Source organism: Camelina sativa, chromosome 1 (genome assembly GCF_030686135.1).
Source record: "Camelina sativa cultivar CO46 ecotype springtype chromosome 1, ASM3068613v1".
Classification (NCBI taxonomy): Eukaryota; Viridiplantae; Streptophyta; class Magnoliopsida; order Brassicales; family Brassicaceae; genus Camelina; species Camelina sativa.
This window is the reverse complement of record NC_141880.1, coordinates 15,201,240-15,271,761: the sequence shown is the minus strand read 5'-3', so window position 1 is coordinate 15,271,761 and position 70,522 is coordinate 15,201,240. Positions and strand designations below refer to the sequence as shown.

Below are 70,522 nucleotides of genomic sequence, written 5' to 3'. Positions count from 1 at the left end.
TCTCCTCTTCGTCCCACACAATCCCATGAACGAATACAAGCCTCAGGAGCTACGAAAAACTCATAAACAACCAAAAACAAACAATCAAACGACACACAATATCACAGAAACAGAGATCTTAACTTAGATAAGCCATGGTCATGCACTCACCTTAGCCAACAAAGAAATCTAAGCCCAAAGGACGAAGCTACAACCACAGAAACCTTTCCACCACGTTCCTAGCCTTGGATCTTCACTCTCACAGCAAGATCTCTCCAAAAATGCCTTCAAATCTCACAAACTCTCACAAGAACTCTTAGAAACTGTTTTCTCCTCTTTCTCTCTCAAAAACAACAAACGGCGACCAAGACAAAAATAAAACACGACCTAGGTCGTTTTCCCACTTAAATATCTCGATTCAATGGTTTTTCCTAAACCAAACCAGTCCAAATCGATAATTAAATAAATCTGGTCGAACCAGAAATAAGTGGTGTCGACCGACACCACATGAGTGTCGATCGACACCCACCCCCAAAACGCAGAGTTTTGGTTCGCGGGCGTTACAGGTCTGAATCTCGTCGAGCCTCTGGTGTAGTTCTTCTAGACCTGTATTCATAAAGTTAGTAATAGTGTCATTCAATGCTCTTATTTGCAAGTTAGATAGCCCGGCGACAGAATTCCCTGGCCGATCTTGTTCTCCATCACTTTCCATGGTTTCCTGAAAACTTAAACACCAAAAGTTAGCAGATAAAAAATCCTCACAAAAAAAGTGTTTCTCTCAATTTTTTTGGTAGGTCACTCAAGAGCTTTCTCCCTAAGTTCTAAGAGAACAAATCCAAGCAACCCAATGGAATTCCCAAGCAACAAGGAAAGAAGGAAGATAGAAAGACAAGAAGATTTTTGTGAAATCTGTTTTAACCACTCCAAGGCTGGATTTCTCCTCAACCAGCAGGATTTCTCTTCCACCACCTAGCCAAATGCAAATCTTTTTTTTTTTTTTTTTTTTTTAGATTTTTTTTTTTGCTTTTCTTTTGTTTTTGTTTTTTTTTTGGATTTTTTTTAATGGCCTAGGTAAGGAGGTGATCCAGATTTAAGATAGAAAGAAGAAGAAGTATTTAGAAATGGAAGATGAGAAGATGAACAGACAAATACCGGTTGAGTGGCTCTGATACCACTTGATACGCCCAAAATTCGAGGATCACTCAGCCGGACTAAAAAGGATAGAAACTCGCCAAGGTGCAAGGTGCAACAAGGGAGATTTGATGGATTGAGGGGTCGCACAGCAGTTGCGGAAGGCTGCTGATATTCCCAACTCCAATCACTGCTAGATATGACACACTAGTCCGGCAAAAGGAGGCTGTTTCTTGGATATTACACACCAAGAAACAAAGAAATGTTCTAGACAAAGAACAAAGAGATAGACTCTAAAATGAAAAGGAAAATTGGTTGATGATTCTCAATGAGATTACATGAGTTTATATAGAGATAGAAAATTTGGTCACAAAGCCAAGTATTATTCTTGAAACTAAAACACAATAAAGATAGATAGTTTAATGAAGATTCAACTCTTGAACTTTGTCTTCCCAAGGTGAGTTGAACTCAATTTTCGCCACTCCTCTTTGACCACAAAACAAAGTGATTATTTTGGGCTTTCTTGGACTTGAATTAGGCTCAAAGTGGGCTGAACTTGATAGGTATCATCCCCAATAGTTCTTCCCATGCTCTCTTTGGCCATAAGCTCTTGAATAAGCCCATTTAGTGCATTTCTTAGCCTCTTAGCTTTTTCTCTAGTCATTGGTCCTTCAGGTACAAGCAATGATTCCTCCGCTACAAGCTCCTCGGGTTCAAGCTCAGTTACAAGTTCCTCGAGTTCAAGCTCAGCTAAAAGCTCCTCCTCCCTAGCTCCATCCATGATCACATCACACATTGTATTCAAGGCCCTGTTAAATTTGGGGACAAAACAAAACAACTTTTTATTGAATGATTTTGTCGATAAAATTTAAAAACTGAAACAAAATCTTAAAATTTCAGCAAGATGAGGCCTATATTAATATGTATATGTATAATTTTCTATTAAATTGTATTTTTAGACTACTATTTATTGAATAGTAATTGATGTTATACATTTAATTTTACAATACCAAAAATGTACTAATCTTTTGTATTTTCTTATTTCATATTTAGATAAAAGATTGATTATTTGTAAAAACATTTCTAAATTTTTATATTTATGATTTCTGGTGTTTTATTAAGCATAAATATGTGGATCAGCGAGAAATATTTTAATTCCATTTTTTCACTTTTAGATTCGTTTTGAATTTGGTAGAATCTTTTCCTCCTGTCTGGGAAACCAACCATGAAGGTTTATTTTAATCAACTTGTGGTTGACAAAAAAAAAAAAATAATGTTTTGAATTCTATAAACAAAATTTGAAGAAAATACTGAAATAGTTTTTATAAAGATTTTTATAATAAGTATATATGTTTGAAGCCAATAAACTACTGTTAAATTATTTCGTTACACTAATAGTAAGATGAAACTTGAAGACAATATTTGATAGTAAAAATAATATATCTAATTTTTAGTCATTTATACTCATAATAATTTTTTTGGATATTTTTTATACATAATAAAAGTCTTATGTAACTTTTTTTATAATGTGTAATCTTTTAATATTAGTAAGATGATATGTATGCAGAGATTAAAAATAAAACTGAATTAGCCACGGTGTGAGTGTAGCACGAGAATTACAAATTTTAGGAATTGGGCAAATAGTTAAGGAAAAAGGAAAAAAAAAAAAGAGAAAAAAATATTTTTCTAAGCCACAAAATTTCATGATCAACTAAAAATCATGTGATAATAATATAATACACCATAAATCTTTAGGTTGGTCAATTATTTACATTTAGAAAAAAATCTGAGGGGAATATATATTTACAGAAATATTGGATTACCATTTTGGTCAATGTTCATGAAATAGAATAAAATATTCAAATCCATTTTGCCTAAATAACAATCTATTTTTAAGTCAACAGAAAGAAAAACCTTTAAATGGCCTTTTTATTTTGCAAATGAGGTTTTAATATTGTGATAAAATATAAGAAATGCTAGAATGACAACAAAATTATATTATGTAGGGTCTAAATAGAAACTGTGTAGAGCAATGGTTGGAAAATAAATAAGATTATTTCTATTGTAACAAATAAATATATATTTTAAATTACATGTTATTTGAGGACTTAAATTTTATTTTATAATAAGCATTAACAGTTTTTGATTAAAAAAAAAGTTTTAATGTAGCGTTGAGAAATTTTGTAAAGGATATATATTAATAAAGGGTAAACCATAAAATTTGTTTGTTTTCTTAATATGTTTGTAAAAGGCTTTAACGACAATTAATTTAAATCAGAAATAATATATTATCACTGTTTGTACCGCCTCTCATTTTTTATAACTAGTCTCACAGCTTTTTAGATTCATTTGAAACCATTAAATAATGTACACTTAACAAGGAAATTTTGTTTTAAAAAAATATTCCATTCGTTTTTAAGTATAAAATGTTTTAAGTAAAAACACGCAGATTAAGAAATTATTATTTTTAAAAAAGTTCAACTAATCATAAATAACATGTTTGGTTGTTGCCCTAGCGAAATCGACTTTAATTAAACATAATCATTTTATCTCAAAAGCAGCCAATATGGAAACTGATGCCCTAAGTGAAATAGATTTTAGTTTCTTCTCTTGTAATATTTTGAATTATTTAAAAATAATAAAATAGTTTAATTTATTTCTTTCTTTCTAATATTATATGTAACATCCGCAAACCGAAATCCCATATGCAAGGTTGTTTTCTGCGGACGAGTTTAAGTGAAACGCTGCGTTTTGGGCAAAGAAAAGGGGCAAAAACCCTTAAGTCGTTTCTTTTGTCTCATTAGTTGTTTTGGCCGCTTTTGAGAGAGAGAAAAGAGAGAAAGAGTGTTCTTGGAGATTTTATGTGGATTGGTGGCTTTCCTGGTGAGATCTGAGGTTTAGGACGTTGTAGGAGGCTTCTAGAAGTGTTTTCCTGCGTGTTTAAGGTTCAAAATCTTCTTGGCAAAGGTAAGTGCATGACCATGGCTTATCTAAGCTGGAGAAATCTCTGATTTGCTTGTTTTGTGTTGTTAGGCTTGTTAAATTGGTAATTGGGACGATTGGAAGCTTTCTTGTGGCTTGGGATTGTGTTTTGTGGTTACAGGAACAAAAATCCAGCGAGAAGCTTCGGAGGAAAACGATGCTCGGCATTGCATCGGTCGATGCAGATGCGAGGACGGCGCGTAAAATCTAGGGTTTTCGTGCTATGTCGAGCATGCGTCGATCGACGCAACCTCCAACTGGTGTCGGTCGATGCATGTTGGTGTCGGCCGATGCTGAGTCCTGGTTTGTTATTGTTGATTGTTGATTGTTTATTGATGGTTAGCGATGACTCTATTGCTTGTGTGTATAACCCAGTAGATGGGAGGATTGCCTTACTGAGTGTTTATAAAATACTCATGCATTGCAATTTGCGTTTGTGGTGCAGGTAAAGGCAAAGTGTGATCGTGGAATCAAGACAATGAAGAGGAGGATGTTCTAGTGGTTCGCTTGGTTGTTTGGCTTCTGTTAGGTTGCTAGAATTGAGTCCTAGAATGTTGTTTAGGATTGCTGGTTCTCTGGTTTATGCTGTTTGGATCATTAGTTTATGATTTGGAATTAATATCGGTTATTGGATTATGATTGGATTATTTATTGGTTATTGGTATTTGTTATTTCCGCTTGTTGTTGTGTTTGTGGTTGGGTGGCTAGTGGGTATGTGACCACCAGTTGTAGTGTATTTATTATTATTATTATTTATTATTTATTAATTAAAAAAAACGGGTCAGGTCGTTTCAATGACAACCCGTCCCACGGACCCCACTAGCCCACCGCTAGCCGCCCTAACGGACTCCAAGCTGGCCCTGCAGGGCATCGATCCTAACCCATCACTGTGGATATACCAATCCACCAGTAGGTTATTGGTGTGTCAGGCGTTCCTCGAACCCTAGTCCCAACCTTTTAACAACCTTCCCACAGGACAACCTTCCCAAATGACCTGCAGATCAATTGGTGGCAACTTGTCCTGTGGGAAAGTTGTTAAAGGGTGTGGACCAGGGTTCTAGGAACGTCTGACGCACCAATAAGCTATTGGTGGATTGGGATCCACAGTGATGGGTTAGGATCGATGCCCTGCAGGGCCAGCTTGAAGTCTGTTTGGGCGGCTAGCGGTGGGCTAAAGGGGTCCATGGACGATCCGTTGGGACAGTTAGTGGTGGGTTAGTGGGATCTGCGGGACGAGTTGTCACATTATCATTGAAAACACTTATTAGTACAATAATAAGAATGTGTTTCTTTATCGTTGAAAATAGTTGTTAATTGACATGTATATGCTTTACGTGGAACTAACCAAAACAGTGGTACAAAAAGATTTTACATTGTAGTTAACATGTATATGCTTTAGGTCACAAGTACTAACTACGCTATATCTTGAGAGATGTGAGAGATTGTGAGTATGTGACTTGTTACATAAGCGGCAAGCAATGCGAGAGTTACAAATCATCTCTCATACTCCAAAAGCATAATATAGTCATTTTATCAGGATCCAATAACTAGCTTGGACAAATTGATCCGGCTATCCAACAGTCCTCGATACTATAATATAAAAACTTCCATGAAGTATTTACTGTAAATATCCGTTTGATGGATCTAGAAAAGGGGAGGACGATACTTTTTTTTATGTTACATACATTTGTGTCTCCCCCACACGGCCATACATGCCCAACAATGTTTAACTAGATTCTTATTTCGTTCATCATTCATCTGACCATTATTTTTGGTATGGCTCATGTTTATCCAGCCATACATGCTTTTCAAAAAAATTTCAATATATCTACGCCTTAAACTCTACTTTGTTTACTCAAACATTGATTTTAATCTGCATAAGTACTAGACACTCTTTCTCGAGCATTATATTATTAATTTGACTAATCGCGTGGGTTTATTTTCATTATGACTTGACCAACAAATAACGTTCAGGAAAACAAAGCTAAGTCTCGTTTCTGTTTTTAAAAAATGTAGTTGTTTTAGACCTCACTTCCCCCCCCCCCCCCCCCCCCCAATAAGGATGCCTCCCTATCAAGTGATAGTGGTTTTTTTGTATGCTTCATTTTTTTTTTTTTCTGGTAGCATACTATTTAAAGAGACAACCTTTTAGTTTACAGATGGAAAAGCTCTGTACGCTCCTTAACAGTTGAATTGCTCTCTTTTAATTTATCTTATCCAACACATCTGACTCATTGGTTCAACAAATCTAAATTGTATATTTACCAAAAAAAATATTATTAGTCATATATACAAAAGATTTTTAACTTATATAGATTACTTATTTTGACCAAAAAAAAATATATATATATATATATAGATTACTTTTTATTTTTGAATATTTGACTACCTTATATAATATATATATATATATATTAGGTTATTGACCAGTAAAATACAAATAAATTTGTATATATAAGGTGAGCTATGCTTTGATGTAGATAACAAAAGTTGGTGAGAAACCTAAAAAACCAAAAAAAAAAAGCATTTTTTTACTCCTCCTCCTCCTTAGCTTCCGACAATTATCTCTCTGTTCTCCAGTGCATCTACTCTTACAAATCAGGTTCAACTTATTTACGCACATCTATCCAAAATTCCATATTACATTAGGAAATATAGCTTCCACATTAATGTACATAGCATGATATAATACAGTATTATTTGTTTGTTTTCTTTTTAATGTTTTATCATACTAATACAGTATTATATTTAATTTTAATTTCCCTCTTAGATCTTGATTTCTCATTTTCAGACATAATAATATAAATTAAAAATATTTATCTTGTAGATCCAACGTCTTTTCCTATTATAATGGATCCTCTTACGGTTACAACAGAAGTTGAGGTCGTTCCTGCCACTGTTATGGTCACAACAGAAGTTGTGGTTGTCCCTGCTATCACTACGGTCACAACAGAAACTCAGGTTGTCCCTGCTACCGTCACGGTTACAACAGAAGCTAAGGCCATCCCTGCTAAGCGATCAAAAACTACAAGGTTTGTTGATATATAGATGTGGGATTATGGTGTGTTAAAACCCCCCCTTTTGAAACTGAACTTTAGATCCTCAATTTCATATGCTTCTATATTGTTCAAATTTTTGTACATTATGGGTCTCTATTCTTTTGTTTTGACTCCAGGAATGATTTTCTAAATTTTTTTTTGGGTAGCCTAGTCTAATATGTTCATCTTCCTTCGTTTTAACATTGTTTTTAGTGAATGTCCTCTTCCTTCGTTTTGAAAAAATCTTTAACAAAAAAAATGTTTTTCTTCTTTTAAAATTCTCATTTTTATTTTATTTAATATAAAATTTCCATACTTCATTTGATTTATATTTTTAAAACTGTACAGCTATTAGATTTGATGTATTTAAATAATCATAGCTTTTATAGATAACACAATCCTAAATGTCTTTTATTTTTACTTTTGGTATAGTGGTATAAACCCAAAAACAAAAAATTATACCTCTTATAACACTATTATACTATATTTTAATATTTCATCATCAGATTTCATATATCTATTTATCATTAGTTTTTGTATATTTTTTTCTTTCTTTGAAATTTTTTCAAAAGCTAATAAATCTACCGTTCCCATTTCTGAATCTTGCCTTAGGTGTCCACCCACAACACTGGATTTGTTCTAATCATACATGCTGTTATTTATTTTACCATCTAATGAATTGTCTTTATATATTAACCTGGTAAAAATGATTTTGCAGCCACTTACCTCTTCCTAGACGTCAATTCTATCACTCTCAAAGTGGTCAGGTGATTCAAGTTCCTTGACCAACTTCTTTTGAATATTCTTTGACTTGCAAGTTATGATATTTCTCATGAACTTTTGTATATACTTAATTGCCCCATTTAAATTTGAATATTGGTTAGTTGTGTCCATATTGTCTCTATTTTAGTGTCACTAACCAAAAAAATCTGCATTTTTTTTTATTGTTACAAAGCCAATGACACTTGATGAAGTACTCTCTGATCGAGATAGCGAAAATGAAGTTGAGGCTGAGGCTGAGGCTGAGGCTAAGGCTGAGGCTAAGGCTCCAAATCTAGTATATTCCATAGTTTATAAAACAACCAACAACAAAATGAGATATGACGTTACTTGCTAATGACCTTTAAAATTTTGTAAAAACTGCAGATAAGTGATGATTCTATGAAAGATAATGAAATTACGGAGATATTCCTTCAACTGTGGAACTCTTTTGTTAAAAAGAATAGGTAACATTAATTTTTACGTTGAACTTATAACGTCGAGTGTTATGTCTTGATTAATGGTTTTAGTTAAAAAAATTTGCTAAATAAAAACTATAAATTATGTTGCAGGGTTCTAGCAGAGGCTCATATTCCTTGGGCATGTGAAGAATTTTCAAAATTATACAAGAAAGAGTTGCACGATAATTTAAAACTCGATATGTAAGTATTATCACTCCAAAATTCTATAAATACACCAATATATATATATATATATATATATATTAAAAAAAATGTACGCTTATTGGAAATTTTTTTATTAATAAGGTGTTGGCGATTATTCATGATTAAGCAATTGGATTATGGAATTCTTGACGCAACCACCATAACCAAATGCAATACCATCATCCAGAAATATCCTGCCACCTCAGAAATGGATGTGGAGAAAAATGATCATAAAAGCAATAAGAAGTAATTCAAAAATCTCTGATGATTTAAATGACCCTGTTTATTAGATTGAAACTTTATATATTTTTTATTATTTAGGAGAAAAAACATATACCATTTTTTAATTACTAAGTTTTTTTTTTCTTTTTTGCTAGTAAGGACAACAGAAAAACTACTACATATGCATCATGTAGTGAATCTAGTATTTGTCCAAATGAGGAGAAAGATGAAATGGATGTGGGTGTAAAAACTCTTAACACCGAATCTTCGCAACTTGTGGACATAGACACACCTTTTCAAAGGAGCTTAGGAAAAAGGCCGGTGAAACAAACTCCGAAGATGAAAGAAATGATAAATACAAAATGGGATACTTTTCTTACTCGGGGAAGTAGTAGCCGAAGAGGTCGTGGTGGTAGAGGTCGAGGTGGTCGTGGTTGCGGAGGCTCGGGCGGTCGTGGAAAGCTCATTTAGTGATCTCTATTGCGCTAGTTATTTCGCTTTATCTTTTCTTGTTCTTTTTTTTTTAACTTTTAAGTTTATGTTGTTTCTCTACATCTAAGATTAAGTGTATGTTTAATCACTTATCTCTCTAAAATGCTCTCTCGAAATGTTTGACCCAAAAGTCATAGCCATGAAACAATTACTCAACATTTTCATTTTAATTATCTTCTAATTATGAATTTTTTTCCTTCTGATAATTTACGAAGCTTCTTCTCCACTTTTCATATTTTCAGTGAGTCCACTTTCTTTGTATTACTTTATACAGACTTAATATGTTAAAAAAAATCTTGTGTTAACATAAAGTTTTGGAACCTTATCAGTGGATCTCATTCTAATATCTTGACACCAACAACAATAATAATAGTGTGAATTTTCCAAGTGATAAAACGGCAGAAGAGATCTTCCAATTACTTGTATCTAATGTTATTTTCAACGACATCAGGATACATATAGTCTATGAGCTGACACGTCTTGAGTAGGCAGAAACGTAATACATTTGTTCTCATAAAGAAAAGTTGACGTATTGGCAAAACCATCATGAGAAGTGCGTCGATCATACAGCCAAGGACGCCCCAGTAAGAGATGACAATCATCCATCAGAATAACATCACAGCAAACCAAATCTTTGTAGCTAGTGCCCACAGAGAACGTTACACGACAATGCCAAGAGATAAAAGAGCTTCGAAGCCATGAAAAAAACGTTCGTACAACTCCCTGAATCGATAATAAAACGACAAACCTTGCCGTGAATGGTACAAGAGGAATGAAAGATGTTAATTCGAAGCCAAGATTCATCAAGTACATGTGGCGCTAGAAAATTACGACGAATCACCAATGACACCCCTGTATCTCCACCCACTTGTTCATCACATATAGGAGCTTCAGTATCATCCCTGTAATCAACTAATCATCATAAATAGGCTCCTCATCTCCATACAACCCTCGACGACCAGATTTAGGACACTTAGACTAACGGTGTCCATGTTCCCCGCAATTAAAACACTTAGAGGATGAGGCTCGTGTATTTGTAGGTTGAGAAACTCCCCCGTCATCAAACATGGAGTACCAAGAAGAATTAACCCCACGCACGGACTGCTCAATAAGTAAGGCTCTGTGATGCACTTCAGAGACATACGACGGACTAAACTGGAGCAAAATATTTTGAAGTTGTTGTCGTACACCTCCAATGAAGCGTGAAACTAGTTTATCCTTTGTTTCAAGCAAATTGTTTCTTGTCAACAAGGAGAGAAAGTCTATTTCATTCATAGTCGTCAACAGAGCGAGACCCCTGCCTTAAATTTCGAAGACGTGAGTATATCGTTCTTGAGTAGTTAAAAGGAAGAAACGCTTTCTCATCTTTGATTTTAGCTGCTCCCAAGACGCAATAAGCTCTTCTTCCATCACATTCACGCTGTGTTTTGGTGTGCTGCCACCAAGCTGAGGCGCAACCTCAGAAGCGAGTAGAAACAAGGGGAACACGCATATCACTAGGCACATTCTTAAAATTGAGGAGCTCTTCTGTAGTTATCCAATCTAACAATTCTTCGGGTTGTACGCTTCTAGAAAACTCTAGAAGACCAAGTTTGAAACCAGCTTCCCATCTGCGATTATCAAAAGTTGGTGCTACGATAACTGCACGATACAGATTCTGCTGCTCAGGTCATTAAACGGATTGATATCACCATCGACATCTTCCTTGAAGACTGCTTCTGCACGATGAGACAAGACAGGAGGACGTTGTTGTGCAAGCACGTTGGGAACCCTTGTCCCAATAGAACTGCAGAACTCTTCAAGCATATTTTGTTGAAACTCGGCAAACATGTTACGCATCACGTCGATTTGCTCTTCATGTTGGTGTTGAAGACTCTTCTTCGGAGGCATGGTGTGGATGGATTCGAATCTGATACCAACTAGTGCAGTAGAATATATCAGGGAAACGAGTAGTCAAGCTGTTCAATTAAAGAGAAGAAACATTTCAATGAAGGGATGAGATGCTCGTGCTAATTAAGAACTTGATGAGTTATGGAAAAAGAAACCAGCTGCGAAGACTTACAGGAAGAATAATTCTTCTGAGTTTATTAAAATATCAAAGCCGTCTCTTGAGGGAGACATAAAAATCCTATTTATACTTCCTATGGTAGCTAGAGGTATACATTTCTCTCGTTTTGGACTGTGTTTGGCTTTTATTAATGGGCTTTTATTTCACTTGTCTGCTGTTTATTTATTATTCGGAGTGGAGGTTTGTTCAACTTACATTTACTTAGGTTTTCCTTATTTTAATTGATGACTTATGTTTTCTTTATTTCACCCGCTACTCTCATCACGTCGAGTTGCTCTTCATGTTGGTGTTGAAGACTCTTCTTCGGAGGCATGGTGTGGATCGATTGGAATCTGATACGAACTAGTGCAGTAGAATATATCAGGGTAACAAGTAGTCAAGCTGTGCAATTAAAGAGAAGAAACATTTCAATGAAGGGATGAGATGCTCGTGCTAAGAAATTGATGACTTATGGAAAAAAGAAACCAGCTGCGAAGACTTAAAAGGAAGAATAATTCTTATGAGAGTTTATTATAATACAGCAGAACATCAATAAATTAATACTCGGTAAATTAATAATTTCTATAAATTAATAAATTTTTCCGGTCCCAAATTGGGACTAGTATAATTTTGGACACTATTCGACAAAATAATAAATTAAATTTTTTTTTGAAAATCCCACGTAAAAATATGGTCCCATCAATATCATAAATTAATAATCAAATAAACTAATATATATATATATATATATATATCTAAGAAAATCTAGTGAAATATGAATCTATTGTTGTTTGTTTGTTCTTGAATTTGCATTCTTGTTGGAGAGCATCTCTAATCTTTCTGACTGCATCGAAAACTTCTGGTGTTGTATTCTCAAATCGCATCTAAAAGTTATAGAGAGTTCTTGACGCGATAATTGCTTCCTTACATGTAACTGGTTCTAAAGGTACCGTCATATCTTCTTCAACTACATCATCACCTTGAAAAATAGTAGTAGCAATTTCTTCTAAACTCTGAATTTTTGATAAAAAATTCTCTTCATAAATTAATATTTTATTAATTTATAATTATTAATTTATCAGTTAATTCAAACCTCTATAAATTAATAAAATTTCATGGTCCCGACCTTATTAATTTATAGAGGTTCTACTGTATCTAAGCCGTCTCTTGAAGGAGACATAAAAATCCTATTTATACTTCCTTAGATAGCTAGGGTAACATGCTTAGAATTAAAATAAGGAAACCTAAGTAAATGTAAGTTGAACAAACCTCCACTCTTGAATAATAAATAAACAGACAAGTGAAATAAAAGGCGGTAAAAATGTCATTTAATACATGAACTTTCAAATTTAGGCCAAAAAAACCATGAACTTCGTGGGAGGCCATTTAATACATCAAGTTATGTTGATTAGCCATTTTAAACACCAAATATCGTTGACCAAGCCAAAATAGACATATCGTTAAATGAGATAACTGAGCAACTAACGACCGTTACATTGCCATTTAACGGCATGTTGTTTTTGGCTTTATCAACGATATTTGATGTTTTAAACGGCTACTCAACAAAACTTGATGTATTAAATGGCCTCTTACAAAATTCATGATTTGTTTTACCTAAATTTGAAAGTTTATGTATTTAATTACATTTTATCTAACTTGAGTAGTCTAATTTTTATTATTCACATAATAATGACTAATTGTTGAGTGAGTTATTTAAGTCATCCTATACTCTTCAAAAATTTAAATTTAAAATATAGCAAATATTATGTTTTAAAGATAAATTCACATAAACACATTATTGAATTGGGGTATATGTCAATAAAAATGTAATTCTGTAATTTGATCACATGTATATTATTTTTGTTTGTTAATAGACAAATAAAATTTAGCACATGGGTTCTCATAGTATTTTACAAAAGTAAATATTATTTTTAATCATTTATGTTTTCGAAAAACATAAAAGAGTAATACATCAACAATATTAACAAATCACCTCTCAAATAATAGAGAAGATATAGGAATGTATTTTTTTAATTACATAAATAGTAGATTATACATTTTCTGTTAAATAAATCCATGCCATGAATTATATTCATAAAAATTTCTCAAGTTTTAAATATCTTCAACTCAATTGATGTAAATAAATAAAAAATTCAATTATAACCAAAAATATTATTGCAAAGGATATTTGCTGCACATGTATAAATAACAATAAACTGTATAATAGTCAATTTAAGCTTGATTTTACATTTTAGAGGTATAAAGCAAAGATTTTCGAATAATGTGAACAAAAAAAATTCAAAATGCATTATCTTTTTTATGTACGCATAATTCGATTAAGATTCTTTTCGTCTTGCTGAGTACAAAAAATTATTAAATTGTATAATTTTGGATTAATTCATGAACTTTCAAATTTAGGCCAAAAAAACGATGAACTTTGTGAAAGACCATTTAATACATCAAGTTTTGTTGCGTAGCCGTTTAAAACATCAAATATAGTTAATTAAACCAAAAACAACATGCCATTAAATGGAAAAGTAACAATCGTTAGTTGTTCAGTTATCTCATTTAACGATATGCCTATTTTGGTTTGGTCAACGATATTTGGTATTTTAAATGGCTAGTCAACAGAACGTGATGTATTAAATGGCCTCCCACAAAATTCATAGTTTTTTTTGCCTAAATTTGAAAGTTCATTTATTAAATGACATTTTTCCCAGTAAAAACCTAATAATAAAAACCAAACACAGTCCAAAACGAGAGAAATGTATACGTACGCTACATCATATCCCACTAGAGATCACTAGTTGAGATTTTCCACCATTTGTGACACTTGTAACTATTACCACCTTAGCCTTCATGGACATCACCTCTAAAACTACAGCTTCCACGACTAACAAAACTAGTTCATTTCATCTATATCATTTATTTCATCAGATAACTACCGATAAAGTAATGAATTTAGTAATGGGTCGGATAATGGGACGGGTCTATAAAAAGAATACTCAGATACTTGACCTTTATCATGAATCTATAATGCTATACAAGATGGGATGGGACGTGATGGAACAGGATTAGAAGGTTTTTCCGTTCCAATATAGATACGTCGAGGTTATACACGTACAATAATTCAAACAAAAATCAAATTAAAATAAGAAATTTGGATGTAACACTCCTAAACAAATTATGAGAAATATTTTTTAAAAATATACAGGTATGTCACTTACTATTTCAACAAACAAGGGTTATAATTGAGTTTTATGGGTAGATTGCAAAATATCATAAATTTTCCAGCTAACTAAATTTTTTTCTCCTTGTGCTGTAGCACGGGATACTACCTAGCCAAACTTTTTTAAAAACTATTGTCTAATTGGAAATTAATTAAAAGAGTAAAGTTATGGGCATAAAATTAATGACGGCGCCGTACAAGAAATGTTTCCTATTTCAAAATAGATACGTCTAGGTTATATACGTACAGTAATTCAACTGAATCCAAATTGAATTATGATATTTGGAATCACACCGTTAAGCAAACTGTGAGAAATATTGTGATTAGTTTAGCATACACGTGACAAAATCACGGCATGTGTTTGGTTGTTATGTATTGATTGCAAAAAAATCATATATTTTCAAATTTAATTATCCTTGGCACACGTTGCGATATTACATATGCACCAAAATCTTGAAAAAACACCCAAATGAGTGGCCACTAATTTTAATAGAAAAAACTAATAGTATATAATTAATTGTTTAATTCTAAACTATTTTTACATGAAAAAAAAATCACAACGTGTTGTATCCCGAGATAATACTTCGAAGACATTATAAGTCTCAGTGGTTAATGAGTCGTTGTATATTATGTTGCCTATACACATTTATATCTTATATAAAGGGTTGACTACGTGACATGTAATCATCTACTTTGGAACAGGTACTTTGAAAATTTTGGGTACTTCTGAAAATAATAAGATAGTTTTAAGAATTATAAATTTTTGGATAATTTTAACTAACTAAATTAAAAATAAATATTAAATAGGGAATTCGAGTATCTCCTCTAAATTTCTTATCTAATCTCTATTAATAAACATCGTCTAACGAATAATCATTTCAAAGATAATGAAATTATAATGAATACGGGATGAAACGAAATGACACGATATGGGATGGGACAGGACGGGATGTGTTTCCCGATCCAAAGTAAATACATCAAGATTATATACGCACAATAATCTAAACTAAAACCAATTTAAAATTTGATATTTGGATTTAACATCAATATTGTATAAACACTAAATTTCTGTATTTAAAATAAAATTCTAATTTATTTTTACAAACTTTAAATTTATATAAAAATATTTTGTTCTGTGTTATAGTACGGGTTACTACCTAATAATAATTATTATTATTATCTACAATTTTCGAAAGAAACCCCGAATTACATACATTCAGATAGTACAAATTTATGATTGTTTGGCAATTAAATAGCCGCAATCCTTACAAAGACTGTTCGACCAGAAGTCACATTAAAGTGTTAGTTTCTTGTCTCAAGTCGTTTTAATACCATTTATTAACATTTCCCACTTCCTACCTTGACTTGACCCCCATAACTGCCAGCTTTATCTCCTTTTAATTGTAACCTCGCAAACAACACATTTACAACTTACACGCCTGGATCATGCTTGAAAATTGAAACTTGGATAATCGTCATTCGTCAATAGATACTGCATGAGTATAAAAATATGTTACTGGTTCTGTGCGTTTAAAATATGAATGGTTTAAGCGCCTTTATGCAGAAATTATGTTAATCTACTAGAAATGGTTAATTGAAAAATTAAAATGTTCGATGGTTATCGTGTACTCGTACGTGTTTTATAATGTTCGTAAGGAATAATATCTAGTGCGCCCAAGACTCTAGTGATCATCTACATATCAATTGTTTCGATTTTGCATGTTTAATTATTGGTCAAATTTGATTAAATTTTAGTTTCTTCAAGTAGAATTGAACTTGAAAAAATTCACATGTTCTATTTTTGGGTTTGACGTTTTGAGTAAGCATATGGAGCGTGCTCGTTCTCAAGTGGATGGCTATATAATCACAAAAGATAATAAAAAACTATGGATTTCATCCAAATCCTCACTAAGATGAAATCATATTTACAAGAAAAAGAGAAATCTTCCTCTGTTCGCTTTCCATTCGTAACTTTCCTGTTCGCTTTCCATTCATAACTTTCTTGTTCAAGTAGATTTTTTCAGATCGAGAATATTATATTTTTATTAAGTATAACTAAATATGATTTTAAATGAACAATACTTTACAAAAACAAAAGTTTGTCGATAAAAGTTTCTTTTATATCCAAAAAAGACTAGACAGATGACGAGTCTGAGCGATTCTAGGGCGACGGCTGGGGGTGGAGTTGATGCGACTATGGTGGATGTTGCTGATCGAGAGAGACCTACGGGTGACCCTCCTGATGTGGTTGGGATGTGGGTGCAGAAAGTGAAGGGAATTACGGTGGGGGGATGTTGAACCCCGAGTCGGTGTTGGATTATTCCTTTGTGTCAGAGAGAGTACGGCTGGATTTTCCCGAGGGTGAGGACGGTGAACCGGTGGTGATGATTGCGAAGGAAGTGATAGATGCGATGCATGGGTTGTGGAAACAGTGTATGATTGTGAAAGTCTTAGGGCGGAGTGTCACGCTTCCGATGGTGACGCGTAAGCTTAAGGAGGTATGGAAACCCAATGGGGCGATGTATGTTATGGATCTGCCTCATCAGTTCTTTATGATTCGTTTCGAGAAGGAGGATGAGTATTTAGCAGCTTTGACTGGTGGTCCTTATAAAGCGTTTGGAAGTTATCTTATGGTGCGGGATTGGAGTCCAGATTTTAATCCTCTACGTGATGAAATTGTGACGACACCCGTGTGGGTGAGATTCTCTAACTTACCGGTGAGTTTTTATCATAAGGCGATCCTGATGGGAGTAGTTGAGGGGGGGGGGGTTGGGTAACCCATTGCGCGTTGATGAGAACACACTTAGCTTTGAACGAGGTCGCTTCGCTAGGGTTTGTGTTGAAGTGAACCTGAGGAAGCCACTGAAAGGGACCATACTGATCAATGGTGAGCGGTATTTTGTATCTTACGAAGGCTTATCGGAAATCTGTTCCACTTGTGGGTTGTATGGGCATACAGTGCATACGTGTCCTCAGAAGGTGGTTGAGGGTGGTGCTAGATCGGTGCTAGTGAGCAGAGGTACGACGGTACCGCCGAGGGCTCCAGATGTGGGAGCAGAGCGTAGTGTATCAGGCGATGGGTTTACGCCGGTTAGGAACCCTGGCCGGAGAACCGGTTCACACTCGAATCAGGTTACCTTTTCGGCTGGTGGATCACAAGGCGAACATGGAAGGAATTTACGTGAGATCCGGGGGAATAAGGCAAGTAAAGATATTGTTATCTCTAATAGATTTGGTCAGTTGGAGACAGACCTTGTTACCACAGAATTACGGGATGTCGCGATCTCTCCAGGGGCGAATAAGGAAAATGTAATATCGTCGAATATTCCCATGATTGGTGAGGAAGTTATTGTTGGGAAGGTAGGATTCGTTGGGGATGTAGTGGGGTAGGGGCAAAGTGCAGCGAGACTAATAGACGAGTGGGTGGGAGTAAGCCCAGTACGGTTAATGGGCCTGGAATGGGAATCTGCAGACCCCTGAAGCCTTGTGTGAGCTGCAACGGAAGCTCAAAAAATGGAACAGAGAAGTTTCAGGTGATGTACAAATGAGGAAGGACTAACTGGTGGCGGATATCTCTACACTTCAAGATTTGTTGGACAGGAATCCGACGGATGTTCTGTTGCAGCAGGAGGAGATTATGGTGGCAAAACTCAAAGCAGTTTTGGAAGAAGAGGAGTTGATTTGGTTTCAGAAGTTCAGAGAAAAATGGATTGCTTTAGGAGACAGGAATACGACTTATTTTCATGCCTCCACTATTATAAGACAGCGTAGGAACAGAATTGAAATGCTCAAGAATAATGAGGGAACTTGGATTATTGAAAAGCAAGAGTTAGAGGACTTGGCGGTTGCTTTTTTACAAACGGCTATACTCGGTGGAGGATATCGAACCAGTGGTCCCCAGATTGTCACAAATTGGCTTTCCATGTTTAACACAGGAGGAATGTGTCCGGTTAAAGCCAAGCGTGTACATATCCGTCTCATGCTTTGTTTGTAGATTCTTTTCCTCCCAATTGGCTCACATGAATTGATCTTTTTGTTGACAAAAAAAAAATAAATAAATAAAAGCACACCACATTCATATGAACAAAAAAAAAAAAGACTATACCACCAATCTCTCACATTAAAGTTTTGAGTAAATGCAGATATGTGTTTAATTTGGTTTTGGATGTTGATACCCCAAAAAGATTGAGTTGGCAAATTTATTATACTCACTTCCTACTTACTTGGAATTGACCCTAAATAAATTGCTAGCTAAAGATCACACATTTAATTTTACCTTATATCATTGATATATGTCACTCGTGAATAACAAAAAATACTATACCTTTTTGGCTCCTATTTATTTAGGGTCACACACACACAACAAAAAGGTTAAAAGAAAGGCCAAATAATACAAAACCAAAAACACTTTTTGTTCTCTCTCTCTCTAAAAAACACAACTTTTCGACAGATCAACTGTTCTCTTCTTCATACGTGTTCATCAATGGCGTCACTTCACTGATTCAAAAGTCCTATCAAACCCATTTCTCTCTCAATCTCTCGTTTATACACACAAACATCTTCTGAATCAGAAAGGTTACATTTTTTTGTTATTGGAAGCCACCACAAGCCATGGAAGCTGCTAACGAGCCCGTCAATGGCGGATCCGTACAGATCCGAACGGAGAACGAAAGACCAAAGCTTCCTAATTTCTTACAAAGCGTCAACATGAAATACGTCAAGCTAGGTTACCATTATCTCATTACTCATCTCTTCAAGCTCTGTTTGGTTCCTTTAATGGCGGTTTTGGTTACAGAGATCTCTCGATTAACAACTGAAGATCTCTACCAGATTTGGCTTCACCTCCAATACAATCTCGTAGCTTTCATCTTCCTCTCTGCTTTAGCTGTCTTTGGCTCCACCGTTTACATCATGAGCCGTCCCAGATCCGTTTACCTCGTTGATTACTCTTGTTACCTTCCTCCAGAGACTCTCCAGGTCAACTATCAGAAGTTTATGGATCACTCTAAGCTGATTGAAGATTTCAATGAGTCTTCTTTAGAGTTTCAGAGGAAGATTCTTGAACGTTCTGGTTTAGGAGAAGAGACTTATCTCCCTGAGGCTTTGCATTGTATCCCTCCACGTCCAACGATGATGGCGGCGCGTGAGGAAGCAGAGCAGGTAATGTTCGGTGCACTCGATAAGCTTTTCGAGAATACCGAGATTAACCCTAGGGATATTGGTGTCTTGGTTGTCAACTGTAGCTTGTTTAATCCTACACCTTCCTTGTCAGCTATGATTGTTAACAAGTATAAGCTTAGAGGGAATGTTAAAAGTTTTAACCTTGGTGGGATGGGGTGTAGTGCTGGTGTTATCTCTATCGATTTAGCTAAAGATATGTTGCAAGTTCATAGGAACACTTATGCTGTTGTGGTTAGTACTGAGAACATTACTCAGAATTGGTATTTTGGGAACAAGAAGGCCATGTTGATTCCGAACTGCTTGTTTCGTGTTGGTGGTTCGGCGATTTTGTTGTCTAATAAGGGTAAAGATCGTAGACGGTCTAAGTATAAGCTTGTTCATACGGTTAGGACTCATAAAGGAGCTGTTGAGAAGGCTTTCAACTGTGTTTACCAAGAACAAGATGATAATGGGAAGACTGGTGTTTCTTTGTCGAAAGATCTTATGGCTATAGCTGGGGAAGCGCTTAAGGCGAATATAACTACTTTGGGTCCTTTGGTTCTACCTATAAGCGAGCAGATTCTGTTTTTCATGACTTTGGTTACGAAGAAGTTGTTTAATGCTAAGCTGAAGCCTTACATTCCTGATTTCAAACTTGCGTTTGATCATTTCTGTATCCATGCTGGTGGTAGAGCTGTGATTGATGAGCTTGAGAAGAATCTGCAGCTTTCGCAGACACATGTCGAGGCATCGAGAATGACACTGCACAGATTCGGAAACACTTCTTCGAGCTCCATTTGTATGAGTTGGCTTACATTGAGGCTAAAGGAAGGATGAAGAAAGGAAACCGGGTTTGGCAGATTGCTTTTGGAAGTGGGTTTAAGTGTAACAGTGCGGTTTGGGTTGCTCTGCATAATGTCAAGCCTTCGGTTAGTAGTCCGTGGGAACACTGCATTGACCGATATCCGGTTAAGCTCGACTTCTGATTCAGTTACAAAACCATTAGTTTGTCATAAACGTGGTTAGACTCTGTTCTTTGTTCCTGTTTTTAAAATGGTTCAGTTCTTGTGTACTCTTTAAATGTGATGTTTCTTGACTATTACCCTCACCTTTTGTTCTATGGCTTTTCGAATCGATACACAGTTGCGTAGAACTTTATATATACCAAAAAAGATTGGTACTTTATGAGAATCATGTAACAAAGTTAAAGCAAAGGTAAAAAGCTCTTTGACAAACCTAGAATCCTAGATATGATCTCAAACACATTATTAGGACTTGATTTGTGTCCAAGCAAAAGAAATCTTTACAATAGTAAACCCACATTTCCAAAAAGAAAAGGACAGTCGATTATTTGCTGGCAATCTCGAGATCCAAATGTGTGTTTTAGTGTCCCTATCTTCTAGTTGGCGATTATGACAATGATCAGATAACGAACCAAACATAAAATCTCTTGGGTAATTATCATCATTACTACGTCAGGTTCCCTAATATATAATAACAAGATAAGTATGCCAATTTATAAACCAAAACCATGGGTTTAGAAATTCATTAAAATCTCTATAGATACATATCAAAAACAAAAATTTAAAACGCAAAAGATTTGTACTATTAAGGGGATGAATTAAATTATAGTAGGTTTTTATGGTTGGTATTATAAAAAGTAATAACACATCAGTGCCGGGGCTCTTGTACCAAGCAAGCATATCAAGCACAAACTTGTGGCTCCAAAATTTTTTTGAAGATTAAAGCTACTTTTGTGAAAGCAATGCTAAAATATCTTCTTCTTCTTTTTTATTTATTTATTAGAAAATAGAAAGCAATGCTAAACTAATTTTTGAACAAAAATCCAAAAAAAAAGGCTAATTTTTTTTTAGTGGGAAAAGTTATATAATAATGTAGTTGAGATGACCCATATAAGGTTGTGTCTTACCGCAGAGGCTAAAAGGTCGTTAGCTCACAATGAATCAATCTAGTTTGATACATGGACTTTTAGAGTCTTAGACCACCACCATCCATATGCTATAGAGAAATAGAAACAAAATACGTATAAGAGACCTCTCTCGTTAGCTCACAATAATTTTGCTGAAGATAATTGTTAACATCATAAAAAAAATTTAGGGAAGATAAAAGAACAAAATTGAAAATGCCAAAACTTGAAGTGACTATTGTTGTTGCATGAACCGGGTTTGGTAAAATGATATGTGATGCTTCTTTAGTTCTTTTAAATCAAGAATGTTATGAATGGGTTACTGAAATGAGTTGAAACTTTCCAAATAAAAGTTTCATGGAACTAATACAAGCACTCAACAACCAAAGAGTAACAAAGTTGAAGACACGATTAAGAACCTCATTCAAATTTACTTGATATATGATAAGGTGCCAACTACAGGATTTTGTATTGTCACAATTCCACATGACTGCGCGGATTCTTCATTTTCGCCGAATGCACCCAAATAGCCTTGCATTCGGTAGCCGCCGTACTGGTCTTTCTGGCTCCTAAGTCAAAAGAAAAGGATTCTTCTCTCAGAGATGTTTTTTTGGTTCAATGAACACAATGCAATTCCCTTTCATTCCCGGAAGCGCCTTTGAGGAATAGCAGAGACTCCAGTCATTTCCAAGAAACACGACTCGATCCTCTAAGTCACTAACCCGAACCCATCTCCTTTGGTGTTCCTCTACGAGCCTAAACAATCTGAACCATGTATGCATATAGGCATCACAATACCTTCCTGGCGTAAACCTCTGCACCAGTAACAGCTGCTCGTATCCTGATACAACCAATCTCTCATCAAAAGTTTCATGAGACTGTGTGACTGAACTAATCTCCGTATAACTTTGAATGAGGATTCGATAACAAAGACATGTCCCCGTCTACTCATATCAACAACATAAAACTTGCCTTTGAATGAAACTATATCTCTATATGCTTTAAACCGACCATGGAGTAGAGTCCACTTCTTGTCACAGTTTCGGTACATCATTAAATCCCCCAACACTCCCGCTACAAGCCTACAAATGCGAAATCTCTACCGTCTTCACCATCCAATGGAAGAAATGCAACTCTCTTGCAATAACTCTCACGTCGTGTTCTATAGCATCTCATTGTTATAGCATAGAATTCTACCTATATACAAAAAAAATTATAATCAAATTGGCAAAAGAAACAAAGTTGTAAAAGCAGGTAAAAGTTAAAGAAAAACAACCTTGTAGTAATGACCCAAGGAGATGACTTGGGAACTAAGAGTGTTGAGAGTTATTCCCTATGTATACCTATGAGTAGTTTCTAAACGGCGACAACAACCTTTGTTTATCGGATTTTTGCTCCCTTATACTTGCCAACAAATAATCATCCCCAAAAAGGGTCTCAAATCTCAAGAGAAAAACTGGAATTTGTTGTTAATTGGGTTTGACAAACACATAACATTGGGCCTTATTGGGCCAGACGAAAATAGCAAAGGAGAACAAGATGGTTTAGATGATGCACACTCTTGTTGTTGTATCTCTTTGATCCTTGTTCTTCTTATGCCAAAATCTATAAACCAAGAAAAACATTACGAGTTAGTGGTGTGTGTAACCTCTTTCAAATTTTTGTGTGTTGTTTCCTTTACAAGCAACTAATTCTTACTCTTTTAATTCAACACTTGTTTAGTATGCAGTGCTCATCCCCGTCAAAACGAGGGTTGTCATTGAAAATGGGAAGAAGGCTTTTTCCCTAAGCGGTTGATATAACTTTGTTGAGGCAGAGCAGACCACCACAAGCTGCAGATAGATCGGATGTGGATAATCTCAAAACATGTCTCAAAACGACCAGAAATTAGTTCCAGTATGTCTTTGGGAAGCAACGACCAGACTGCCATGGTTAGATTCACTACTTTGAATAGTGTAGATTCAAAGAAGATGAAGATATAGAATAAGTGTTTTGTTTATGCTCTTAACTAAGACACTCAAGGATGTCAGAAAGAATACAATTTTAACTAATCTTATCTGTCCATAGTATTATATTATCTAGAAAGACAAAATTAGAGTATAGCAATAGAAAGACTAATATTCATATATAAGAGAAATATTAAGACAAGATTAAAGATATAACACGTCACGGGTTTACTTAGTAAATCATACATGCTTTTTGCTGGGTTTGGCAAGGGCACAACTCCACAAGACATCAAAGATTCACCATTTGCAACGAACGCGCCCACGTAGCCTCTAAATTCACTAATTAAATGCTTTACTGGTCCTTGTTCTTAAATCAAACATAAGATACTACCGTCCATCGAATCTAGAACACAAGGCTGTTTACTTTTGCACCCAGAAGCTTTTGTACCGTAATATGTTTTGTAAGTGCGGATGAGGTAATAATAAAGTGCAGAAAGTAAATAACACAAGAACTTTATTAACGAGATTCGTTTTTTCCTACTCCTTGGGACCACGTCCAGATTTCGGTTCCAGTAGAACAAGAAAGCAAATACAACCTATTCGCAAACGCGTAAATCAAGCACAACCCTCTTAATTCACCGCTTCGTTCTATAACATGAAATCTTAAGGATTAATCTCTACCCTTAACTAAACTCACACTGAGCCTAGATTCAAACCAAGATAACCTAATCTTGGGCTAAACACCCCATGAGCCTAGGCTTCAGATCTTCAACTCTCTTGAGCAACCTTCACACACACGGCACACCGACAAACAAAGAAGCTTGAACAACACAAGCACCAAACCGCGAAACTAAGCCGCACACAAACACAGAAAGCTCCCTAGAATTTATCTTTATGCCTCAGCTCTCTTACTTCTCTAGGACGTGCCCAACACCTCCTTATATATCCATCAATACTTCCTAATCACCATAGGAGAAGATTTCCAAATTTCATAAGAAAATGACTTTTTCCTTTTTGCTATTTTCCTTTTCATTGTAAAACTCCAATTTAATCAACCCAATAAATAGTAGTTTTCCTCTTCAATTCATCCTCAAACCGTCCTTCAATATTGCTTTCTCAAACCTTCTAGAAATTTCTCACGCACATAAAAAAATAACAATCTTGTATCACGTCTTGAATCACACAGACACTACTTCAACCTCATCCAAATTTCATAACAAAATAACTTTTTCCTTTTTGCTATTTTTTTTCCTTGTAAAACTCCAATTTAATCAACCCATTAAATAGTAGTTTTCCTCTTCAATTCATCCTCAAACCATCCTTCAATATTGTCTTCTCAAACCTTCTAAAAACTTCTCACGCACATAAAACAACAACAATCTTGTATTACGTCTTGAATCACACAAACACTACTTCAGCCATCTAATACATCTTCATTCTCCCCCTTTTTGACTATACTTGTGAACTCATCAGTTCAAACACCTAAACAGCATCTCCATACACATCTTCATTCTCCCCCTGAATGAGTCACAACATAGTCAAAACTAACTGGAAAATTCTCCCTTCCTTGCAATACGCGGTTGATAGCCTAGTACACCACCTCCATATAACTCATCTTTTCTAACCCAAATCTTGTTGGGCCATAGACCTCCATGATTGACTCCTTGAATGAATCTGAAACAATTCCTCTTAATATGTCCTTGAACTCCAGAATGATAACATGTAGGACCATGAAACCTTACATCATAAGCATTCTCCATTCGACTCCTCTCTCTCAACAATCTGAAACATCTTGGCCTAATATGCCCAACAACACCACAATGATGACAAACAGGTCGAAAAACGTTTCTAGGTGCATTCTGTTCTTTCACATAAACAGTCTCTGAAGCAGTCTTTGAAGTTGTCTTTGAAGCAGACGTGATTTTTCCACTTGAAACAAACACCGTATCCGATTTTGAAACTTTTCCTTCATATCCAAGGCCACACTTATCAGTCTTATCAATACTCAGAATGTGATCCAACTTCTCTGTACCATTATTGAGCATCCTCAAATTCTTTTGAGTTTCTTCAAGCTGCACTTTAGCTTGTAATGCTTCTTCTTGCTTCTCTGTATGCATGTTTCTCTGCTTCAACGACTTTAGCCTCTAACTCAAGCTTCTCCATAATCAGAACTGAATTTTCATCAACTACCTTAAGCCAATGTGCATACAACTTCTCATAACTATTACCAAGTTCTTCATAACTCATATCTTCTGCATCACTATCACTTTCAGATTCATGTTCAGATGCAGTTGCAGGTTTTGCTGCAGGTTCAGAAGCAGTTGCAGACACTGTTGCAGACGCTGATTCAGAACTATCTTCAAAAGTTGTAAACGCCACAAAATTCTTCAAATCTTCTTCTTCATCTGAATCAGTTTCAGAATCACTAGTAACAACATTCATAGCCTTCTTCTTATGCTTGTGTAGATTGGCACATTCAGACCGTACATGTCCATACCCTTTGCATTCAAAACACTGAATATCCTTTGATGAACTTCTCACTTCATCATCCATTCTGTTCTTCTTCTCTTTTCTCCTAAGCTTCAGATATTTAGCAAATCCTTTTGATAGCATAGCCATTGAATCTTCATTAGAAGATACCTTAAGAGCTACTCCAATGTCAACTTCCTTCTTTATTGCTTCCTTAACTTCATCATCTTTCTTCTTTACTCCTTCAGCTTCATATGCTTTGCTTAATTCAAAAGCTTTAAGAATCCCAACAAACTCATCAAAAGCCATCTCATCTAAATTATGAGCTTCTTCAACAGCAGAAATTTTTGACTCAAATTTTGCTGGCAATGATCGCTTCAGCTTCTTCACAAGCTTTTTGTCTTTGTACTGCTTTCCAAGAGCAAAAGTCTCATTAGATATATCACATAATTTTGCACTAAACTCAGCCACCGTTTCTTTTTCTTCCATCCTTAAATTCTCAAATTGTGATGCCAACACATCCAGCTTTGTTCTCTTAACACTTGAAGTACCCTCAAACATATTCTCCAATGACTTCCATGCTTTCTGAGCTGATACACATTGAGAAATTAACTTGAAGTGGCTTGAATCAATAGCATCATAAATCGCTGTTTTGGCTGTCGATTACAAATTGATAGCTTTTTCTCTGCAGCAGTCCACTTATCCCTAAGCTTAAGACTCTCAACCCCTTTCTCATCCACAAATTTAGGAGGCTCCCAACCAAGCTCAATCGAATTCCAGCAATCTTCATCAATGTTACTAATAAACGCTTGCATACGAACCTTCCAATATCCGTAATTTGTTGAATCAAGCAACAATGGTTTTGACATAGACATGCCTTCTCTGTATGAATTCATCACAAATTCAAAGCTCTGCCTTACTTCCTGAACTACCCTCACCCTTGATCTATCCGAAACTAGACTTAATCTCTATCGAGAACCCGCTCTGATGCCACTTGTAAATGCGGATGAGGCAATAATAAAGTACATAAAGTAAAAAACACAAGAACTTTGTTAACGAGGTTCGGTTTTTCCTACTCCCCGTGACCACGTCCAGATTTCGATTACACTAGAACAAGAAAGCAAATACAACCTATTCGCAAATGCGTAAATCAAGCACAATCCTCTTAATTCACCGCTCTGTTCTATAACATGAAATCTTAAGGATAAATCTCTACCGTTAACTAAACTCACACTGAGCCTAGATTCAAACCAAGATAACCTAACCTTGGGCTAAACTCCCCCTGAGCCTAGGCTTCAGATCTTCAACTCTCTTGAGCAACCTTCACACACACGTCACACCGACGAACAAAGAAGCTTGAACAACACAAGCACCAAACCGCGAAACTAAGCCGCACATAAACACAGAAAGCTCCCTAGGATTAATCTTTATGCCTCAGCTTTCTTGCTTCTCTAGGACGTGCCCAACACCTCCTTATATATCCATCAATACTTTCTAATCACCATAAAATAAGATTTCCAAATTTCATAAGAAAATGACTTTTTCCTTTTTGCTATTTTCCTTTTCCTTGCAAAACTCCAATTTAATCAACCCAATAAATAGTAGTTTTCTTCTTCAATTCATCTTTAAACCGTCCTTCAATATTGTCTTCTCAAACCTTCTAGAAACTTCTCTCGCACATAAAACAACAACAATCTTGTATTACGTCTTGAATCACACAGACACTAATTCAGCTATCTAATATATCTTCATGTTTTGTATGTTTAAAATAATAAAACTTGATTATGGAAATAAGTAACATATATATATATATCCACTTATTTTCATTATAAGTTTTTAACTTATATATTTTAAGTGAAACGGCAAATACTGCAATTTTACGTTTTCAAATGCGATGATGGAGGTTTTCTTGATTGACAAACTTTTATATAAAAGCATTAGAAAACATTAGACGTATTACCAATCCGAGCCTAAATCTTTAAATAGACAATAAAATAAATGTCAAATGCATTTTTTTGTCGTACGTACCTTTTTGTCAAAACGGTGAACCAATAACCCCCAACTTTTTTCATTGGAATTAGATTCTTTTTTAAAAATTGTATGGCTCATACAAAATAAAGAACAAATTAAGGAAAACATGATTTACTTTTTTTTCATATGACTTGGTACACAAGTTACTAGCCCTAGCTCGATGAATTCAAGCAAGGAATAGATTCTGTATGAATATATTCAATTAAAATCCACCGCCAACTCCACCACCGGCACCACCACCACCGCCAAATCCTCCACCAGCTCCCCCACCAAATCCTCCACCAGAACCTCCACCAAATCCTCCGCCAGCTCCTCCACCAGCACCACCTCCGAATCCTCCACCTGCACCACCGCCAGCTCCTCCACCGAATCCTCCTCCGGCTCCTCCGCCAGCACCACCACCTAAACCCCCACCAGAACCACCACCCGCGCCCCCTCCAAAACCTCCACCATGTCCTCCTCCAAGACCACCACCCCCACCAGCACCACCTCCGAATCCTCCACCCGCACCTCCTCCAGTGCCACCACCAATACCTCCACCATGGCCTCCTCCGAGTCCTCCTCCAGCACCACTACCAATACCTCCACCGTGGCCTCCTCCGAGTCCTCCACCAGCACCTCCTCCTAAACCTCCACCGTGGCCTCCTCCGAGTCCTCCACCCGCACCTCCTCCTAGACCGCCACCAGCACCTCCTCCAGAACCACCACCAATACCTCCACCATGGCCTCCTCCGAGTCCTCCACCCGCACCTCCTCCTAGACCGCCACCAGCACCTCCTCCGGCACCACCACCAATACCTCCACCATGGCCTCCTCCGAGTCCTCCACCCGCACCTCCTCCTAGACCGCCACCAGAACCTCCTCCGGCACCACCACCAATACCTCCACCATGGCCTCCTCCGAGTCCTCCACCAGCGCCTCCTCCTGCACCACCTCCTAGACCACCACCGGCACCTCCTCCTGCACCACCTCCTAGACCACCACCGTGGCCTCCACCAATGCCACCTCCTAAACCGCCACCATGGCCTCCACCTATACCACCACCAAAACCTCCGCCGGCACCTCCACCGCCACCAATTCCTCCGCCAAAACCTTTCCCACCACCAAAGCCACCGCCAAGTCCACCACCACCACCTCCTAACGTCTCCTTTTCAAATCTCCTACACTCCACAACCCCAATTACTAACACTACAAGCATCAACCCCACAAACCCAAACGATACTTTCCCCATATCTTTTAATAAGTGTTGTAGTATCGTTACTCGTTACTCGATCAGTATACAATTGTTTTAGCTCACTTGACCTAGGCAGTAACACTATATATAGTAAGTAGAGAGAGAGATCGAGAGAGAGATAGCATTTATGAGATATAGTTGAGAGACCTTCAAGTTCTTCTTCATACCGCGTTTCTCCGCATGTTCTCATGTCCCAAATCTCTCATGTTCGATTTTTCAAAGAAGCAATTAATGAGCGACACCAAGTGCCTCTAACTGGTCATCCTTTATTTAATTCCATGTTCACCTAGTTTATGTACTGGATGTTGTATATACAGCTTATAGGTTATAGCACACTCTCTCCTATTGTTCGTATAATTCAATTGAATTGATGAAACAATGACTTCTATAAATTAAGAACCTTCAGAGAGAATTCGAAACAAATAATAGGTCGAAAAAAACTACCGAAGACAGTGGAGAAGGTGAGGAGGATGTTAATAGTTTTAAAATATCCTACTTTCTTATACATTTAGAGCTTCTCAACTACTTTGGATTTGGTAGCCACATTGAATGCAAAATCCCCACTATCATTTTCATTATCCGGCTATGCCCCTATTTGAATGAGAAGGAAAAAAATATATATATATATAACTTAAGAGATAGTAATGGTTACATTATTTATATTTATATTTAGGAAAAAATATAATTTGATATTATACATTATAAGATGTCAATTCATTTTTTAATTTGTGTAACATATTGTCCAAAATAATGATTTTCTCTTTTATTTCTTATCTTTAATAGAAAAAATTAACATGATATAATTATTACATTATTTTTCAATTTGAATCTAACTAAAGTAAACTAAAGTATATTTAAATATATATATATATATATATATACATATATATATATTTGATTATAAATATTTAGAGAGAAATAACTAAAGTATATGTATTTTAAAGAAAGAAATGAATATATCTATATAATTATAATTTGTTTTTGCTTGAAATTCCTATCATATAATGTATTTATAGCTATATTAACCAAAAATAATTAATACTCAAAACAACTAATAAATGTATTTTTGGTGAAACTTTTTACATATTTTAGTAAATTTAATATTCTATCACATCTTTTGTAACTCTCATATTAATAATCATATCCATCTTTAAGGTACAAACATAATATTATTAGTATTGTAATGAATGACTAATAATACTAATAATTACATAAAATATTAAAATATATTAATATGTATTTATTGCATTTTGTAACTCTAATATAGCTTATGTAACTTCTTATAGATATAAATTAATATAAGGATTAGTGCATTAACTACCCAATGAAATAATCAATTTATGATAGGCTTCTAACTCCAAATTTTCCTATAAAAAGAAAGACACACATCTCAATAACCCTCATATCTCAAATCTCACATAAGTTTGTAAATTCTATAATTTTTTTGTATTCAACTAACATTATCTTAGTTTGTAAATTCTAGAATTTTTTGTATTCAACAAACATTATCTTAGTGTATATTTTTATATTTTTGTATAATAAACTAAGGTTTCTTCAAACTCATACTTTAAAAAGCTCACAAGTGGCACTCATTCCTCTCAAGATTATATACATAAAAAATATCCTGAAAAAATATCTTAACATTTTAGCAATGTCCTTCTAGTTATTATATATATATATATATATATATATATATATATATATTCCATTGATCAATATTTTATATACGTACCATAAAATTAAAATTTCTCAAATAATAATTTACCGATAATTAAAGAATAAAACATTAATATTATAGTTTTAGAAAAATTATAGCTTTTTTTTCGTCCAAAGTGATTATATTATATTGATGATTGAATAAAGTCACAATACATTTGGTTTTGAAGCCAAGTTGGCGGTGAAAAACAGCTAGAGTAAAAGTTAGAAGAATTTACAATCAATTTCAAATGAGCAACATTATTACAACATCTCTTTGTGAAAATAAAATGGACTTCATGAAACTTGTTGGCCCATCCTTTAATGTCTTGTATAATATTCTCCAGGGTAATATCAACTTCTTGGTTGTTTAAAATTTTTGTCAACCTCAGAAAAATTTTAGTTATGGTAGTTTTATTTGAAAATAATTTCAAGATAGAAAAATATGAAAATATGATAATATTTATTTGCTGAAAAAACATAATATTTGGTTTAAAATTTTATGCCAGAAGATCAAATCATATTTCTAAATAATTTCAAAATTTTTTAAAATATGATATTTTTTTTTTCTCATCGCGTGAAATTTTTTATAGTAATACTATAAGTTAACGTTTATGACAGTTTTTAAAAAATTATCAAAGTTGAATTTATATTTAACAATAATGAGTATGTCTTTTATATTTATACTTTTAAAAATTATCATCATTGAATTTATATTTAACACGAATGAGAATATCTTTTATTAATTGGTGATATATATTTTATCGAAAATGTTTAGAAAAGACTTCTGTACCACATATTTTAAACATCAATGTCAAAAAAAGAAAAAAAAATAGATAGTTAAAAATTATATAATTGAAAAACAGTTTTTTTACTAATGAATCGGTATTCAAAATCATTCCATTCTGAGTTGAAAACGCAAACTGAGTCAAAATTCATCAAACCGGCTCCAAACCAAATTATTTGAACCAAACTTTAATCTGACACTCAATGATGTCACAAAGATTACAGCTGTCTAAATATTTTCTTCCCACTTACACATTTAGTAAGACCACTCAGGATCGCTTAATAAATCATAAATGCTTGTTGTTGGTTTTGGCATGGTCATAACTCCACAAGATACTAGAGATTCAAGATTTTCACCGAATGCCCCCATTAAGCCTCATTCACTAAAGGCAGTACTAGTCCTTTTGGTTCTTAAGTCAAACAAAAGGATTGACTCCTTCTCATTAATAATACCATTTCTCTCATCAATGAAAACAATGCAATTATCCTTAGCACCCGGAAGTTGTTGTACCGAGCAGCACAGATTTGTCCGAGCTCCAAGAAAGATCACTTGGTCGTTCAAGTCAACAACTTGAACCCACTTCTTTCTCCCTCCTTCTTCATCCAGCCTAAAAAATCTAAACCATGTATACATATTTTCAGGATGAGAGTACTCTTCTAGTGGGAACAATGCGTACATATCTTCTTCATGAGACTGACCTGGTGTGAACCGTTGCACTAGCAACAAATCTTCTCCCGACTTCACTAGAGCCTCTTTCGTAGACTTATGAGTCGACCTTGTGACCGAGGGGATCTCAAAAACTTGCAGAGAGGGTTCGATTACAAAGACATTTCCATATTCACTTGTATCAACCACATAAAACTTTTTTTTGAATGAAAACATATCCCGACATTTTTTAGGAGAGATCGACATTTCTGTCTATCTCATGTCAAGGCTACTAAATATCATCAAATCGCCTTCTATACTAGCTAGCAATCTGAAATCTGTACAATCTCCAGTATTCAATCCAAGATATTCAACTCTTTCGGAAGAACTAGCCCATTTAACTCCGGAACACAAACAAAACGCTGTCATCACCTCCAAGTTGATCTGCTTTGAAGATCATGTAGCTTAATCGAAGGCAAGAAAAAAAAAAACATTTTTGTGCATTTATTGATGAGTAATATATCAAGCTCATTTACTGAATGTGAACAACACAACCTAGAATTCCAAAATACGTACTTTAGCAAGATTATCACAAAAACAGTTAGACAATGACATGAGAAATCAAACTCATGCATTAACTAAATTACATATATAGTAGAATTTTATATGGTGACATTGAACACATTAATGTATCATGACGTTCGATGAATCAAATATCACCAACTTTGAGTAACCTCTCTGTTGGCCTTAAAATTAACACATTAATGTATTAAGTGGTACGAACGTTCTATAAGTTTAAGAATTAAATTAGTCACAAACATCATTAAAAGAAAAACAACAAAACATTAAAAAAAAGCTCATGCAACCGATGTAATAATAGAGATCAAAACTAACCTGTTAGTGATGACACAAAGGGACAATTTGAGTGGTAAGGGAGTTAAACAACATTAGAGTTCTTTTGGGTGTGACACCACCATAGCTTACTAATGGCAATGACAGCAACATTGGTTTCCCGGACTTCCTTTCATTTATCTCTGCCAAAAAATAATCATCACCAAATGGAGTCTTGAATCTCACGAGCTAAATTGGGAACTTTTTTAGTGTACAATACTCATCATCGCTACCAAACCGAGGTTTTCCCCTATAGTTGTAGCGATAGTGGACAAACATAGTGATATGACTTTTGATGCCTAAGCAGGGGGAATCACGCAGGGAAGGAACAATGGTTCGCCAAGGGCTGCAGACGGATCGGAAGAGGACAATCTCGAAATACATCTCAAAACGACCAACTACATGTCTCTGGGAAGCAGCGACCAATCTGCCATGGTTAGATTCGATAAGAAGGAGCAATACTTAGGAGGACAGGAAAATGAAACAAAGAATTATGTCAAGGTAAATTTTATTTTTCTCCTTTTAACAAAATATTATAAAACAAAAGCTGGAGTAGGAATTTTATATAAATTAAAGAAAAATAGTTTATGAAGTAAAATTAAGAAATATGCCATGGTATATTTATTTTTCCTTTGAACAATTGGATCGTTAGGATTGAGTCAATAGAATTCTTCATCTAGATTGTGCTTATTAATTATTCTAGAGTAGCGACAGCACCCTATAATCTGATCTTGGGTTAATTAGTAGAGACGAAAGTGTTATTGATTTCATGAACTAATCTTATGAACAAAATACCTATTCGCAAATAAATTTAGTTTAGTGTTTTTGTGAACTTATCAAACATCATCGTTAATGCTTGTCTGAATTGTTGAATTTAGCAAAGTAACTTGGAATTCTAGATTTAAACATATATAATTTCCGCAGCGAAGGCTGGTTAATTTTATTATTGTGATTTATGTTTCAATAATGATTCTTAAATCACAACAACTTTTTATCAGGAATTCTGAATTTCCTGACAATTTTTCTAGGCCTATATTTTCTCCTATTGAATACACACTTGTTTTATTTTGCTTTCTTGTTTGTAATACAATCTTTATGGTTTAGCTTAATCTGATACTTGATAATCTATTGCATGATCTTGAGTCAATGTGGAATTCGGCCCCTAAATAATAAAATAGATTTCTGTGATACCCCAATTTCTGAAAATATAGTGGTGCATGCAAAGTGGTTTAATAAAATTGATTTGGTCACATATGTCAACAAAATGCAATTATATTTTCGATTAACCATCCCGAGAGACTCCACAGTTAAGTGTGCTTATGCTGGAGTAGTTTTAGGATGGATAACCTTCCGAGAAGTGATTGTCAGAAGTGTTCGAGTGAAAACAAAATAGCGAGAAAGATCATGTGGTGATTCGTAGCTGTAGGATTGGTAAACAAGTCTTTAAAACCTCTTTGTTGTACCAAACTGGCCATCTTATACGGATGGACTCATGGGCCAGGAGTGGAGGTAGGGCCCACTAAAAAGGTAGGCTCATGGGACTGGAGTGTACATATATAGGACCCAGTTAGAGGTGACAATCAGGGCGTTACAATCTATTAATTTGAGAGTAGCTCTAGGGTTAACTTGAGCATATCAATCCCCTTGTGTGCTTTATAGATGAATCCTCACATAATAAGGATAAAAGAAGTAGACATGGGTGGATTGTGTATATCGGTCACAAGGTAATGCACCTTGGGCTTAAAGGCTCTCGTAAAAGCCTCTCTCCATTTCATGTTGAGTTGGATACCTTAATTTGGAAAATGGGGTGGATGTTGGCCTTGGATATGGATAAAGATCTTTTTGTTAAGAGATTGTTCTGCCCTTCTTCCAATGACATCAAATATTGATGATTGGCCTATATTTAAATGAGAGTTGAAGGAACTTATGCATTTTAGAGATTGATATGTTGATTTTAGTATTCCATATATCCCTCAAGGGAATAATACTCTCTCTCTTTCATAAAGAGTCTCATTCTAGAGCTTTATTGTTGTTTCAAAAAGGCTGTCATTTTTCATTTCTAGTGCACTCTCTGACACTAAATTTTTTAATTTTACCTTTAATCTAAAGTTTATGTAAACCATTAACCATTTATAAAAAGGGGCATATATGTATAATTCAATGTTTTCTTAATATATGTGAAATGTGTGAAAATAATACTCTTTGTAAAATAGAGAAAATATTCATGTCCATAAACTTGTGAAATGTGCAAGGGCGAGAGGTGTTTATTTTTTCCATGTAAACTCATCAGTGGTTAGTTGACTCTCTCTTGAAGAGGGCCATTTCTAATCAGCTAGTATATGGGGTTTGATTGTCAAAAAAAACACACACACACACACAAACTTTAAGAAGTTGAGACATGTTGCCTCTTCATTTAACATGTGTTATTCATCTCAAATTTAAATACACTATCCTTCATATTTATTAAATTTAATTATCTTATTATCATAAACTGTAAAACATTTTCACACATTTTTCTTTGTTTTTCTCATTTAAAGAAAGATAAATATCAAATTACTTTATGATAAACTGAAATGGTTATAATATTTCTGGTAGAGCTCATACTTCTTTTTTTTTTTTGATAACTCAAAAGTGATCCTAAAGGCTTCCTAGGCCCAAAGACTAATATTTCTGGTAGAGCTCATACCTAAAATAAAAAATAACATAACAAAATCTATAATTAATTAATTTATAAAAGAAATTTAATAATATTCTTTATAAACCTTTGCAGCAAAGATCAGTTTAATCATTTGATATTGTTATGGATAGCCAAACCAAATTTAATTTGTTTAGTTTTTTTTTTCCGTCTGAATAATTCAATTATAAACCAAATCAAAGTTATTTTACAAGGCATTGAAACATCTAATTAGAACTTCCAAAAAATGATAAGGATCGATAGCAATCATCAGCAAATAAGGAGAGTCCAAAAAGCCGTCACCCAACAGTAACGAAACTTTCTTGATTGAACAAGTTTTGCAACCATATAGGATGCCCCACTGCAACATATGATTGTAGTTGATCCTCCCTAGTAACACTTTTAGCGAGAAGAAATGATCCCTTGTTTGCACTTCTATCCTCTTTCAAAAGTTTCCAAAAGGGTATCTGCTTTAAGCCTGCTAGCAAAATCTCATATAGAAACTTATAAGATGGCCAAGCTTCTGGTCTTAAAATAGCTTGTATCAGGTCTTTTTCCTCCGCAACGAGAATGAATATTATAATTTTGAGACTTCTGAGACTCTCTAGAGCCCACAACCAGCATTCCAATTCCATCTCTTTTTTGGAGTCTATAAAAATGAAAGATCTTCTAGAATGCAGTAAGACTTTACCTTCAAAGTTTCGGAGAACCCAAGCAGCCCCTCCCGAACACTTTATTTTATCCCAACCGGTTTATTCGGAAGATAAAACTAGTTGTCTATATCTCTTAGGAAGAAATGTTCCTGTAAAGCATTTAAATCCCAACCATTGGTCACCGGATCAATGAGATCTTTCACTTTCAGTTCCAAATCAATCAAAGGATTCTTCATCAGCGGAGCTTGCATTCTCCCATCCAGAAGCCACTGTCCTGTCCAAACACTAGTGGACGAACCATCTCCAATACATAGTCTCAAACCTTTGACCAGAAGCTCTCGACCATGTAAGATACTTCTCCAAGCATATGAAGGCTTGGCTCCGAGAGACGCATTAAGAAATTGATGGTCAGGGAAGTATCTACTTTTCAAATAAAGAGAGAAGAAACTGTTTGGATAGTGTAGCAATCTCCAAGCTTGTTTGGCCAATAGAGCTTGATTGAACACTTCTATATCTTTAAAGCCGAGTCCTCCCTAATCCTTTGTCAGACACAACTTATTCCAAGAGATCCAATGAATTTTCTTATGATTCTCCATATTGCTCCACCAGAAATCAGACATTGAACTTGAAAGAGTAGTACAAGTAGATTTTGGCAGTTTAAAGCAGGACATTGCGAATACTGGCATTGCCATTGCAACTGTTTTGATGAGAATTTCTTTTTCTCCTTGGGAGAGAGTTCTAGCAAACCATCCTGAAAACATATTCTTCATTCTTTCATGAATTTATTCCAGCATATCTGCTTTGGAGCCGCTAAAACACTTTGGGAGGCCTAGATAAGAACCCGCTCCTCCTTCATTGGTGATTTTCATCTTGATCTTGATGTGTTCTTTCACCCTTTCGTCAACTTTTGCTCCAAAAGTTATGGAAGACTTGTCGAGATTTATAGTTTGTCATGTTGCTCTTCCATAAACATCCAAAATATTTTGGAGGGCTTCACATTGAGATTCTTCTGCTTTACAAACGAACAGACTGTCATCAGCGAATAGCAAATGATGAATGGTAGGACCTTGCTCAAAGAATTGTAGACCAGAAATTCTTCCTTCAATTTCTGTTTTATTCAGAAGATGGGTTAATCCTTCTGTGCATAGAACAAACAAGAAAGGGCTTAGAGGATCCCCCTGTCTTAGTCCTCTCTCTGGAGTCACCATCCCAAAGGCCTAGCCATTTACTAAAACTGAGTATGAGACCGAAGTTACACACAACATAACCCAACTGATCCGTCGAGGATGAAACCCCAATGCTACCAACAAAGCTTGTAGATAACTCCATTCCCCTCGATCGAAGGCTCTGGACATGTCCGTCTTGACAGCCATGAATTCTTTCGAGGTAGACTCATGAGTCCTTGAGTCTGGCCACCATTATTTTCGAAATAATCTTGTACATCACTAAGCAGAGGCTGATCGGTCTCATTTCTGACATAAAAGAGGCATTTACCTTCTTAGGAATTAGACACAACTGGGTGTAGTTCCATTTTTTATCGAAAGATCCATCCTTGAAAAAACTGAGAACCTCCTTTGTGATGTGATCTCCCACAATATCCCAATATTTTTGAAAAAAGAGACTTGTCATTCCATCAGCTCCCGGAGCCCTGGAGGGACTGATAGCAAAGACTGCAAGGCTGACTTCCTCTATAGAGACCTCAATAATGAGATAATCATTCATCTCATCATTTACCCTTGGAGCCATATCTTGGAAAAATTGGTGGTCCTCCACAAATGGATAGGAAGATGAGAACAAATTCTGAAAATAGGAAGCAGCTACATCTCCTTTAGAGGCCTCTGATCTATGTGTCACCCCAGCTTCATCAATGAGTTTCACCAGTGCGTTCTTATTCCTATCTGTTTTGACAGAACTATGAAAATATTTGGTATTCTTATCTCCCGAATGAAGCCATTTATCCCTTGATTTCTGAGACCAATGACTCTCCTCCTCTCGATGAGCCAATACCATATCTATCTTCAGAATCGCCATTCTTGAAAAGGAAGGATGATGAGAAGCATGTTCCTTTTCGAAATCTGCTTGAATACTGTTTATTTTGACTTGAGAGTTTGTACCATTTTATCTTTTCCAGATACTAAGAGCCTTCCAGCATTTTCGAAGACTTTATGTAGCTCTTTGACCATACAACGAAGAAGAAGCAAGCCAGGCTTTCCCAATAGACTCTTTGACCATCAGTTTATTCAGGAGTCTCTTATCAAACCAAAAAGAACCTCTGTAGGAGTCCTGAGATGAGACCAATAAAACCAAGACTGGTCTATGATCAGATCCCATTTTTTCTAGGAAAGCTTGGTTGGCTGCCAGGAACGACTTGAACCAATCCTTGTTGCCGAAACACCTATCCAACTTACTTTAGATCCAGAGATCTCCTCTTTTTCCTCCCCACGTATAACCATTGCCCGTACTAGCAAGTTCCACCATTCCACAAGCCTTTAGCATTTCTGCAAAATCCACAAAAGACGCTTCATTTCTTTTAGGACCTCCCAATTTCTCTCCGTTATGAAGGATCTCATTATAGTCTCCTATCATACACCAGTCCTCTTGCCTTGGGATACCGATCCTAGTAAGTCTTTCCCACACTTCATTTCTGAGACTGCTATTAGGATTCCCATATACACAAGATAGAAAAACTTTGAGCCCCCCATATTTACCTTAAGGTCTATGACATTCTTATCTACAAACAAAAACTCAACCTCCACCCCTTTCTTCCAAAATAAAGCTAGACCTCCACACCTTCCTACTGGATTCACCGTATATACATGATCATAACCCAACCAAGTTTGAATATCTACAATCGTATCTCTTGTATTCATCGTCTCCATTAAGAACATGATCTCAGAAAAATATTTTTTACGTGTTTCCATGAAACGTTAAACTGTCAAGTCTTGAGCCCGCCCCAATCCTTAGCAGTTCCAGCTCAAAATGCTCATTAGATATTGGATAGTCCCTCAATTGGGACTATCTCATGTGTTTTGCGCCTAGCGAGTTTTGACCTTCCTTGTTATTTGTCACTCATTTCCTCTTCTCAATAACTCCCTCAGCTGAGAATGTTCCTTATTAACCGAAAAAGAAAAAGGAACATATTAAAAAAAAAACGGAAAATGAAGACACAAGTCACAACTTCACGGAAGTACGTAGTAAACCAAATCGGTTGTGTCTAAATCCAAATTTCTTGAAAATTAAAAATAGAAATAGGTTTTTAAAGATCAATTTTTATGAAGCTAGAGTATTGTTATGGGAGAACTTTTCATGCAAGAAAAAACAGCGTAGGATCATGTGCAATGGGGTGTTAAACTCTCAACATAATGCTTCCTTTTTTTTTTTTGGTTTTTACTTTTAATATTATTGTAGCGTTGTACAAGAACAAAACCACGTGATTAATCGTGTACTGTCTTAAGAAAAAAATATAAATATATTGATATTATATTATTTTTCTTGAAGTCATGTGTGCATCTGTTAATCATATGTGCTACTGCATCCTTGATTACGTTTCTGTAAGAGTGAATGCAATTGCAACTAATTGAGATGGCAAGATTCTTTGACTTATCATTCAAAGACGTCTCTATAAATATGTGTATGTAGAGGCAGAAAGCAGAATAAGAAGTGATAAGAGTATCTCTTCTTTTCTTCTTTTCTTCTTTTTCTTTTTCTCAATACTCCTAGCTCCAATGGCTAACGTAAAGCTAATTTACTATTACCTCATTACCCAGCTTTTCAAGCTCTGCTTTTTCCCGTTCGTGGCATTTGTAGCCATCAAAACATCAAACCTCAAGCAAGAAGATGTCCAAAATATTTGGTTCCATCTCCAACACAACATTGTAACCCTAACCATTTTCTCTGCGGTTGTCACTTTCGTGTCAGCCATGTACTTCGTGACCCGACCTAGACCTGTTTACCTCGTCGACTACTCCTGCCATCTCCCGCCCCAACATCAAAAGGTCACTGTCCAAAAGATCGTCGATAATATCAACAAGAATCGAGAACTAGGTCCTTCTACGACTATACTGGCTGAAGACTCTTCGTTGGACTTCTTTTTTAGAGTTCTAGAACGTTCTGGTCTCGGGGAAGAGACCTACCTACCAGATGCGATTTTAAACGTCCCACCTCTCCAGACCATGGTGGCTGCACGTGAGGAGACAGAGCAAGTAATCTTTGACGCCATTGACAACCTCCTAGCCAACACCAAAGTCAACACACGCGATATTGGTATAATCATTGTGAACTCAAGCCTGTTTAACCCGACTCCTTCGCTCTCAGCAATGGTAGTGAACAAGTACAAGCTTAGGAGCAACATCAAAAGCTTCAGTCTGGGCGGTATGGGTTGCAGTGCGGGTGTCATAGCTATCGATCTTGCCAAGGACTTGTTGCAAGTACATAAGAACACTTACGCTCTTGTGGTGAGCACAGAGAATCTCAGCCGCAACATGTACATTGGTGATAACAGATCTATGCTTGTCACCAACTGCTTGTTCCGCGTTGGTGGAGCCGCGATCTTGCTCTCTAACAAGTCAGGAGACCGAAGACGTTCTAAGTACAAGCTACTTCACACGGTCAGGACACATACTGGAGCTGATGACAAATCTTTTAGATGTGTACAGCAAGAAGATGATGAGTCGGGCAAAACCGGAGTCTCGCTGACCAAAGATATAACATCTGTGGCTTCTAGAAGCATTACCAAAAACATCGCTACTTTGGGTCCATTGGTTCTTCCAGTAAGCGAAAAGATTCTCTTTTTCAGTACTTATATCCACAAGAAATTTTTTGACGACAAGATTAAGCATTATGTTCCTGACTTCAAGCGAGCCATTGATCATTTCTGTATTCATGCGGGTGGGAGAGCTTTGATCGATGAGCTTGAGAAGAACTTGGGGCTATTGCCAATGGACGTAGAGCCGTCAAGGTCAACTTTGCATAGGTTTGGTAATACATCTTCGAGCTCTATTTGGTATGAGTTAGCCTATACAGAGGCCAAAGGTAGGATGAAGAAAGGAAACAAAGCTTGGCAGATTGCTTTAGGGTCAGGGTTTAAGTGTAACAGTGCCGTTTGGGTGGCCCTACGCAATGTCAACCCTTCGGTTAATAGTCCTTGGGAACATTGTGTTGCCAAGTACCCGGTTAGGCTTGATATTTGATTCTCTCAAAACTTAATAAGGTTGATCTCCATTCTCCAAGATGCATTGGTTCATAAGTAAAAAATTGTTGGAGAAAAATTAGCCCATCTATAATTCGTCAGTCATTACTATGTGTTTAATCTTTTTTTTTTTTAAAGAGAATATGATGATTTTTAAAACATGAAGCAACTCGGTATTTATTCAAAAAGGACAAATATATTTGTTAATTTAATAATTTTGTTGCTTCTCGTTTCTCTCAAATGCGTTAAATTTATGAAATTCGACACTGTTGACTTTTATCGTTTTAACAGTGGAGGTCTTAATTATATTAATTAATCATTTCGAATTACCGATCGACAACATTACGTTTTCAAAGCAAAATGCAAATTATCGATTTAGTGGCAGCCGTTTAGGATTTTGAATATAAACATAAAGTTTATTTTGTGATTACATATTTACTTTCAAGATCTTCTATTGTTAATTTAGTTGAAAATGCAATGTTTTTAAACCTGGACCGGAATGCCCGGTCGAACTGGTCCAACCGCGATCCGGTAGACATTCCGGTCCAGGTTACCTCTAAAACCGGATAAATAAAAACCCGCAAAGAATCGAAAAAACCCACTAAAAACTGGTAAACCGGTGGTTGAACCGGTCAGTCGGACCTCCGGATCGATCTCAAATTAAAATATTTTAATTTTATCAAACTTCAAACTCAAATCAAATTAAAAATAAATATTGTTATTTATAAAGTATATGTTCGACCGGTTGACCCAAGGACTTCTGATTCACCTTCTGATCCGATTTTAAAAACATTGTGAAAATGTTATAAAGGACCAACATTGATTTTTTTCATCAATAAATTAATCAAGAGATTTATATATATATATGGATCAGCATGTATTTAAGGGATATTTCCTAAAGTTTACAACCACCTATAAAAAACACACTCATCTACCAAAAAAAATCTTTTGGGAAGTCCTTGAGAAGGTCTCTACTCGATTTTCAGGATAGAAGGGGAGGTTTTTGAGCTTTGAAAGAAGATTGTCGCTCACGAAAGCTGTCTTATCATCTGAAAGCTGTCTTATCATCTATTCCGGTTCACTCGATGAGCACAATCTCACTATCGAAATCAACACTGCCGAGTTTGGATAAAATGTCGAGGTCTTTCCTATGGAAAATTACATATGAGAAGCGAAAGCAACATCTTGTCTCGTGGGATGTAGTCTGCTTGCCAAAACAGGAAGGCGGGTTGGGCATTTGTTCTTCTCTGGCGATGAATAAGGCTATGCTTGGGAAGGTAGGTTATCATTTGGTGCATGATAAGGAAAGTCTTTGGGCAAGAATGCTACGACCCAAATATCTTGTGGGGGATGTTCATGATAAGTCATGGTTGGTAGTAAAGAGCACATGTTCATCAACATGGCATAGTGCCGGTATGGGGTTAAGAGAGGTTGTATTTTTGGGGCTTAGATGGGTTCTTGGTAACGGTAATGATATTCGGCTTTGGGAAGATAGATGGTTGTTGAATAAGTTGTTGGTTGAGGTGGTGATTGGCGGTTTACCTGTAGGTTATGAAAATGTGCTAGTAAGGGATGTTTGGCAGCATGGTATGGGGTGGGAATGGATTTCTCTTATGCCATATCTTTCAGAGACAACACAACTTAATCTGAGAGTGGTGGTACTGGATAATGTAACAGGAGCCCCAAATATATTATCATGGGGAGAGGCTGCAGATGGTTGGTTACCGTTAGCTCGGCCTACGCTCTAGTCACCAGGAATGATAGGCCACGATAGTTTATGGAAAATTTCTCTACTTGTGTTTGGAAAGTGAAAGCTATAGAGAGGGTGTGTTGCTTCCTTTGGCTGGTCTCTCTTCAGAGAATTATGACTAATATGGAACGCTTCTGACGGCACCTAGTGATTCTGGTTTGTGTACGGTGTGTAGAGGTGGGGATGAAACAACCCTCCATGTGTTCTGTGATTTCCCCGCGATGGCTAGGGTTTGGAAGCGGCTAGTGCCTCGGCAAAAATCTGTTTAGTTTTTCAGCACCTCCTTGTTGGAATGGTTTGTGTGATAGTGGAGAGAGAGATGGTTACTCATGGGCTACTCTCTTTGTGGTTGTTGTGTGTTGGGCTGGAAGTGGAGATGTGCTGACATTTTTGGTGGATTGGAAAAGTGCAGGGGCCGTGTACATTTTCTCAAGAGCTCGGCGAAGGAGTTTTTTGATGCACATTCAGCGGCTTTAGGAGAACTGACTTTGGTGGCGAGAGGGATCCGCCAGATTGCTTGGACACCGCTGGTTGTGGGTTAGGTTAAACTCAACACGGATTGTGCTTCATGTGGTAACCCGGGGAAGGCAACAACAGGGGGATGCTGCCAGATGGAGAGGAAAAGTGGTTGGGAGGCTTTGCTCTAAATATGGGTATATGTTCTTCACCGTTGGCCGAGCTTTAAGGTGTTTATTATGGATTATGTATAGCATGGGAGAGGGTTATAAACAGTTGGAGTTGGAGGTTGACCCTTAATTAGTGGTGGGTTTTCTAACGACATGGATCAATGATTCGAATCCGCTCTCTTTTCTAGTACGTTTGTACTATGGCTTTTTATCGAAAGACTAGATAGTTCGAATTGGTAAACATATAAGGAGGCTAACTGCCTTGCTTATGGGTTAGCAAAGTATGCTTTTAAGCTTTTTTAGGTTTTCATTCACTTTCTGTTAGCCTGGAGTGTGTTCACTTAGTGGAGTTAGAGGACGTGTGTTCACTTAGTGGAGTTAGAGGACGTTGTCGGTCGTACACATACTCGGGCGGTCTGGTTATAATTTTTTCCTTTTCTCTGTTTAATTTGGAGACTTTGTCTCCTATCTTTTACCCAAAAAAAAAAAATCTGCCAAGTTCAACCTATAAATAGTCCACTCGAGAGTCCTCCAAACTTATGTACGTATCCTACGGGCTACGGTTTCTCCTTTTGCCAAACTTATGTAGGTCGATTGTAACCAATAATTGTAAGATACATTAAAATAAGTTCGTCTATATGAATTATACATGATTTAATGTGCCACACTCCTTATGGGCCTAACTAATAGGAGAACTTTCTCTACTAGAGAGCTCTCCCAATTTGGGTACCCTACCGTATCTCTTTTCGCCGAACTTGTCTAGTAGCCCGAATTTAAGTTACATGATTTTGTCAATAACATTTATCAAACATTCAATCACGTGATTTAATACTCTACACTACTTAATTGCTTATGGTCTAATTAGTATAAAGTGAATGTTATTTGCTAACGTGGCAAAGCGTACGTACCCTCAAAGTGGCCTCAAATTACAGCTCTCTCTCTCTCATGTGACAAATGCGCGACATACGCTTAACTATATATTTATTTGATGATTCGTGAATTTACTGTTCTAGAATATTGCATGATCTGAAATCTTATGTGATAGTACGTCCATCTAGATATGACCAAAATTAAACCGTAACTGTATTTGGACCATAACCAGACCGTATCAAAATCGTAAGAGCATTCCCATCGCACAACCTATGGGAATGTTTTTTATTTGTTTACTAATATAATCAAAAAAATAAAGTTTTAATCTTAATTAATATATCTGAGACACAGATCTCCCCCATATAATTTTAGATCCTCAGAAACACGACACGTGTCATTAGTTTATTGGTTACGTTTTGTTTTTGTTTTTTTTTAATCATTTCTTCCTTTCCTTCGCTTCTCTCTCTTTTTCGATACAATCGAAAGGATGAAGAAACACGACGAAATCAAAACCATCGAACCTTTGATCGTTTTCCAGAAACAATGATCTGGCCTCGTCGTCTTCTTCTTCCTGAGATGTTATCGAGATCTTTAGATTCATTGGATTTGCTTTCTGATATTTATTGGATTTATTGGATTTGAGAGCATTGTTTGATGGATTTTGGAATCTTTGGCAACACTAGCGATGCAAATCTTCAACCCAAGATTTTTGATGATTGAGTCTGACTGTTTGTTCTGTTTTTTTTTGGGATATGTAGGTGAGAAATAAGCTAGAGACGTCACGATTGTATAAACAAGCCTAGATGACTAATGGGAGGTACTTCTCTAGAAGTTATAAGTTTTGTATTCCAGTTTTTGCTTACTCAATTTTGCTGACTCTTGTTGTTTTGATGTTAGGTTGCTTACAAACTTTAGCAACTGCTTCTGTCTAAATCTCTCTGTTTCTCATGTGAATTTACAATGGTGGAACTACCTGAGACAGTTAAGGAGGTATGAGTCGGTTTACTCTAAACGATATGATAAATCTTGCATTTGATTCATGTTTTCGTTCCTTAACGTTTTGTTTATATGAAACACAGCTTATAAACCCAAGCATAGAGATAAAGATGGTGGAGAACACACCAGACGATCTTTTCTTCTACGGAGAAGCTGTATGTAGATGCTAAATAGATGTATATATGTAGCATCTGTATGAAGTTTTTTGTATCTGCTTCTTGCCTTTGTTCTCCCTTTATGCACTTGTGTATTTTTAAAACACAATTTTTAATAAAAATAATAAGACACTAAGAGATGACTAATGGGAGAGAAAAATATAAAAACATAGGTGTAAGGATGTAAACTTAGATTAATATTATTTTTAATATTATTAAAATTTAGTGACACTCAAATGAAAATGTGGAATGGGAATGCTCTAACCAGACTGTAACTATATAAAATTGTTAAAAACCATAACCATTAATTGTAAATATATGGTTAATATAATTAAATTTTTTGTTTATGTCCACTACAAAAAACATGTAGGTAGACGTTGATTGTTATCGACCATAAATGTTGATACTAGACCAGCTTAAACCAAATAACATCATTTTCGTAATAATGTATGACGTAAAGTATTTTAGAATCAGTTTGACAAACAACGTTTAGTTTTAACCTCAAATATTTTTGTGACAATTTGTTCTGTGGATCCTACTAGCCTCTCGCTAACTTATCATGTAGGATTAGGATCTGCCAATAAGGTTGTTAAAGGGTGGGGACCAGGGTTTCTAGCGCACCAATAACCTATTGGTGGATTGATATATCCACAGTGATCGGTTATTATCGATGCCCTGCAGAGCCAGCTTAAAGTCCGTTTGGGCGACTAGCGGTGGGCTAGCAGGATCCACGGACGGGTCCGTTGGGGCAGCTAGCGGTAGGCTAATGGGGTCTGCGGGACGGGTTGTCACAAAGAGTCTTGAGAGAACTCCATAGTTAAGCGTGCTCGAGCTGGAGTAGTTTCAGGATGGGTAATCTTCCAGAAAGTGATTGTCGGAATTGTGCGAGTGAGGACAAAACACAGGTAAAGATCATGTGGTGATTTGTAGGGACGGTAAACAAGTCTTTAAAGCCTTCCAGACGTAGCAAACCGATCATCGGATATGGATGGACTCACAGGCCTAATGAGTAGACGTGAAGCTCATTAAGATAGGTAGGTTCATAGACGGGGAGTGTACATAGGCCCACTAAAAAATGTGTCGGTTAGATCTTCTCCAATGGTTTTTCCTATTTTTTCCTCTATAATAGAAGATCTCTATAATAGAGAAGAGTTTTGCTCCAATGGTTTTCTCTATTTTTCCTCTAAAAAAGAATATTCCAAATAGATTCTTTTTTATTTTACAATTAACACCTTTTATTTATAAAAATTGCAAACTAACCCATTTTACTTTAAATTTGTAACACTTTCATAAAATTATTATTTTTATTTAAATTAAATATTTATTGTTATATTTAAACAAAGACAACAACAGTTGGACATTCAAAGTAAAAATTATGCTTTGAAAGAGCTAAAAGAAGAAAACAAAATTTTATTTTGTGACTTGGATACTCTACATCCAAATGTTCGTGGATATTTTGAGGCTGAACAAGCACGGATTATACAAAAGCGGAATAATCAACAACAAAACCAACAAGCTCCTCCTCCGTCTACATCATTTGGTTTGTTTGGACAATATTTTAGCGATATTGGTGGATCCCAAAGTAATTTACCAGATTATTAAGTTATTAGTTTTTGTTGTATTAAAATAATTATTATGGATTGAATGAAAAATAAATTTTATTATTTATATAAATTATCTTTTCCAAATGGTAGTCTCAATATTTTAGACTAAATATTTATAGTTAAATTTCTATTATTAGTTTTTAAAAATACTTATTTTATTAAATTTGTATTATTAGTTCTTAAAAATATTTATTTTATTTATTTTGGTCATAAATAAAAGAAGTTAAAGATTAAGAGTACTACTTTGTAAATAAAATAGTTAACCTCTATTTATAGAGAAAAAAATAGAGTTCCTCTAAAAATAGAGAAAAAAATAGCAATCTCTATTATAGAGGTGAAAATAGAGATCCATTGGAGCAAAACTACTCTATAATAGAGTTTACAGGTGAAAATAGAGGACCATTGGAGATACTCTTAAAGCGTTACATGTTTTATCATCAAATTGTAGTACGTCTTAAAAAAAAAGTGGGAAGTAAATAAACAAAAAACAAAAAAAAAACAATCAGTTTATAAAAATAATCTTATCCTATTTCATGAAAAAAAATCAAATTTTCTTTTTTCTTAAACAAAGATATTTATATATAAATTCCAATTAATTTTCAAAACAGAAAAAAATACTACTCAAGGCTTGTACATCATTATTTCATTGCAAATTTTGGAGATTGACTATTCTCTCACTGAAAAGTTTGGAGATTGACTATTCGTTTTTGAAAAGTTTAGAGATCGACTATTATCTTATTGAAAAGTTTGGAGATTGACTAGTCGTTTTTGAAAAGTTTGGAGATCGACTATTGTCTTATTGAAAAGTTAGGAAATCTATTTTGTGAAGGAAGTCTTTTTGGAATTTCAACTTCAATGTGTAAGATTCCAATAAGCACTAAAAAGTCTCCAATAGACTTTTCCGAAGGACGTAAATAATTTATTAAAAGTTAATAAAATAACATATCAACATATATATATATATGAATATCTAAATTACAATAAGCAAGAAAATATAATTCTATAAATAGGCCAATATTTATACTAGGTTTGGACCCGCACGTATGTGCGGGGTTATGTTTATAAACAAAACTAATTTGTATATAATTAAACTTATACTAATTGAGATTTTAGTTTGATATTTGATTTGGTTTATTAATGTTTGAAAATTTAAAATAATAATGTTTTCACTAGTATCTTAAAATTTGGAACAATATAACGGTTGGACTGGTAACAAACTAAATCAAATAAATGATTGGTTAGATTCTATTAAATTTGTGAACTATCAAATTTGATATATAACCGCTAACAGCGATGAAAACCCGTTTGAAACGTATACATATATTTAGGAATGGCCGTAACTCTCTTTTCGTTTTATCATGTTCCATTATGTCCTACACCCGTTCTCAAATTTTTGTTGCATAACAGAAAGCATTTCCAATATGGGACATTCCGGATATGAGACAAATTTCCGATTGGAAACGGGAGGGGACCGGACAAATACATAAATTCTCAAACTCCCGTATGAAATAAACATAAATATAATTCTTAGTATATCTATATCTCATATGTTTTAATAAAAATATTACAAAATTAATTGACTTCTTTATTCTTATTATATTATATATGTTTCACTTATATAGATTATTATTTTTTAATATTTTTAACTGTTACAGAACATATTTTATGTATTTTTTATTTTTATTTTATTTTAAACTTATGCTAGTTCAATTGAAAATAGTAAGAATTATTTATTTAGTATATGAATATTTGGGTGTTTGAGTGTTAATCAGTACTTTAAGATTTGGATTAGAAATTTTTATACTATGAGTCATCGTTACCTTGAAAATTTCGTTAGAAATTCAAGGTAACAATGACTTAAAAGACTATAAATAATTTCAAGATGCTCATGTTATAAAATTTTACTGTCATGTGTGTTTTTTGTTTTCTTTTCCATATACATCCTAAGTTATAGTTCCATTTAATAAAGACTGTTAACATCATATATTTGGAAATATAAGAAAATCATATAATTTAATACATACAGATGATTACAATATAGTCATGGGAGATTAATTGTACTTATATAGTTTATGTATACATACCCCTTGCTCGTTTCAAACGTTAATTACTGTTAATGCAAAGCTCAACTACATACTCTAATAAGAATTTCCTACAGAGGTTTCTTAAATAAATCTATTGAAAAACTGAAGAAAACAAAAGCTAATATAGTATTTTGTGACTTACCGGGTTCATATAAAAAATGTGGACTTTTTTAAGCAATAAAATGTAATATTCTTGTTTTGCAGATGCTATGTCAATTGGATGAACACCCGTTCATACCACATTCATCCCTTATATACACTCTAGGTAGAAAAATGTATGCTTTGGAAAAAGATCTTGATTTGTATATTTTTATATACACAACAGAAAATTATAAATTTAACAAATCATAAGAATTATAAATTATAAAATGGACATAAAATCATAAATCATAAACTTAATACAGAGACACTTTTTTTTTTTTTTTGCAGAAACAAAGAGATACAAACAAAAATAGTGCTAGAGTTGTGTATATGATATGTGAATGTTAGGTCGATTACTCTATTTATAAGTTCGAAAGAGTAAGCATTTTTATCTTTACGTTTAAAACTAAAAAATCTATATAAAATCTTTTAAAATCTGATTTAGTTTTCAGTTAATGCATATACAATATGTTTGAATCTATATGGATAATTAGATTTGGATTTTGAATTAATTGTCTAGATTTTCCTATTAAACCGATGAGAGTAAATATATAAGGTTAGTTTTAGAAGTAATCCCTAAATTTTAGAAATTTGGTAAATAATTACTGATTTTATCTCAAGATTTCTTAAAATAAATCATCTATTTAAATTTAAGTTAATTTATTTTCATAAATACTATTCGAAATTAATTAGATTCATCTGTTATGGAAATCTTGTTAAATAATAAGTTACATTTTTAGTATGCTATTAATTGCGGAAATCTCTAATTATTTTATAAAGTTTTAATAATTATATAAATTCAAGGAATTATTAATAGAAATAATTTCATTTTTATTATAATATTTAAATTTCATTTTGTAATCTTGTTGGCTTTATTTTTTTTTATAGTGAGGGTATGTTCTAGTTAAATATAAGGAGAAAATCATTAGTTTAATATTTAATTTAGAAAAATATTTGGAAAACTTAATATATTCAAAATTAATTATTTATGATTTATATCCATATCAAAATATATATATGAAATCTATAACCAATTATAAAAAAAGTCAATCATTTATTTCTTTAATAGTTGTTACCATTGTTTTAGGGAAGTTTAACTCTTTTTTATTTTTTTTATTTTGTAGGCAAATGGGTCTGTTTGGCAACATGAATATATATTATATTTTCTTTTTTTTAAGCTGTAAGTGTACTCTCCAATTAATAGTATAGATACATAGACAAATCTTTAAATATTTATTTTTTATTTCTAATTTCTATTTAAAATAAAAACTAAATCAATACAATATTCTTGTGGTTAAATTGACGATAGCAGTTAGAACCTTCTTGTAAGAGAAAATTCAAAGATACGGATGCTGACATGTTTCTCAAGAAAATTATGCTGGATCGATAGATTTATACGTTAGAAAAGTATATGACCGAGAAGGATATAAGAGAAGGAACATAAGAAAGTTCAAAGGCGAAGACAAGTTGCTGATTCTAAGTAAACGCAACGTTTCCTTACATATACCTTGGCCGTTTGCGTTTACCAAAGAAAAAACACATGAAAATAATTTCTTGAGCATGCAGATCATAAAAATGAGCTCTAATAGTAGTCGTTCTCTCTTGGTTCTCCTCTCTCTGCTACTTTTATTGATCCTTGATTCTGCAGATCTCACCGCCTCCAGCTCTTGTAGTATTAAGGAATGTGGAGGAATCAACATCCCTTACCCATTTGGAATCGGAGTGGGTTGCTATCTTGAGAAATGGTACGAAATTGAGTGTGTTAATTCTTCCTCTATTCCAGGGAAGCACGTTCCTTTTCTTTCTATAATTGGCAAGGAAGTTGTGAATATCTCTCTTCCACCGACATACACAACGTATATTTCCATTGGACAAGGGTCAGTTCGCATAAAAAACCAAGTAACTTCAAAGGGGTGTTCAAGCCACGAAGAAGAGCTTGTATCACCTTTAAATTTGACGGGTACCCCTTTTTATGTTACCTCCAGTAATATATTGATAGCGTCTGGTTGCAACAACACGGCATCATTGACAAATATCGAGTCAAACATTGTGGGATGCAAGTCTAGCTGCGTCCCAGCCAACCGTACAGCCTCAAAAGATTATCTTACGGCACTCAGCAGATGTAATAAATATGGAGGCTCAATCTGTAATGCAGAAAGCATTATCAATGAAAAAAACTGCAACGGGTTTCTATGCTGCCAGGCAGACATCCCTGCTCTATATGAACAACAAATTGTGGGCGTGAGAATTGATAGCACCACGACAACAACGGGAGGGTGCAAAGTTGCCTTCTTAACAGACGAGGCATATTCTTTGTCAAGTGGATCTGATCCAAAACTACTTCATGCTAATGGAACAACAACACTTGAGCTAGGATGGTTCATCAATACGTCCAATCGTTCGTATGTAGACTCTTTAGGATGCCAAAGTTTTGAAATGTACAACAATTTATCGGAACAATCATATGCAAGTACTTACCCAATAAGTTGTGTTTGCCACTACAATGCTTACAACAATGCTTCTCTAAGCTATGCAAGATGCTCATGCAATAGAGATTATGAAGGCAACCCATTCCTTCCAGGTGGAGGCGGATGCAAAGGTAAGAAATTGCATTTATTTCATTTTTTTTTCTTCATTCAAGTCTCTGTATCATCGTCTGATTCTAATTTATTTACATATTGAATATCAGATATTAATGAATGTCTGCTAAAAAACGATGATGTAACTTACAAATACTGTACGAGTGGAACGTGTGTCAATTTGCCTGGACACTATACCTGTGTGTACAAAAATCAACGCCCACTTGCTGTAGGTAATGGTGCAAATTTCTATCTCCAATACACATTCTCAAAAATAGCACCAAAATAAGTTTTGTTCCAAATTTAATACAACATATATAAAATTTCAAAAATAGCATTATATTTCAAAATTATTTTTTTTAAACTAAATATTAAATTAAAAAAACTAAATCCTAAATGTAAAATTGAAAATTCAAACCTAAAAAAAAAATTCTAAAAATTAATTTTAAATATTATAATATATTAAAATAATATTATTTTTGAAAATTTATAGAATATATAATTGTTTATAAATCTTGTTTTAGTACTATTTTAGAGTATTTTTTTCTACAATAGTGATGATCGACATATATATTATTATCTATCGTCCAAACAGTACCAGAAGTTGGTTTTCATTTTTTTTGTTTTGCAGGGATTGGTTCGAGTTTTGGTTCATTACTTTTTATTGTTGGAATATACTGGTTGTACAAATTTATTAGAAAGCAGAAGAGGTTAAAACAAAAGAAGAAGTTCTTCAAGCGTAATGGGGGTCTATTGTTGCAACAACAATTGACTGCAACAGAAGGTAACCTCGAGAAGACAAAAGTATTCAGCTCAAGAGAGTTAGAAAAAGCTACCGAAAATTTTAGCTTAAACAGAATACTTGGACAGGGTGGTCAAGGTACTGTGTACAAAGGGATGCTTGTCGATGGTAGAATTGTAGCAGTGAAGAAGTCCAAAGTCGTGGACGAAGATAAGTTGGAAGAGTTCATCAACGAGGTTGTCATTCTTTCGCAGATCAACCACAGAAACATTGTGAAACTTTTAGGGTGTTGTCTTGAGACAGATGTCCCTGTTCTCGTCTACGAGTTTATTCCCAATGGTAACCTTTTTGAACATCTTCATGATGAATTGGAGGATTACACGATGACTACTTGGGAAGTGCGCCTCCGCATTGCTGTAGATATAGCAGGAGCTCTTTCATACTTGCACTCGGCTGCATCGTCGCCAATCTATCACAGAGACGTCAAGTCTACAAATATAATGTTGGATGAAAAATATCGAGCCAAGGTATCTGATTTTGGAACTTCAAGATCAGTAACGGTGGATCACACCCACTTGACGACGGTAGTTTCAGGTACAGTGGGATATATGGATCCAGAGTACTTTCAGTCTAGCCAATTCACAGATAAAAGTGATGTCTATAGCTTTGGAGTGGTGCTCGTGGAGCTCATTACGGGTGAAAAATCAGTTTCGTTTCTGCGATCTCAAGAAAACAGGACACTTGCAACTTATTTCATTCATGCAATGAAACATAATACACTCTTTGACATCATCGACCCACGAATCAGAGATGGCTGCAAGTTGAATCAAGTGACTGCAGCTGCAAAAATTGCAAGGAAATGTTTGAATCTGAAGGGGAGAAAGCGACCAAGCATGAGAGAAGTGTCCATGGAGTTAGAGAATATTCGCTCGTCTTCTGGAGATATGCAGTCACATGAGTATGTTAGCGAAAATGAGGAAGAAAAAGAGGAAGAAGTCGTGCAAGTTAATATAGAGGTACAACCGTGGAACAATGTAGCCTTAGCTGTTACTGCTCCAACGTATCAATCCAACGATGCATCATCATCTTCATTGTGGTCAGACGTTGAACCATTGTTTCCCCTTCAGACACGATAACACTTCAGTTAACGACCACTATATTATCTCATGTGTTTGCTTTGACATTCGATTTTTTTGTGTTTTTGTGTAAAGATATTTCTATTAAGATCGCCAAGTGGGAAAGGTAAAATAAGAAAACCACCTCATAAATACATGCCTTATATTATGTATAAAGTGGATTATTTCTTTAGTTGAACAGTGTGATAGTTGATTTCTTAATAGAAATTAGAAAGTTATAGAAACTAACTTCTATCTTTTATGCATGGTTTAGATTTTCTTAAATTTTAGTCCTTAGTTTCTTAAAACTTTTTTTTTTTTTTTTGATAACTGTTAATTATATTACCAAAATGGAACTTGAGGTTTACAAGAGTTTAATTAGAAACTATAGCCCAAAAAAAATAAAAAGCTATAGGTTACAAGTTACATAATTAGATCGAACTACTAGCCGGATCAAATTCGTGGTAAAGCATGGGAGAGCCATTTGGATAGCAGTCCCTTGCAATGTTTAGAGTGCTGGTGAGCAAGCAGTATGTCCCAAATTGTTCTGTCGAGGACCCGAAATAAGACAGCAGGGGAGGTGATAGGGCCTCCGTGGCAGCGAGAGTTTCTTTCTTTCCAAATCAGATAGACCGTAGCTTGGGTGACTAACTTCTTCAGCGTAGAAGGGAGGGCTTTGGAGTGAACGAGGAGCCAGTGGATCATCGTTTGCCAGTCCACAAACATGAGCTGCGTAAGTCCCAGTCTGGGCATAACCAAATGCCAGACCTGTAGAGAATAACTACAGTGGAGAAACAGATAGTCTGAGTCTCTACTCCATCAGAGCAAAGATTACAAACTGGATCAATATTGGTTCCCCACCTGGTCATTCGCGATTTAACAGGGAGCCTGTTCAGGTTAGCAACCCAGAACGTGAAGCTGTGTTTGGGTATTCCACGCTTAAACCAAACCGCTTTATACCAGGCTTTGATTAGAGCCGAGGGACTAAGAGCTTCCCATGTGATCTTCGTGTTAAAGGAATCCTTGCTGCTTCCTACTGGTCCCCAAGAGTATAAGTCCGGGCCTGACGCAGCAGAAGGAGGTTCCATCGAAGAGAGAACAGTTCTGACTGTATGAAGCAGATGGTGTCTGGTCCTGGCAGACGGAAGTCTCCAACCAAAAGAACCAGTACCTTGAGCTACAGTAGCATCTCTAGGGATACCCATTAGTCTCGGTCCATCCTCGCCGACAAAGTCAATCAAAGGACCTAGCTGACTCCAGTTATCAAACCAGTAGCTTACTGTTGTCCCATGTCCCACTTTGCATCCAAGAAGAGCTTTTACCTGAGGCTTCAAGGAGATAAGAGATTTCCACATCCAAGAAGCACCCTGACCAATCTCTGTGGTCCAATAGTTACCACTCTTTACCATATGTGCCTTCATCCAAGCTACCCACATGGATCCACTATTCGTGAAAAGAAGCCAGATCAACTTGAGATTTAGCGTGACATTCCAAATCCTGAAGTTTCTAAGCCTGAGCCCCCCTCCTTCTTAGGTAGACAGACCGTTTTCCAAGCAACTTTAGCTGAGGTCCGCTTATGGACATCGCCAGACCAAAGATAAGCATTGCACATCGATTCAATAGCTCTCAAACATCCTTGAGGCAGTGTAAAAGCAGCAGACCAAAAGTTCACTGAACTGTAGATTACCGCAGTTATCAGTTGAAGTCTACCAGCAAAGGAGAGGGCTTTGGAGGCCCAAGAGTTGAAACGAGCTCGAATATTATCGAGTAGAGGGGAGTAGTCATTTTTCCAGATCAGAGAAGTGCTCACGATTAAGATCCCTTAATTCTCTTTTCAGGGCCTTCAGTTTCTTAGCAAAAGAGTACTGTCTTGATCCCTGAATCTGAAGAGTATGCCAAAACGAAAGAAGTCTTGGGATAAAATCTGCATGATGCAGCAGGTAGTGGTTGATCATGAAATGCCTTCGACCCCTCTGCCTTTTTCCAAGATCTATAATTGCAGGACTGTGGTCTGAAAAGTCCGGTTCAGCAAAGTGAGCGTAGGAGATGGAGAATTTATCCAACCATTCATCATTTATAAGAACTCTGTCCAAATTTTTTGCTATTGGATTCTGATCTTGATTGTTCCACCAAGTGAACTTGTTCCCTCGGATAGTAAGATCCCATAAGCTTGCATAATGAAGACAATCCCAAAACTCCTCCATACCTTTTCGAACTCTAGTTCCTCTAGAAGAGTGTTCTGTTGGACTCAATGTTTGGTTGAAATCACCCATAACTGCCCAAGGTCTAGTGTTAATCAAGGTATCCCTAGAGAGGGAACACATCTCCTCCCAAAGTTGTTGTCTCCCGTATCTACAGTTGACCGCGTAGACAAAAGACACCACTATTTATGCATCCTCGTGAGGGAGTGATACAATACAGGTCACCATTTGATTAGATTTGGAATGAATAGTAACTCTCACTGATTGATGTCATACAACCCAAATTCTGCTAAGCTCTGCAAACTCATAGTTAGTCTCAAACTGCCAACCAGCAAAAGTAGAGTGAAAATACTTCTGAGACTTGTGCTGCCTAACACGCATCTCTAGTAAACTACCAAAAACCGGCTTATACTGCCGTAGCCATTTTTTAAAACTTCTCCGCTTTATACTATGATTAAAACCTCTAACGTTCCAACAAAAAATATCTACTTTTACCATTAGCGAGATGATTTAAGAGGTGGACCCTTCCTTGTGGAAGCTTTCTTTTTGCGTTTTTCTTGCTTGGACATCACCTTGATGAAAAGTGCGTTGTCTTCCGGATTATCATCTTCTTCCGACGGGGCATCAAAAGGAGAGGATTCCTCTAACGGTTCATAATCCGAAGAGGAAGGAGCAGAAGAGGTGGTTACACTTTTGGGAGCCCGTTTCTTGTTTGTGGGATTCTTCTTTGTGCTGTCGCGCCCAATATCCAGTTCCAGGACACCACCTTGTTGAGAGCTAGGTCCCTGTTTGCGGCTCGACAGTTCGTCCGTTTCCTTCTTAGCTTGCTCTTTACGCCTCCTGGAGGGATTCTTTCGCTTTGGGCGAGTTATAGATTCAGCAGAAGGATTATTGATCTTCTTCCTCTGGGGACAGTCTTCAGTTGGATGAGTAGTTGAGTTGCAACGGGTACACATAATAGGTGCTGTCGGGCATCTTTTGATGGAATGACCCACCTCTAGACAGTATTCACAAGTGGGAGGGAGCCAAGGGCTTGACACTTCAATCCTACAAGTTTCTCCTGACTCAAATTGAACGTTGACCGCCTCTGGGAGTGGCTTAGTAATATCCACTATCGTGAATACCTTAGCAACTTCCAGGTCAGTGAGATTGAGCGTAGCAGGGTGGCAGAAAACTGGGTGGCCCACCATTCCTGCAACATGTTCGAGAGCTTCTTCGGAGAAGAATTGAGGAGGGACTCCTCTAAGTTCAATCCAGACAGGAGCTTCAGTAAGCTCAGGCATAGTAGGAGAGAGACCAGGTTCCCAGTCAGCAACAAACATACTCTGCCCCTCAATGTGCCAAACTCTCCGAGAAAGCACCCTACGGCGAGTTTCTTCACACGGTATTCGGATAAGAACTGATTTAGGTCCTTGCTTGAAAATCGTGATATCCCATTTTTTCCGGCTCCAAATACCATTTAATATGGCGTATAGGGCTCCTTTGGACGGGAGATTGCCGTGGAACTGCCTAATAATGAATTCCTTCCATCTATTCTGATTCCTCTTGATTACTTCATTAGGGATCTTAACACATAGCTCCCTTGTCTCCAAAGTGAAAGGGGTCCCTTTTCTTTCCATTTTACTTGACGATCCAACGAGCATTGCTTTCCAGTTAGCTAACGCTGGGCTGGTGATGGTATCCTTGGCTGGAGCGAGCAGAGGGTCCGGATTTTGGGTTCTCTAACCACTTGAGGTCGCAGGGCTTACAGATCTGGCCGACTGAGGACCTTCCAGGATGGGATCCTTAGTTGAAGCTGGGGTGACCCCCTGAATAGCGACCGGATCTACGATGGGGCATGGGAAGGGGCGATTTCAGGGGGAGGAGCGGTGGCTGGTTTTGGAGGGACGGGTGTTGAGGAAGTGGATGAGGAGGATTTCCGTGGGAAGCGTTTTTCTTGGTCATTAGAGGCGAGGGGATTGCCGCCGCCGAGACCGGCAACGGCGGCTTAGAAGGAAAGGGTTTTGGCAATCGCCTTTTCGAGAGGGTTTTTTTTTTTAACAAGGCGAAAAGAGTATAATAGAGTATTTCTTTAGGGTTTTTCGAAAGGGTTAAAACTATTAGAGTATTTCTTTTCACATTTATTATAGAATTTCCCCTTAATTATAGGAGGTACCGCTATAAGTAAAATAAATTTATACTTGTACAATTTGATATAGGTTGGGTGATAACCATTCCATAGTTATTTTATTAAAACCAGATATTCTAGTTATGATTGGCAAAATATTGAGATATTCATTTTAAAATACTGGTTCCCTTTTATTCATTGATTCTATTTCATATTATTTGTCTTTGAATTAAGTTTTCTTTTTAGTTCACCCTAATTAAGTTTTCCTTATATGATTGAGTAAATTAATTTAATATGGAATGAACAAAAAAAATACTTGTGGTTGAAACAAATAATAATATGAAAAGTAACAACTATGAAGCTGGAAGAGTAGGCTACAACATAATAATCACAATAATCATTTTTGGAGATTCAGAATCATACATAAGTTTTCTTGCTTTTAACACAATTTTTTCGTTTAACTAAGATGTGGAGTCTTGAAATAATTTAAGCGTTTAAATTTGAAATTTTTTATTTCAACTTATTTAATAATATCTATACTCAAGGTAATAGGAAAAGAGAGTATTTCTCAATGAAAATATAAGCTTCTGTCTTGTAATAATTGAAAATATAAGTATGATCTAAATAAAAAATCTATAACTCGATAAGTCATAATTTGAAAAATATATCAGCCAATAAATAATTAATTTCTATAATTTTAGAGTTCTTTTAATGGTTTATGAACCATGATTAAACGAATTACTAGACAGTATTGATGATCTTACGAAGAGAAAGGCCACTTTATAACATTTTCCTACGATAGAGTTTATCAAAAACAAAAGTTGTTATTCTCTCTTTCGTCTTTGTAGTTATCCCCATTATAATCAAACGGAAGTACACAATATTGTTTTGTATACTATATAATTTTAATAAGTTGATTACAAATAGATTATAGATTAATTGGTTAAAAGTTAAATAGTATGTACAACCTTAATTTATTTTCGAAAGATTTTATTACTAGATCACGTTGTTTCCAAAAATATTAAAGAGAATATTTTAAAGAATCATTTTATATCATCTAACTTACCATATTAATTTCTTTTATTAAATTATTAATTAAATAAAATCTTTTGATATCTAACTTAACATATTAATTTGTTAATTATCATTATATACTTCACCTCTCATTTTTATATATGAATCTACTTTGTGAAACAAATAAATTACAATATTATTTATTATAATTAGAAAATAGTTTTATTTTCTGATATACCATAAGTTAATTGTTTAAAAACAAATATAAATTGTTCAATCTATAAAATATTCAATGTTTAGTAATATTATTCTTTAAAAATAATATCTATTGAATTAAAAAATTTACTGAGTAACATGTCAAAATTTGAATACTTATATTAAATTCCATGTTTTATTGTTGAATTTTATAATTTTATAATAACATTCAATTCATGATGTAGAATATTAATTGTTGAAATAACTTCACATACATAAATTAAATACAACATATTAAAATTTTATTTTAAAATATAATATATAAAAATTTTGTATAAAATAAAATTTAACCAGTGTTATAGCACGAATATTTATCTAGAATCACTAACAATATAAAATTTATACAATATGTGTTTTTTTTCAAGTCATCATATTTAGCATATGATTTTATTGTATATTATTTTATCCAAAAAAACTTTTAAAAACAATTGTATAAATTATATTTTATATAAAAATTATAATATAAATAAAATAAATTTCAATCCGTGCTCTAGCACACAAGTCTTAATCTAGTTTATGTTATTTTACTGGTCTAGCTTTTCCTGTAGTCACAAATTTGTGATTACCATTTCACCGTTGATCGGTTTACCACATTGATTCTTGCAAGAATTATATGACTGAAAATCATTTAGACAACAGTTTGAGAAAAATACAAAATCATTTACATGTTGTATTCAGAAACTATCTCCAACACCAACCACCTAAACCAAAACTCGAACGGACAAAACCAAACCAAACACAAACCCATAAGGAATCAGGAATACGAACCAAACAAAACATGACAGAAGCGAATTAATCCGGTTAGAGTTCACCTAAATTCTTTTAATAATCCAATCAAACAAACCAAAAGTACAAGATAAAAAAAAAATTGAATTGCCCACCCCTTACTATCCCCTAATAGAATGAGGTGCGTTGAAATGGAAAAAAAAAAACAAAAAACACATTTATTAAAGTAAGATATCTCTTAAACTTTATGGACAAAGAAGATATTTACAACCTGACGACACACACATAACAAAGAAAATAATATCTAGATATATGTACAGTTATTGTTGTGATATTATTGTTGCCCATTTGCATTAGACATGGTAGAGGAATGAACACGTCATTTCTCAACTAAAATAACTTTTAAACTTAAAATAAAAAATTCCAAAATAATTGTCATTCGTCAATGCAATACAAAATACGAGGTTTCTTTTTAACACCTTCTTCTTTGTGTAGTACAAATAGAAGATTGTGTGTGAGAGAGAGATTTACATATCTTCTGCTCTTTCCGACAAAAGCCCATCTCTTCTGTCTGATTATCTTCTAAAGGTTTTTTTTTTTTTTTTCATCAAGAAGAATGATACTGCCAATAAGTTTTTGTTAGGACTTTTTTTTCTTTTTGATCTCTTCGGAGAATACAAGAAAAAAAAATTGAACTTTCGTTATTTGGACAGTGTACCTCCACGTATACGTCTCTGGTAATAATAATCTCCATCACAAGTTCTCTCTTATTTTCATTACTTTTTTTTGTGTGTCTGATGATAAAGTTGTTCATCAAATTGCATCGGTTTAACTGTAAGTATAATATGTGATTCTCACCTTTGTTTGATGAAGTGTAGGTTCAATTTTCTTGTTTATTTCAATTTTGAGATTTTTGTGAAATTTTGATGAGATTAATGTTGAGATGACAGTAAATAATCCACTTGCTTGATGAATTTTTGAATAGAAATGTAGATCTTAGAGTGGAATCTATAAGCTTGATGATGCTCAAGTTTAGTGTTTTTGTTTGTTTTTGGATTAATAATTATGGTTGAAATAAATGATTTTTTACTTCTCAGGTGATTTGATTCAGGCCTCTTCTACTGGAGAAGATCTGTAGGTACAATGTCTGAACAGGTTATGGTTTTGGGTAAAGGTAACAAAGGAATCAGTAAGACTTCCTCAGTGCAGCCATATGAATCAGCTTGGTTAGGTCGTTGGACTCAGATGGGTAATGAAGTGAATCACAGTAATGGTGTTGATTCCAAGTGTTCTAAGGTGTTGATTAGGCCTGAAGATGGTAATGTTAAAGAGAATCATGGAGTCGAGTTATTGCCGTTTCCTATGTTTAAGGTTTCTCATAAGAAAGAAAGCAATAAAGCAAAGCTTCAAGCTTCAACGAAACAGTCTTTCTACGACGATGTGGGTTCGAGCTCGAAAGCTATGGCTAATAGAATGCCTTGGATGTATTCACAAGGAGAGAAATACTGTCCTGACTTCCCAATTCAAGAAAAGACTACACAAAACTTGCTGGAGTTGATAAGACCGGTGAGGATTTACGCAACAGTTGACTCGGTTAACTTGCCAGAAGAGGATGGTCATCAGCTATTCAAGGGCTCGACGGTTTCCATGAAACTGAAAGGGAAGATGGTTGGTGGGTACCTTGATCTGTTTCCTAATCTTGACCACTGCCATAATAAAGGAGGACCAAGGCTTGAATCTCTTGAAAGCTCAAAGAATACTGAAGAAGAAGATGGGCCAAGAAATAATGAATCATCAGCCGAGACTGATATCTTAGAGATGGATAAGCTTCAGACGATACATCTTTCAGGTATAGTGCCACCTTAAGGAACCAACCTACTTGCTCTCTGTATCTTTTTCATACTTTGTCTGATTCTCTTTCGTCATGACAGGCTCCATTTCTTCATCAACTAAGGTAAGAAAAGGCGATTCAGGCATTCCAAGGAATGAAATACCTGACATGAATGAAGAACCACCTCTGGTTCTCGATAGAGAGAATTCAGTAGAAGGGTATCAGGGAGAGACAAGCAACTCGGCTACTCAAAGTATGAATGCAGAACATTTCCTGTTCAGAGAGTGCAAACGTGTGAGATTGGAAGCAGAAGCGGAACCAAACAGTAGATGGGTCAAGCGTCTGAAGACAAACGCTTCGGATTCTAGCGGACATGATGAAACCAAGAGCATGATGAAGGTTAAAGAAGCATCACCAGGCCAAAAAGGGAACAACAACCTATTCCTAGAGATCATGAAATCTGGAATCAATAATCTCCAACCAAGAAATCAAGAACCTGTAACTTCACAAATCAAGAATCTTAACCAGGGAGGAGGAGAAGAAGATATTACGCTTCTGCATCCATGGATCCAGAGATGGTGCAAGAAGAAAGCTACATTGACAGATCAACCAGGAGGGCAAGAAGCTAGCTTTGAGCCAGAGAACCAAAAGGAGGTTGAGAAGAAGCATTTTCCAAGTATTGCAGCCATGGCACTGATGGGTAAAGCTCTGAGCGGTTTAAACCCTTATGCTCTCAGAAAGAGCGATTCTCTCATGGTCTGGAATGCTCGGGATTTGAGGTAGAAAACCAAATCATCATCGTAGAGACAAGAACAAGATAGCAAGCTTGCTACGATCAAATTCGTGTAAGATTTTGACAGGTTCCTCTACAAGTGTCAGTGTGACTATTCTTATAATAGTTTCAGTAATGTATGAATATACCTATTTGCATCATATATACCTTCTTTGTCAATCGCTACAGCATATCACTATTCTGATTTGTAACTGGTTGTAAGTAAACCCATTCTCTGAATATCTTGATTGAAGGAAATGGATCACAACATCTAAACATTGAGAACATAATGAATGGAAACTTAGTTGTGGGTAGCTTTAGTGTAAATCTGCTGGCTAGAGTGAGTAGAGAATCTCTGATTGCTTTCCTAGCAAGCTATCTGTTAGGGGTGGATTTCATCCCAACAATAGACTCAGCCCAGAAAAGGCCCAAAAGAATTAATAGGCCGAGCAGGGTATTTTGGTCTTTTCGGATGACGAACCGACACAATAATCTATTTTGAATGTACAGCATACGGCGAGGGGACACGAAAAACGGGGAGGAAATTCGTACAAGAGAACAGGTTCTCGCAGTATCGACTTGACGAGATCGCAGTTCGTCAATTGTTTCCGTTTCGTCATTTTGTAGCTTGTCTTTACCAATTGTAGCCTGACTTTTTCATACATAAAAGAGAACTTCGACCCCCTAAATACCGAACTAAAACACTCTAATTGGACCGATACGGACATCAACAATTTGGCGCGCCAGGAAGAGAGGAGCCAAGTCGAAATTCTCTCTGAAAGTTTGAAGAACGGACCTACAATAGCTACACGAGATGACCGTAACCACCAAAAAAGGCAGCAAGGACGCCGGATCGTCAGGGGGAAACACAACCCCGACAGCGGATCAAGTGGAACAAGCAGTCCTTCCAACCCCGGACGCTCCAAGAAAGGTTACCACAGCAGAGAGTCTAGGAATGTTCGTCATCGCAAGCAACCTAGCGAGCCCGACGACCACAGAGCCGACTTGGAACCCAGCGCAACTCACCCTGCTCAACAGCCAGCCCATCTCCAACATAGATGAGCTATTCCGCGGGATTCTAGCACGCCTCGACCAGCAGGAACAACGAACCAATACTCGATTGGATGCACTAACCACAGCACAGGTCAGATCCCATGAAGAAATCAACCATCTCCAGACCATCCAACAAGGTTCAACGAATTTCTTCTCAGCAGGAATGATGCCAAGGCAAGATGCGAGAACAAGCGGGCTCGAGCGCGATCCCAACTCGCGCATCGATGAGCAGAGCGACAACGCTAAAGATGTCGAGCTGAAGCAAATTAGGGAGAAGATGCAAGAAATGGAAGCGATATTTCATAAAGCAACGAGTAGAGCGTCACAGGTAGATCTCATGTTCGAAACAACTCAACGAACCCCATTCTCTAGAAGACTCGTAACCACACCGGTGAAACGGGCGGTCAAGCCAAGGCTGGGTACCTACGACGGGACGACAGACCCACGAGACTTTTTGCTCACTTTCGGGGTAGCTCTCGGTCCCTTGCAGTTCAGCCCGGCAGAATACGATGCTGGAGCATGCCAAGTCTTCGCCGAACACTTGACTGGAGCAGCTTTGAGTTGGTTTTCGCGACTTCCGTCCGGATCGATTGATAGTGTCAAGGATCTGGTAACCGAATTTTTAAAGTAGTTCTCCGTTCTAATGGAAAACAAGAACTACCATGCCGATCTGTACACACTAACTCAAGGGCGAAACGAATCACTTCGATCCTTCATCAGTCGCTTTAAAGAGGTCGTCGTTAACGTTTCAATTCTGGAAGCTGCAGCTATCGTTGCACTCAAAAACGCGCTGTGGTACGAATCTCGGTTTAAAGAGGAGCTGTCGTTAACTCATGTAGAAACCATAGCCGATGCGCAACTACGAGCCGCGAAACACATAGAAGTCGAAGAAGAAAAGGTGGTCAACGCTAAGAAGCACACCGCAGAAACAAGCGTCGTGGCCAAGCCACCAACAGTCACAGTTCCAAAGGTCGAGCACGTTGAGCCACGCCAGCATTTCTCCCGAAACCCAGACCGAACTCATCGAACCTTTGAGATCGGTGAAAATAAGTACATCAGGAAGGAAGGTGAGAATAGCGCAACTCAATACTGCAGTTTCCATGAAAGTATCACACACTCAACTGAGGAGTGTCGTTACCTCCAAACGATCCTGATGGAGCGATACAAAAAGGGAGCAATAATAGTCGAGTCTGACAGAAGCAAGACACCCCGACCCGGAAAGAGCGATACCAAACGAGCTGAGAATATCGCCCGCATGTTTATAAAAGACTCAAAGACACTCGCTGACCAAAGTGAGGACGAGATAGAAATCCCAGATGACGTCAATCACGAAAAACGGCCAGGTCCAGATCATTAGCCCGACCACCGTCCCCCAGTAATAAGACGGATAAATATGATCATGGGCGGGCTAGCAGGGTGCAACGACTCGGTCAGGTCAATAAGAGACTATACCAAGAAAGCCGAAATGAAAAAATCTTGGCCATTAAAGATCGGTTCCGAAAATACATCGATAGCCTTCAACGACAGCGATCTGGAGGGTTTAGATCTCCCACATAGCGACCCCCTGGTCGTCGAACTTCTGATCGGTGAAAGCGAAGTTACGAGAATCCTGATCAACACCGGGAGTTCGGTCAACGAGATCTTCAGGAACGTCGTGGCACAAATGGAGATCGGCGAAGGTGATATCAAGCCCGAATGCCACTCCTTAACCGGTTTCGATGGAGATCATATCATGTCTATCGGCACCATCGACCTGCCAATCTTCATCGGGGTCATGGCGAGGTATTCCCGATTCGTCGTCATCGACAAGCCAACTATTTATAATGTCATCCTCGGAACCCCTTGGCTTCACAAGATGAGGCCAGTCCCGTCGACATACCATCAGTGCGTCAAATTTCTAACCTCGAAGGGTGTATACACGTTGCGCGGCAACCAATAGAGCGTGAGGACCTGCTTCCTGATCGAACACAAGATGCGCACAACAAAGAAGTTATGGCAATCAAAGCAGCAGGTCGGCAACGACAGCTCATCGCCAACCGACGGAAAGCCGACTTTGATCCAACAGGGCGTCGCCGCAACATAGGCACGGAAATAACTCCGACCATGTGCAACGAGCTGATCCTTTTTCTCAAAACAAACATCTCGACATTCGCATGGACAGTAGCCGATATGAAAGGAATCGATCCGACCGTTACAACTCACGAGCTCAACGCCGATCCAACACACAAGCCAGTCAAACAGAAACGACGCAAGCTAGGCCCCAAAAGGTCGCAAGCAGTAAACACCAAAGTTGACAAACTCCTCGGCGCCGAATCCATTGTAGAAGTCAAATACCCCGAGTGGCTAGGTAATCCGGTAGTCGTCAAAAAGAAGAACAGAAAATGGCGAGTCTGTGTGGATTTTACTGACCTAAACAAGGCCTGCCCGAAGGACAGCTTCCCGTTACCACGGATCGACCAGCTTGTCGAAGCAACCGTAGGAAATAAACTTCTGACCTTTATGGACGCCTTCTCAGGATATAACCAAATCCTGATGCATAAAAACGACCAGGAAAAGACATCATTCATCACCGATAGGGGAACGTATTGTTACAAGGTCATGCCCTTCGGTTTAAAGAATGCGGGAGCAACTTAGCTGCAGTTAGTTAATAAAATGTTCGCTGAGCAGCTCGGCAGAATCATGGAGGTATACATAGACGACATGCTCGTCAAGTCACAGCGTGCCAACGATCATATCACCCATCTCAGGCAATGCTTCAACACTTCGAATAAGTACGGAATGAAGTTAAACCTAACCAAATGCACCTTCGCAGTCAAATCAGGGGAATTCTTGGGATACCTAGTAACTCGGTGAGGCATTGAGCTACTTTCGCCAAAAAGTGCCAGAAAGGTTCAGCGGCTAACCGGACGGATCGTCGCCCTAAATCGCTTTATATCCAGGTCGACGGATAAATGCTTGCCGTTCTACCAGCTCCTCAAAACCAAAGGGAAATTCGAGTGGAATGAGGCCTGCCACGACGGGTTCGGTAAACCCTAAAATTATTTGTCAACACCCACGGTGCTTGCAAAACCAGAGCTCGGCGAAGTTCTGTTCCTTTACATCGTGCTTTCCGCATCAGCGGTCAGTGGGGTGCTCGTCAAAGACGACCGTGGAGAGCAACAACCTATTTTCTATGTAAGCAAGTCCCTCGACGACGCCGAGACCCGTTACCCTATAGTCGAAAAGGTTGCCCTGGCAATCATCACCTCGGCACGGAAGCTCTGACCCTATTTCTAGTCACACACTATCGCCGTCCTATATAACCAGCCGTTACAGTCCGAACCAATCCGGATGACTAACAAAATGGGCAATCAAGCTCACCGAGTACGATATCGAGTTCCGCAGCCCCAGTCGCCAGGTCTCAAGTATTGGCCGACTTCTTAATAGAACTACCTTTGGAAGGTGTCGAGCCAACATCCTCCGATCCGACAGATGGACTGTGGACTCTGCATGTCGACGGAGCATCTTCTCACTTAGGGTCCGGTGTAGGAATTCGATTAACATCTCCAACCGGGGAGATTTTAGAACAGTCCTTTCGCCTCCGGTTCCAGGCAACTAATAATGTCGCCGAGTACAAAGCGCTCAACCGGGGAGATTTTATAAAATCAAACGGGTACGAGCCTTCTGCGACTCTCAACTTGTCGCCAATCAATTCAGTGGCGAGTACGATACTAAAACCAAACCAATGTCCGCCTACCTCGACGTCGTCAGGGTCTTATCAAAACGTTTCGACGAGTTTGAACTCGTCAAAATCCCTAGAGGGGACAACGCTCCGGCCGATGCCTTAGCAGCACTCGCTTCAACGTCAGACACCAACCTTCAATGGATTATCCCGGTAGAAACATCGACACGCCAAGCATAGAAGGAACTCGAGCAGACACCTGTCTTGCCCTTCACCAGCCCAACAAAATCAGAACCACCTGGCGAACGGCAACTTCGCGACAGCAGTTCAACCCTCCTTCAGATAATGAAAAAACATGCTGGCGGGTCGAGATTCGCGCATATCTCGCCGATGGTGACGTACCAACGGATAAATGGGCGAAACGACGATTAAAAGCAAAGGCTGCCCACTACACCCTAATGAATGATCATCTGCTACGATGGACCGCATCAGGTGCCCTGCTGTTATGTTTACATGGCGACGACACGGAACGAGTAATGATGGAAACTCACGAGGGCGCTTGAAAGACCCCGACCCGGACGTCCCAGCGTCCGCGGTCACGGCTTCCATTCGGCCCCATTCCCGGCCGAATATCCTTTGATTCGGTCACTAAGCTTTGGCTCATGGCCTTGCTTCATAGACCCCTTTACGCAGCGGAATATAACTTTAACCTTGACCCATCCCTTTGTGCTTAGCCATACAACCAACCAACCCCACTGGCTTGCACATATTAGGGATGGGGACATATAGTCCCTTCGGTGCACGGTGAACGGTTGCTCTATCGGCTTCCCGAACCACTCGCGTACCCAAAGCTCGGTATCGGACGTACCGTTTAAATGACCCATCGGTCATACCATTAATACCCCGATTAACTCGTCGGTCTTGGTATCAGAGCCAGGTCCAATCAACTATCCGACCCCATAATCGAATCGCTGATCAACCACAGACCTGGGCCGATACTTCCGACTGACTTGTCGACCACTTGACCACCCGACCGATCAATCCAACCTACGGCTCGTATCGTCGATCCTTTGATCACCCGATCCGACTAGCGATTGAATCACCGGTCAACTCTCGATCGATCCGTCCATTGACGTGGATCGTCGATAACCTTTCGATCGGTCCGACTCTCTGATCGAACCGTCGATCATCCTGCGATCGGTTCGTCTTCCCGGACAAACCGCCGCCTATCCTACGATCGGATCGGCCCGCTTGCCGAACCGCCGCTCATCTCATCGTACTTTCGATAGAGAGGTAGCATGCGCATCAGTTCGGACGAGCAAACTCGCCGAGCCGCACCCCCTTTTCTTCTTAGGCTTAGATGGACGATGGAAGGATGATGGTGTGTTGGAATGAAGGCCTTGCCCTCTATTTATAGTGCCCTGGCCGAAGTCTAGGCTCCAAAAGGCACCTGTCCATCAAGGCCCTTCATTCGTGCACGTTCGGACATGCCTGTCCGTCCGTGCCTGTCCGGCCATGCCCGTTCGGTCATGCCGTCCCATTACCGTCCACGAGCTCCCCAGCTGGCCCGGAGACTGTCCACCATCGTCCAGCTGGCCGAGCTTAGTCGAGCTGACGCTAGCTGGACGCTAGCTGGACGAGCTGATACTAGCTGGCCTAGCTGTCCGCAGCTGGTCCATAGCTGTCCACAGCTGGCCTATAGCTGTCCATAGCTGGCCGAGCTGTCCATAGCTGGCCGATAGCTGTCCGCAGCTGAACTACTTGTTCATCGAGCTTGTTCAGCTCATTCAGCTCGTATTCCAGCTATTTGAGCTAGTAGCTTAGTTACTTAAGCTCATATAGCTATCGATTTCCTTAAAACAAACTGCCCCTCCTTTCGGATCGCGGGACGCGGGTGTTACAAGTCTACCCCCCTTAAAATGAATTCGTCCTCGAATTCGGTGGGTGTAGATATTCTCGACCTTCGTCCACTTGAGACTTGATCTATTCTTGATCTTGCTCTTTTTAGGACTTGGTCATTTTCCTAGATCTACGTCTTTCTCGACGCAATCTTTTCCCCTTGATCTTGGACAATCTCCGAATAGATCAAGTCTGTTACTGTCCTAGTTCCATCCCAACTAGGACAATTTCCCGACCTTGGTCCTTCTTGGACGTGGTCGTAATTCCCGACCCTGGTCCTTCCCGGACGCGGTCGTAGTTCCCGACCCTGGTCCTTCCCGGACGCGGTCGTAAATCCCGACCCTGGTCCTTCCCGGACGCGGTCGTAGTTCCCGACCCTGGTCCTTCCCGGACGCGGTCGTAGTTCCTGACCCTGGTCCTTCCCGGACGCGGTCGTAGTTCCCGACCCTGGTCCTTCCCGGACGCGGTTGTAGTTCCCGACCCTGGTCCTTCCCGGA

The 70,522-nt window shown here is 36.9% G+C and overlaps 8 protein-coding genes, 1 long non-coding RNA gene and 5 pseudogenes across 13 annotated transcripts; 7 read left to right on the top strand and 7 right to left on the bottom strand.

Moving 5' to 3' along the window:
- The first annotated feature begins 6,580 nt into the window (after positions 1-6,580).
- LOC147949959 (uncharacterized) lies at positions 6,581-9,417 on the top strand. The gene is made up of 8 exons (XM_087509092.1): positions 6,581-6,694; positions 6,920-7,124; positions 7,849-7,897; positions 8,086-8,187; positions 8,277-8,356; positions 8,462-8,551; positions 8,657-8,800; positions 8,932-9,417. Exons 2-8 carry the CDS (start codon positions 6,943-6,945, stop codon positions 9,245-9,247), a joined length of 963 nt encoding a protein of 320 aa, XP_087365218.1. The 5' UTR covers positions 6,581-6,694; positions 6,920-6,942; the 3' UTR covers positions 9,248-9,417.
- Positions 9,418-18,904: 9,487 nt separating this feature from the next.
- On the top strand, positions 18,905-20,812 carry LOC104792429 (3-ketoacyl-CoA synthase 9-like; annotated as a pseudogene).
- A 1,249-nt stretch (positions 20,813-22,061) lies between these two features.
- LOC147949958 (putative F-box protein At2g16290 pseudogene) lies at positions 22,062-23,561 on the bottom strand (annotated as a pseudogene).
- Positions 23,562-25,121: 1,560 nt separating this feature from the next.
- On the bottom strand, positions 25,122-26,921 carry LOC147949957 (uncharacterized; annotated as a pseudogene).
- A 1,169-nt stretch (positions 26,922-28,090) lies between these two features.
- LOC104792414 (uncharacterized) lies at positions 28,091-29,671 on the bottom strand. Its single transcript, XM_087459348.1, has one exon. The coding sequence runs from the start codon at positions 29,306-29,308 to the stop codon at positions 28,280-28,282; it is 1,029 nt and encodes a 342-aa protein (XP_087315474.1). The 5' UTR covers positions 29,309-29,671; the 3' UTR covers positions 28,091-28,279.
- A 2,497-nt stretch (positions 29,672-32,168) lies between these two features.
- LOC104708798 (putative F-box protein At2g16290 pseudogene) lies at positions 32,169-32,705 on the bottom strand (annotated as a pseudogene).
- A 4,067-nt stretch (positions 32,706-36,772) lies between these two features.
- LOC147949956 (uncharacterized) lies at positions 36,773-38,687 on the bottom strand. Its single transcript, XM_087511540.1, has 4 exons — positions 38,151-38,687; positions 37,679-37,873; positions 37,297-37,407; positions 36,773-37,189 (listed from the first exon to the last, which is right to left on the bottom strand). The coding sequence occupies exons 1-4, from the start codon at positions 38,685-38,687 to the stop codon at positions 36,773-36,775; spliced, it is 1,260 nt and encodes a 419-aa protein (XP_087367666.1).
- Positions 38,688-40,327: 1,640 nt separating this feature from the next.
- LOC104792406 (3-ketoacyl-CoA synthase 18 pseudogene) lies at positions 40,328-41,952 on the top strand (annotated as a pseudogene). The gene has a single exon (XR_015596168.1). The product of XR_015596168.1 is annotated as a 3-ketoacyl-CoA synthase 18 pseudogene (transcript).
- Positions 41,953-45,552: 3,600 nt separating this feature from the next.
- LOC104792398 (uncharacterized) lies at positions 45,553-46,388 on the top strand. The gene is made up of 3 exons (XR_769065.3): positions 45,553-45,907; positions 45,988-46,080; positions 46,170-46,388. It is a non-coding gene; the product is annotated as an uncharacterized LOC104792398 (long non-coding RNA).
- A 4,972-nt stretch (positions 46,389-51,360) lies between these two features.
- LOC104792389 (wall-associated receptor kinase-like 10) lies at positions 51,361-54,751 on the top strand. Of its 2 annotated transcripts, XM_087459342.1 has the most exons (4): positions 51,444-52,669; positions 52,760-52,882; positions 53,281-53,433; positions 53,520-54,751. In XM_087459342.1, the coding sequence occupies exons 1-4, from the start codon at positions 51,631-51,633 to the stop codon at positions 53,561-53,563; spliced, it is 1,359 nt and encodes a 452-aa protein (XP_087315468.1). In that variant the 5' UTR covers positions 51,444-51,630; the 3' UTR covers positions 53,564-54,751. The 2 variants fall into 2 exon arrangements, with proteins under 2 accessions (XP_010516829.1, XP_087315468.1); XM_010518527.2 differs by having other exon boundaries at positions 51,361-52,669; positions 53,281-54,751.
- Positions 54,752-55,207: 456 nt separating this feature from the next.
- LOC147949955 (uncharacterized) lies at positions 55,208-56,090 on the bottom strand. The gene is made up of 2 exons (XM_087511538.1): positions 56,050-56,090; positions 55,208-55,949 (listed from the first exon to the last, which is right to left on the bottom strand). The coding sequence occupies exons 1-2, from the start codon at positions 56,088-56,090 to the stop codon at positions 55,208-55,210; spliced, it is 783 nt and encodes a 260-aa protein (XP_087367664.1).
- A 197-nt stretch (positions 56,091-56,287) lies between these two features.
- On the bottom strand, positions 56,288-56,779 carry LOC147949954 (uncharacterized). The gene has a single exon (XM_087511530.1). It carries the CDS (start codon positions 56,777-56,779, stop codon positions 56,288-56,290), a length of 492 nt encoding a protein of 163 aa, XP_087367656.1.
- A 4,369-nt stretch (positions 56,780-61,148) lies between these two features.
- On the top strand, positions 61,149-63,670 carry LOC104792374 (protein PHOTOPERIODIC CONTROL OF HYPOCOTYL 1). Of its 3 annotated transcripts, none has more exons than XM_010518510.3 (3): positions 61,149-61,546; positions 61,907-62,658; positions 62,741-63,670. In XM_010518510.3, the coding sequence occupies exons 2-3, from the start codon at positions 61,953-61,955 to the stop codon at positions 63,421-63,423; spliced, it is 1,389 nt and encodes a 462-aa protein (XP_010516812.1). In that variant the 5' UTR covers positions 61,149-61,546; positions 61,907-61,952; the 3' UTR covers positions 63,424-63,670. The 3 variants fall into 3 exon arrangements, with proteins under 3 accessions (XP_010516812.1, XP_010516818.1, XP_087315457.1); XM_010518516.3 differs by having other exon boundaries at positions 61,517-61,643; XM_087459331.1 differs by lacking the exon at positions 61,149-61,546 and adding an exon at positions 61,623-61,683.
- Positions 63,671-65,864: 2,194 nt separating this feature from the next.
- Positions 65,865-66,404, top strand: LOC104708784 (uncharacterized). Its single transcript, XM_010425411.2, has one exon. The coding sequence runs from the start codon at positions 65,865-65,867 to the stop codon at positions 66,402-66,404; it is 540 nt and encodes a 179-aa protein (XP_010423713.1).
- The last annotated feature ends 4,118 nt before the right edge of the window (positions 66,405-70,522 follow it).

Coding starts and splice junctions, on each gene's coding strand:
- LOC147949959 (XM_087509092.1), top strand. CDS start 6,943: ATGGATCCTCTTACGGTTACAACAGAAGTTGAGGTCGTTCCTGCCACT. Junction 7,125..7,848: donor AAGCGATCAAAAACTACAAG/GTTTGTTGATAT, acceptor ATGATTTTGCAG/CCACTTACCTCTTCCTAGAC. Junction 8,188..8,276: donor AGGCTAAGGCTCCAAATCTA/GTATATTCCATA, acceptor TAAAAACTGCAG/ATAAGTGATGATTCTATGAA.
- LOC104792414 (XM_087459348.1), bottom strand. CDS start 29,308: ATGGGGAAAGTATCGTTTGGGTTTGTGGGGTTGATGCTTGTAGTGTTA.
- LOC147949956 (XM_087511540.1), bottom strand. CDS start 38,687: ATGGCGATTCTGAAGATAGATATGGTATTGGCTCATCGAGAGGAGGAG. Junction 37,874..38,150: donor TGTGTCTAATTCCTAAGAAG/GTAAATGCCTCT, acceptor GTAAATGGCTAG/GCCTTTGGGATGGTGACTCC. Junction 37,190..37,296: donor TAAACTGCCAAAATCTACTT/GTACTACTCTTT, acceptor ACAAAGGATTAG/GGAGGACTCGGCTTTAAAGA.
- LOC104792389 (XM_010518527.2), top strand. CDS start 51,631: ATGCAGATCATAAAAATGAGCTCTAATAGTAGTCGTTCTCTCTTGGTT. Junction 52,670..52,759: donor AGGTGGAGGCGGATGCAAAG/GTAAGAAATTGC, acceptor ATTGAATATCAG/ATATTAATGAATGTCTGCTA. Junction 52,883..53,280: donor TCAACGCCCACTTGCTGTAG/GTAATGGTGCAA, acceptor TTTGTTTTGCAG/GGATTGGTTCGAGTTTTGGT.
- LOC147949955 (XM_087511538.1), bottom strand. CDS start 56,090: ATGTCCATAAGCGGACCTCAGCTAAAGTTGCTTGGAAAACG. Junction 55,950..56,049: donor CTAAAGTTGCTTGGAAAACG/GTCTGTCTACCT, acceptor TTTCACGAATAG/TGGATCCATGTGGGTAGCTT.
- LOC147949954 (XM_087511530.1), bottom strand. CDS start 56,779: ATGGGTGATTTCAACCAAACATTGAGTCCAACAGAACACTCTTCTAGA.
- LOC104792374 (XM_010518510.3), top strand. CDS start 61,953: ATGTCTGAACAGGTTATGGTTTTGGGTAAAGGTAACAAAGGAATCAGT. Junction 62,659..62,740: donor TCAGACGATACATCTTTCAG/GTATAGTGCCAC, acceptor TCGTCATGACAG/GCTCCATTTCTTCATCAACT.
- LOC104708784 (XM_010425411.2), top strand. CDS start 65,865: ATGGGCGGGCTAGCAGGGTGCAACGACTCGGTCAGGTCAATAAGAGAC.